This window comes from Aotus nancymaae, unplaced genomic scaffold, assembly GCF_030222135.1.
Source record: "Aotus nancymaae isolate 86718 unplaced genomic scaffold, 86718_ANA_hifiasm-v0.15.2.pri h1tg000028l, whole genome shotgun sequence".
Taxonomy (NCBI): domain Eukaryota; kingdom Metazoa; phylum Chordata; class Mammalia; order Primates; family Aotidae; genus Aotus; species Aotus nancymaae.
In genome coordinates, this window is record NW_026988441.1 from 30944775 (window position 1) to 31014193 (window position 69419).

General features: G+C 54.9%; 1 protein-coding gene, 1 non-coding gene and 1 pseudogene across 7 annotated transcripts; all 3 read left to right on the forward strand.

Moving 5' to 3' along the window:
* The first annotated feature begins 857 nt into the window (after positions 1–857).
* ADGRL1 (adhesion G protein-coupled receptor L1) lies at positions 858–59320 on the forward strand. 6 transcript variants are annotated; one of them, XM_021675251.2, is made up of 23 exons: positions 858–1044; positions 24007–24171; positions 29801–30014; positions 36804–36913; positions 44135–44935; positions 45847–46161; positions 46765–46868; positions 47156–47341; positions 47670–47708; positions 47874–48057; positions 48249–48374; positions 48860–49074; positions 49359–49529; positions 49959–50168; positions 50274–50494; positions 50706–50772; positions 51181–51272; positions 51856–52024; positions 54157–54285; positions 54452–54548; positions 54627–54755; positions 54914–54931; positions 55443–59320. In XM_021675251.2, exons 2-23 carry the CDS (start codon positions 24102–24104, stop codon positions 56183–56185), a joined length of 4410 nt encoding a protein of 1469 aa, XP_021530926.1. In that variant the 5' UTR covers positions 858–1044; positions 24007–24101; the 3' UTR covers positions 56186–59320. The 6 variants fall into 6 exon arrangements, with proteins under 6 accessions (XP_021530926.1, XP_012313234.2, XP_012313231.2 ...); XM_012457811.3 differs by lacking the exon at positions 858–1044 and having other exon boundaries at positions 24031–24171; positions 44135–44956; XM_012457808.3 differs by lacking the exons at positions 858–1044; positions 24007–24171 and having other exon boundaries at positions 28583–30014; positions 44135–44956.
* On the forward strand, positions 27581–27699 carry LOC135276914 (5S ribosomal RNA). The gene has a single exon (XR_010344462.1). It is a non-coding gene; the product is annotated as a 5S ribosomal RNA (ribosomal RNA).
* On the forward strand, positions 56195–59320 carry LOC110569551 (uncharacterized; annotated as a pseudogene).
* Positions 59321–69419: the final 10099 nt, after the last annotated feature.

Genomic DNA, 69419 nt, shown 5'->3' on the forward strand with positions numbered 1-69419 from the left:
GGCTACAGCACGTCGCCTTCCCTCTCCCTGCTTTTCCAGGGAAGAAGCGAGAGGAGGCAAAGGGAAGGAAAGTCCAGCCCGGGTTTTGGGGCCGGCTCCTGGGGCGCTCAGGCAGGCTGCGGCGGCCAGTCCCGGGCGGCGACTCCGGGCCGGGTTTTGCGCGCGCCCGCCGTCCCCCTCCCGGAGCGGGTGCGCCGGGGAGCGGGGCGAGCAGGCGGCTTGTCATTGCTGGTGCCCGGCGCCGGCTCGGTCCGCGCGTCCTGCGGTGCCCACGGGCCCGGCCCAGCGCCCCCCCTCCGGCCGCACCGGGGGCGCGACGCCGCGGCACCCGCCTCCAGCCGCGCCGCCCCCCTCCGCCAGCTCCGCGCCTCCTGCCCCCAACCCGAGCCCCCTGCGGCCACTGCGGGGAGCCCGAGCCGTCGGCGCGGGAGCTGTCGGCGCTGAGCGCCCCCGCCCCGCCGTCTGCCGAGGAGGCCCCGGCGGATGGGGCCGCGCGGGCCCCAGAGCGGCACCGCCGGGCGGCGGGGGCCTGCAGGGGCGCCCCGCCTGCCCCATTAACCCCTCGTCCACCGCCGCCGTCGGAGGGGGCTGGGAAGTCGCCTGGGTGCACACGTGCCGCCTCCGTCGGGGCCGCGGAGCTGCGGGGGAGATGCGGGCCGCTGCCGGCGCCGCCTCGGGGCGCTCCGCCTCGCCCCAGCCCCCGGCGCTCTGACGCCGCCCCCGCCCCGCCGCCTCCACCGCCTCCCTCCCCGGGAGGGGCGCAGACCCGATCGCCCCCAGTCCCGAGCCTCCGCCGCCGCGAGGGGGCCGCCTCTGGATCCGTGTAATCTGCCTTTTTTTTTTTTTTTTTTTTTTTTAAATTTTTGGTCGGTGGCGGCGGTGCTGGGCCTGGGGAAGGAAGGGACACGGAGGCCGGCCTCGCCCCGCCACCCCCTACCCTCTTCCCCCTTGCCCCGGCTCCGGGAGATGTGCCGGGCGGGGGGCCCGGGTTCGCGGAGCAGCAGGAGGGACACGCTGGGCCGACCCCAGAGCGGCGCTGGACAGGTGAGTGTCTGCGGGCCCAGGAAGAGGAGAGACGCCGCACCTGGGCCAGGTGTGCGGGGCGCGCGGAAGAGGGGAGGCGGGAAGGCTAGGAACCCGGGCCTGTCCTGGCCACGAGGGGGGAGGGGACGCTGGAGCGGCGCGGAACACCGCACCTGAGCGGGAGGGGCGTCGGGGGCGGCCCGCATCCCACCCCCACTGGCTAGGGGTCGGGGAGGGGCTGCCCCCACGGAGCGCCCAGGGCGCGGGGGTGCGGACTGGCGGCCGCAGGGTGCCTGGCGGGGGGAGGGGACCGCGAGTGTGCCTGCGCGTGGCTGCGTGTGCCCGCGCGCGCGCCAGCCTTTGTGGGGAAGCGGCGCGGCGGTGCCTGCGTGTCCCCGGTGCGTGTGCGCGCGGGTGCTTGGCGCCGTGTTTGTGTAGGTGTCTGGGTGTGAGCTGAGGGAGTGCGTGTGCGCGCCGCGCGCGGTCCCCGGGCCCCGGAGGAGCCTTATCGAGGGCTGGCACCACAGGATGCTGGGCGAGGGGGTTGTTTTTCTCTGGGAGGCAGTGGCGCGGGGGATGGGGAGGGGTCTGTCTGGGTGTCGAGCCGGCTGCAGCCCGGGGGGCGACGCTGTCAGAAGCAGGGGGTGCAGCCGGGCAGCCTCTTCTCTCCGTGTTGCCGGGTAAAGCACGCGAGGCCGGCAGGTTTGATCCACCGGGATTATTCGTGCTTTGAGGACAATTCCCCACCCCCACCCCCACCCCAGGTGCGCATCGGATAGAGCTCCGAGGGTTCGGTTGTCATCCTCCTATCTGACGGTCCTGGGACTCGAGTCCAGGCCTGAAGTGGTGGGGTGGCGGGTTGTGCTGTATTTGCTCCAGCCCTGTCCAGAAAATGCCCTGCCAGGTATCTCTCCCGTGCATCCCGGCCACCATCTGAAGATGGCCCCCTGGCTGCACACACCCCTGTCCCTACACTTCCAGTCTGGGTCCTCACACTGCCCCATCACTGGCAGCACCTCACTGTACCTGACTGGTCCCTTTCCTCCTGTTCCAAGCTCCCTCCACCCCCAGCCATGGCAGCTGTGTGAGTGTCCCTGGATCCCTCTTCCAGGCAGGGCCCCCCTTTCCTCCTGGCTTCCACAGGACCCAGAGCCTGGGTTTGCCTTCCCACCTTCCACATCCCAACATGTGTGCCTGGGGGCAGGAGGGGGAGGGGTTCAAAATGGCTGCCAAGATGGCTGGCTCGGGCTCTCTCTCTCTCTCTCTCTCTCTCTCTCTCTCTCTCTCTCTCTCACTCTCTCACTCTCTCACTCTCTCTCTCTTCCCCTCTCTCTGCTTCCCTGGCTCCCTTAGCCTGGTAGGGAGTCACCTCGGAGAGGAAGTTGGACCCAGTGGGGCACACCTGAGGGTAGATGTCTATGTCTTTTCTGGGCTGTTGACCTCTGAGCTGTTTGGGGACAGGCCATTGGTTTCTGCTTCTCTCTCCAGCACCCCAAGGGCTGGCATGAGTCTCACCTGACCTCAGACCCCACCCCTTCACCCTGGCTCATAGCCTGGAGGCTCCCTGTCCCCACCTGCTCTCCAGGGCCTGGCCCCCTAAATCGATCACCCCCAAGGAGGGTCCATACCCCTCATCCTCTTCTCCAATCTGTCCCACGGGCTGGGGGCGGGAGGGCGGCGTGCAGGGAACTCTGCGTGGGCCCCTGCCAGGCCCCAGCTTTGGGGGGCAGGTGACTTCTTCTCCCTGCTCCCCTCCCACTAATGCCAAATTTATTATTTAAAAGTAGGATGAAAACAGGGAGAATAAGAGAAGGAATACAACCTTCATTATCATATCGAGAAAATTATCCGTGATTTTCCTAACTAGCAATTTGCCTGCCATGCCGTTCAGAACTGACTTGCCCATTAATTACAGAGATGAAAAATCATCTGGAATTCGGAAAAGGAAACTAATTCATGGCTGGCGGAGATCGCACCCATGCACAGGGCCACATACGTGTGTGCTCACATGTGGGTGCCAGCCCTCCCGCTGGTCTTGCCACCATCTTCCTCCCCAGCTTGGTGACCTCCCATGTGGCTGTGCTTGGTCCACCCTTTGTGTGTGTGGCACCTGCCCCAGGACACTCCCCCAGGCCCTCTCTTTCTCCAAGGGGCGCCCATCTCTATCCCCACTTCTAGGGGGCTTTCGTACCCTGAGTCACCCACACTGATGCCTGCCCTTGGGGTTGGAGCTGGCGCCCAGGGTTGGGGAGGATGGGGAACTGGCAACCCGCACACCTGGGCTGTGGAGCCTGCAGGGAGGAGGTGACGGGGTGGACTGGAAGCCCAGCTTCTATTCCCAGCCTGCCCAGGGGAGCCCTTTTTCTGAGGGGCCTAGGAGGACCCTGTGGGCATGCTGGGGAGGGGCCTGCAGGCGCCTCCGCGGCAAGGGAGTGTGTTTGCATCCATCGTTTTGGGCTCCTGGCTGGTGGCGTCTCCACCTGCATGTGAGGCTGCATGAATGATGTTTGCGTCTCGGGGCATCTGCGTCCTCCCTGCCCTGCCAGGCTGGTGGCAGAGTGTGTGTTGCTTCCGCCCCAGTGCAGGCATCTCGGTGGGGATGGTGGCAGCGGGTGCCCCTGAAGGGGAGCGGGAGGAGTGGGAGCAGTGCCATCCCCGCCAGAGCATCGTCTTTGCCCCCCACCCCCTCCTGCCTCCCTGGAGAGACGTGTGGCCAAGGACACACAAGGGTCTGATTTCCGTGTGGGTTCCTCTCTCGGATCTGATTTCCAGATGCCAGACACTTCCCCTCCTCCAGCCCCTCCGTGGGGAGGCAAGGGGAGGGGTCCCAAGGCGGGGGTTCCCTGGGTCTGAAACCCTGACCCCAGTGACCCTGGAGGTGCCATGGCAAGACAGACAGCACCTCCCAGGCTGGATGTGGGGCAAAGTGCTTGCTGTTGGGCACCCCGATGGAAGGAGAGAGATGGGTCCTAGAGTGGGGTGGAGGCCAAGTGCAGACATGGGAGGGGGTCCCGGTGTCCCCGGAATCCAGGTGTCTGTCTGCACCTGTGTATAGGTGTCCTCTGTGTGCGTGGCCTGGATGGTCATCTAGCCAATTGTAAGTGTAGCCACGTGTCCATCAGGCTCATCCGGTGTTCATAGGGGTCCCATGTGCTGGTGTTTGTGTTTTGCAGAGGGGGTGGTCATGCTGTGGGGGGCGGGGCTGCAAGGAGCAGCAGCTGTGTGTGCACACATGGGGCTGTCTGCATCTCGTGTGCACCTGCAGTTGTGTGCTCAGGACTCCTTGGAGCGAGGCAGGGTGCACCTTGTCATGCAGTCTGCACACATTTGCCAAGCGCCTTCTCTACCCAGCGCCGTGCCCAGGTGCCATGGGGTGTGGCGGTCATGTCCTGTCTTTGTGGAGCTCACGGTCTAGCAACACATGCGGGGTTTCCATCAAAGCTCTCCTATCGGCAGGGTGTGGTGGCTCACACCTGTAATCTCAGCACTTTGGGAGGCTGAGGCGGGTGGATCACCTGAGGTTAGAAGTTCGAGACCAGCCTGGCCAACATGGTGAAACCCCATCCCTACTAAAAGTACAAAAATTAGCTGGGCATGGTGATGGGTGCCTGTAATCTCAGCTACTCAGGAGGCTAAGGCAGAAGAATCGCTTGAATCCAGGAAGCAGAGGTTGTAGTGAGCTGAGATCGCATCACTGCACTCCAGTCTGGGCGAGAGTGAGACTTAGTCTTAAAAAAAAACCAAAACAAAAAAAACAACTCTCCTTTCATGGGAGTTGGGGAGAAGGCGTGTGTCTCCGCTTCGGGGGCAGCCCCAGATGCTGACTGTAGTAGCACCCTGGCTTGGGCTGTCCTGGGGTCTGGTCCTTCATGGTCTTCCTGGGACACCTCCCCACTCCTCCAACATGCTAAGCCTGATCCTACCCCAAGGCCTTGGCACTGGCTGTTGGTGCCACCTAGGACCCTCCCCCAGCTGTTTGCAAGGCTTTTGCTCCTCACCCTCTTGAAATACCACCTCCCGAGTAACATTTCCCACCATGCACCTTCTGCAAAATCGCAGCTTCCCACACCCCTCCTGAGGTTAGTACAGCGGATGGCTTTTCACTAGGCTGTAATTTCCTGATACTCTGTGCTTGTTTGTTTACTCTCTTTGTCTGTGAGGAGGATCCGAGGGCTCGAGGATGTTGTGATTTGCTTTGTTTTGGGAATCCCAGGTGCCAGCAGTCATGGCTGGTCCACAGTGTGTGTTCCAGAAGTCTTACTTGGCCCGGATGTGGTGGCTAACACCTGTAATCCCAGCACGCTGGGAGGCCGAGGTGGGAGGATCGCTTGAGGCCAAGAATTTGAGATTAGCCTGGCCAAGATAGCGAGACCCGTCTCCAAAAACATTTTTTAAAAATAGTTGGGCGTCATGATAAGCACCAGTAGTTTCAGCTCTTCAGGAGGCTGAGCGGGGAGGATCGCTTGAGCCCAGAAGTTTGAGGCTGCAGTGAGCTAGGACTGCCTGAATGCACTCCAGCCTGGGTGACAGAGCAGGATCCTGACTCAAAAGAAAAAAAAAAGCCCCTGCCTTTCCTGCCTCCTGCTCCAAAATGTGGGGGAAGATAAAAATTCTATAAATAGCCGGGCACGGTGGCTCACGCCTGTAATCCCAACACTTTGGGAGGCTGAGGTGGGCGGATCACCTGAGGTCAGGAGTTTGAAACTAACCTGACCAACATGGAGAAACCCTGTCTCTAAAAAAAAAAAAAAAAAAAAAAAAAAAAAAATTCAATTAAAATAGACACCAAGGCCAGAAATAGCCTTGCTCCTGACCCCCAAAACTCAGAATAGCCAGTGCCCCTCCGTCAGAGGCTAAAAATACCCTGCAGGTCACAAACGGCCAGGCCAGGAAGCCAGGTGGCTTCTCCTTCCTGTCCCCTGAGGAGGTGAGGGGGCTGGGACTGGCTTTCCCAGAAAGGGTTTCCCAGCCGATTTCTGTAGTCCTGACTTTGGGGCTGCAGCATTCTCTCTGGGAGGCTGTCCTCTGTAGTATTGGATGCTCAGATGCCACCCTGGCCTCTGCCCGCTGAATGTCGGTGGCACCCCACCTCCATAGTTGTAACACCTTGGAAAGTCTCCAGACGTTCCTAAACCTACCGGCATGGGGGACAGAATTGTCCTGGGTTGGCAGGGATGGCTGCAGAGTAGAGGTTGCCAGCGGGGCAAGGTGGCTCACGCCTGTAATCCCAGCACTTTGGGAGGCTGAGGCAGGAGGACAGCTTGAGTCCAAGGGTTCGAGACCAGCCTGGGCGACAAAGCGAGACCCCCATCTTTATAGAATAAAACATTAGCTGGGCATAGTGCCACATGCCTGTTGTCCCAGCTACTCGGGAGGCTGAGGCAGGAGGATCACTTGAGCTTGGGAGGTCGACGCTGCAGTGAGCTGTGATCGCGCCACTGTACTCCAGCCTGGGCAACAGAGAGACCCTGTCTCAAAAAAATGTATATGTAAATAAAGTAGAGAGTTGGCTGACTTTTCTGTAGAAAGCCAGATGGGAAATACTGCAAGCTTTGCCTGCCGCGGACAGGTTCTGTGGCCTGTTCTCTCTTCTCTTCTTCGCAAACCTTTAAAAATGTAAACACCATTCTTAGCTCACCAGCTGTACAAAGGCAGGCGGGGACCAGACCATGGTTGGCCAACCCTTGCCCCAGAACGCCCCCCAGTGGCCCTTGGGGGGTGAAGGTTGGGCGACCCAGGGATTCAGCCCCTGCGGAGAGGGGCGGCCCCATTTGGGGAGCAGTTGTGTGCTTAAAGTACAAGGCGAGTCCCGCACAGTCTGTTCCCAGCACCTCCCTGCTCTCACCTCCTCCTACTCTTCCCACCAGCTCCCCACCCGCTTCCTTGAGGCAGCTGCCACCGTTATCCAAACATACAGGCACGGTCCAGCCCCAGGGCCTTTGCACGGGCTGTGCCCCCTGCCTAGGACACTCTTCTACCTCCCCTGAACTGAACACCTGCGTGCGTGCTCCTCCCTCGAATTCACAGGGCTTTGCTAAAATGTCATCTTCTCCAGGGGAGATGGCCTTTCCTGATCATCCTTTTTAAAATTGTAACAGCCAAGCACAGTGGCTCATGCCTGTAATCCCAGCACTTTGGGAGACCGAGGCAGGTGGATCACCTGAGGTCAGAAGTTCAAGACCAGCCTGACCAACGTGGTGAAACGCCATCTCTACTAAAAATACAAAAATTAGCAGTGCGTGGTGGCAGGCACCTATAATCCCAGCTAACCAGGAGACTGAGGCAGGAGAATCACTTGAATCCAGGAGGCAGAGGTTGCAGTGAGCCCAGATCACGCCATTGCGCCCCAGCCTGGGTGACAGAGCAAGACTCTATCTCAAATAAATAAATAAGATAAAATAAAATTGCAATGGCTGGGCACAATGGCTCATGCCTGTAATTCCAGAACTTTGGGAGGATGAAGTGGGAGGATCACTTGAGGCCAGAAGTTCGAGACCAGCCTAGGCAACATGACGAGGCCCCCATATCTACAAAAAAATGAAAAATTAGCCAGGTGTGGTGACACATGCCCTGTGGTCCCAGCTACTTGGGAGGCCGAGGCAGGAGGATACCTTGAACTCAGGAATCAGAGGCTGCAGTGAGCTACGATCGAGCTACTGCACTCCACCCTGGGCAACAGAGTGAGACCCTATCTTTAAAAATACAATAAAATAACAGCACTTCCAAACCCACACAAACTCACAGCCACTTTTCCTGGCTTTATCTTCTTCCACAACACTGGTACACTATAGAATCGACTTTTTTGTACCCAGCCCCTCAGTGTCTGGCACATAAAGATGCTCTAAAAAAGATGTGTGGAATTGCCGAAAATTATTTCTAAGCCCCACAGCCACCCTGGGAGGCTCTCATTCCCCAGCTCCCCCATGGAGAGACAGAACTGAGAGGAGTGATGTGGGTGTCCTGTCGTGCCGAGATGACGCACAGCCGGGATTTGAACCTTCAACTTAAGGGCGCTATGCCCAGGGCCTCTTCACTCCTGCCCGGCTAGGCACCATGCCCCCCTCTCCTGGTCTGTGCATTCCCCACCCTGCCCTTCACTGCCAGCATCTGATGGAGCAGGGGGGGTCCCGCCTCTGTGCCGTCTGCTCGGGCCCTAGCTTCTAGAACTCTTCAGCTCTGCTCTGCTGAGCTCAGAGTGCAAAGCTTGGGGCTGGACAGTGGACACTTTGAAGTGGAAACAGACCACAGGCCACTGGGGTACAGACCTGCCATGATGGTGAGCACAGCAGACGTGCAAGTCAGGGAAGGCTTCCCGGAGGAGGGGGCTTCCCAGCTACAACCTGGAAGGGGAAGAGGGCACAGTGGAGGGGAAGGAGCATCTGTGAGAGAGAGGGGCTGCCCTGAGGTCAGAGAGATGGTAGTGGCTCAAAGGGGAGGAAGAAGGCATGTTTCACAGCTGCACAAGGAGAGAGGCTAGAGGTTGGAGGCTGGAGGCTGGTGGCTGGTGGCTGGCGCTGGCCTTGTGGCCGTGAGTCTGTGTTTGGTTTGTCCTTGGGGCCGCCAGGGCCTGTGGTGGGGGTGGCGGTAGGAGGTTTGGGTCAGGATCCAGATGGCAGGTGAGAATGTTTAGCATGAGCTCCCTCTAGCTGCTGCATGGGGGAGAACCACAGGGGGCCGGAAGGGAGGCCGGGAGGCAACCAGCAAGGTGGGGGCCGGAAGCAGCCAGCTCTGGCGGAAGCTTCAGGTTTCTGGCTTTGACTGCCTTGTAGACAAAAGGCAAGGGGCAGGTGGGGCAGGGAGTACGCTTCAGTCCCAGCAACCTTCCTCCCACACAGTCTGATCACCGCCTCTGCGGCCAGAGGACCCCTGGGAACACCTGCGCCGGGTCCCATCCCTCCTCTGTTCAGGATTCCCCCACGGCTCCCACCTCTTTAGAAAGCCGAGGTTGCCTGTTGAGGTGGCTAACACCTAATCCCAGCACTTTGGGAGGCTGAGGCAGGCAGATCACGAGGTCAGGAGTTCCAGACCAGCCTGGCCAATATGGTGAAACCCCGTCTCTACTAAAAAAATACAAAAATTAGCCAGGTGTCATGGCGCATGCCTGTAATCCCAGCTACTAAGGAGGCTGAGGCAGGAGAATCACTTGAACCCAGTAGGTTGCAGTGAGCCAAGAATGTGCCACTGCACTCCAGCCTGGGCGATAGTGAGACTCCATCTCGAAAAAAAAAAAAAGAAAAGAAAGCCAAAGTCCTCCCTGAGGTCCACAAGGCCCTGCATGACCCACCCTGTGGCCCCCTCCCCAGCCGCCCTCACCTCCTTCCACTCTTCCCTCGCTGGCGGGGCTCCAGCCACACCTCAGCACATTCCTACCCCAGGACCTTTGCACGTGCCGTTCCCTCTGCCCACAGTGCTCTTTCCCCGGGTACCTGGATGGCTCACCTCCTTAAGACCTCTGCTGAAATGTCACTTCCTAGGGGAGGCATATCCTGGCCACCCTGTCTGTAGTTGCATCCATGCATACACCCCTCTCAGGCATACCTTCCTCCATTGCACTTGTGGCCAGTTGGGAGCTCGGAACCATCCACTGAATGTAGGACCTGCTTTTTGGGGCTATTTCATCTTCATTCATTAAACAAATGAACAAGCATTTACTCCCTGCCCAGGGCTGGGCGCGTGACAAGAGCCAGCCCAACCCACAGTGTCACTTTTCCCTGGAGTCCCTCGATGGTGGGGAAGAGAAGTTTAATAGCTGAATCCAAGTCCAATTAGGGGAGAGAAACATGAAGGCCCTGTGTGCTGTGAGAGTGGGTGTGAGATCCAACACTGTACTTGGGGCAGAGCCCTTTGGAGGGAGAGCAGAGTAAGAATCATGTGTGTGAGAGAGACAGGCGCTGAGTAGAGGTGATGGGAGGTGGGAGGACGACAGGGCCTGAGATGCCATGTGGGAGTGTCACGGGCAATAGGGAACCATGGAGGGTTGTAGGAGGGGAGGGGTGTAAAAACCAGGAGGGGTGTAATTTCATTTTCATTTTGCAAAGATTGTTCTGGCCTCAGGGTAGAGATTGGGCGGGACAGAGGTGGCAGATAGATGGGACAGGAGGGAGAAGATGTCCGGGGCAGGGGATTATTTGAACGACCCCCACCGCTCTGTAGTCCAGTGCTGCTTGGTGGCCAGGGTGACCTTTATTTTATTTTGTTTTATTTATTTTATTTAGAGATGGACTCTTGTTTGTCACCCGGGCTGGAGTGCTGTGGAGTGATCGTAGCTCACTGCAGCCTTGACCTCCTGGGCTCGAATGATCCTGCCGCCTCAGCCTCCCAATTAGCTAGGACCACAGGCGTGTGCCACCATGCGCGGCTAATTTTTAAATCTTTGTAGAAACAGGATCTCACTGTGTTGCCCAGGCTGGTCTCCAACTCCTGGCCTCAAGCAGCCCTCCTGCCTTGGCCTCCCAAAGTGCTAGAATTACAGGCATGAGCCACTGCACCTAGCTCCAGGATGACCTTTTAAAGGTTATTCATTGAACAATTATATTTCAGCTTCCTGCTGGGGCCAGGCGCTGTGCTGAGTGCAGTGTGCAACCCCTACCCTGCAGAGCCAGCATTGGGAACTATGCTAGTGAGAGAGTTAATAAGCAAATAAATGAAAATGCATGGTGTGCTGGTGATGGGTATCACGGAGAAATCAAGCCAAGACAAGGTATAGGAGTGCTGGGGCTGGCAGGACCTTCCCGGGCTGGTGGTGTTTGAGGAAAGACCGAAAGGAAGATGCAGGAGGAGCTGTGAGGGGATCTGGGGAAGAGAGAAACAGCCCATGCAAAGGCCCTGAGGCAGGACACTACCTGGTGTTTCCCATTTTTGAAATGAGGCCTTGCTCTGTTGCCCAGGCTAGAGTGCAGTGGCACAATCTCAGCTCACTGCAACCTCCACCTCCCAGGCCTGAGATCCTCCTACCTAAGCCTCCCAAGGAGCTGGGACCACAGGCGTGTGCCACCATGCCTGGCTAACTTTTTGTATTTTTCGTAGGGACAGGGTTTCACCCTGTTGCCCAGGCTGGTCTGGAACTTCTAAGCTCAAGCAATCAGCCTGCCTCAGCCTCCCAAAGTGCTGGGATTACAGGTGTGAGGTGTGAGCCACTGCACCCACCCATCCCAGATTTGGGAGGTCATCAGGCTTCTCCAAGGAGCCTTTGTATGATGGACTGTGGCTTTTGCTTGAATGAGGTGGGAGCCATGGAGGGTTCTGAGCAGAGGAAGGGAAGCGGCTGACTTAGAGGCTCACAAGCGCCCTCTGGCGGCCATGGGGGAAACATACTGTAGACAGCGAGGTGGGGAAGTGGAGTCCAGCCCGGAGGTGACGGGGCTGGACCAGAGAGAAGCTGAGAGGTGAGCGGTCCCTGAAGGAGTAGCCCAGGACCCGCCAGGGCTGGATGTGCTGAGGGGAGAGGGATCCAGGATGGCTGTCCGGTTCTTGAGTACCTGGAGGGACTGGGCTGCCATCCGCTGAGCTGGGGGATGGGGCGGGGGCTAAAGATGCGGTGAGAACCCTGCCCTGCCTGAGGACCATGTAGCTGGGCCCTCTCTGGGCACACCCTCTGTCTCTGCGAGGTAGGTCTGTTAGTCCCTGAATAGCAATGGGGAAATGGGTTCAGAGAGGCCAAGGGCCTGTTCTGAAGCTACACAGCAGATTGAAACCCAGGAGCTTTGACTCCCAGCTGACCACTCCTTCGTAGTTACCCTGGGGCCTGCCACTTCCCTAGGGACCTGCTGGATGCCTGAGGGCTTCCTGGAGGAGGCAGGCTCATGGGCAGCTGGGTTTGGGGCGTAGGCCAGAAGTGGGAGATGTAGCCAGAGGGTCATGTGTGGAGGGGCTGACTGCTGCCAGGAAGGGAGGAGACCAGGAGGGGGGCCCAGATCCCAGATCCCCACCTTGGTTCCCCACCCCCTCTCACCCAAGGCACTCAGACTCCCACCCACTCAAGCGCGCAGAGGGTTGCCATGGCAACCGCAGGCTAGGGCAGGCTAGAGGCACCCCCTCTCCTCCAGCAGCCGCCTCTCCTCCTGTTGCCCTCCCCATTCCCATCCCAGGGCACCCGAGGACAGAGTCTGGGCCTCAGTGGCCCACCCTGCTGCACCCACCCTTGACTTGAGACAGACGTAGGGCTCAGATGCAAACATCCAGGCAGGTGTGCAACCCCACTTCCCGTGGGTGAAATAGGGTCACCTATGACTGGGTGCAGTGGATTACTGGGTATACCTGTAGTTCCAGCACTTCGGGAGGCTGAGGCGGGAGGATTGCTTGAGCCAAGGAATTCAAGACTAGCCTGGGCAACATGGTGAAACCTCATTTCTACAAAAAATACAAAAATTAGCCAGGCGTTGTGTGTGCCTGTAGTCCCAGCTACTCAGGAGGCTAAGGTGGGAGGATCACTGGAGCCTGGGAGGTGGAGGCTACAGTGAGCTGAGTGTGCACCATTGCACTCCAGCCTGACTGACAGAGCAAGCCTCTGTTGTCTCCAAAAAAAAAAAAAAGGTCGCGGTGGCTCACGTCTGTAATCCCATTACTTTTGGAGGCCAAGGCGGGTGGATCACCTGAAGTCAGGAGTTTGAGACCAGTCTGACCAACATGGAGAGAACCCTGTCTCTACTAAAAATACAAAATTAGCCGGGCACTGTGGCACATGCCTGTAATCCCAGCTACTCCGGAAGCTGAGACAGGAGAATTGCTTGAGCCTGGGAGGGGGAGGTTGTAGTGAGCCAAGATTTCACCATTGCATTGCAGCCCAGGCAATAAGAGCGAAACTCCATCTCAAAAAAAGAAAGAAAGACAGGCAGACAAATAGGGTGACCTGAGACTACTGAGAGGTACCAGGTGGGGACAGACACAGGTGTGGGCTCACCTGGCCTCAGGTGCAGAACCGCCAGGCGTGACCAGCTCTGAGGATGCATAGTGATCACATCACTCAAATGTGGTGTGAGCCCAGGAGTGGGGGCACTTATGGCCTCCAGGGTCCCCTCACAGCCCACCAAGCCCCACCTGGGGGGCCAGCCTGCCTGGGTTCAAGCCTCCTGACCAGTTGAGTGTCCCTGGGTATGTCTCTTCAATGATGGGACCTCACTTCCCTCCTCTGTAAAGTGTGGGTACAAGCATCTCCCCTTCCCTAAATGGTTATTGGGATTACATGAGCTACACATGGAAGGTGATCAGGCTGGGACATGGAGGTGTCAGCCATTGTCCCTGGCATCTCAGGTGGCTCCTCGCTGGGGAAGCCAGCTAGACGTCCACCCTGTCAGTTGCTGTTTGCTGTAAATGGCTTCCCTAAAGTTCTGTGGCTCAGGGCCCCGCCCCCATCTCTGCTTCCTTCCTCACCCCGTGTCCTGACTCCCTATGTGAATTTCCTAGGCTCCTGTAACAGATTACCACAGACAGGACAGCTTTAGCAATAGAGACTCTATGGATTTATTTATTTATGTTTCAGAGATGGGATCTTGCTGTGTTGCCCAGGCTTAGCCTCAACCTCTTGGGCTCAAGTAATCCTCCCACTTCAGCCTCCCAAGTAGCTGGGACTACAGGTGCACGCCACCATGCTCAGCTACTTTTTTATATTTGTTTGTACAGACGGTGTCTCACGGTGTTACCCAGGCTGGTCTCAAACTCTTGGGCTCAAGCAGTTCTCCTGCCTTGGCCTCCCAAAATGCTGGGATGACAGGCGTGAGCCACTGCAGCCAGCAGCAGCACTGTGTCGCCTCCCAGCCCTGGAGGTTAGAAGTCCAACATGAGGGTGTCGTCAGGGTTGGTCCCTTCTGGGAGCCTTCAGGGAGAATCTGTCCCAGGCCTGTCTCCTGGCTTCTTCTGGTCATTACTGGCAGTCTTACCTGGCTTCTAGAAGCATCTCTCTGATCTCTGCCTTCATGGTCACATGGTCCTTCTTCTGTGATGTCTGTGTCCAAGTTTCCTTTTTTTTGAGACAAAATCTCACTCTGTCACCCAGGCTGGAGTGCAATGGTGCAATCTCAGCTCACTGCAACCTCTGCTTCCCAGGTTCAAGCGATTCTCCTGCCTCAGCCCCCTGAGTAGCTGGGACTACGCGTACCACCATGCCCGGCTAATTTTTTTTTGTATTTTTAGTAGAAATGGGGTTTCACCATGTTGGCCAGGATGGTCTCGATCTCTTGACCTTGTGATCCGCCCGCCTCGGCCTCCAAAGTGCTGGGATTTCAGGTGTGAGCCACTGCGCCCGGCCCGTCGTAAGGGCGCCAGTTGTTGGATTAGAACCCACACCAGTGACCTTATTTTAACTTGCTTATCCCTGTAAGGATTCCAGATATTCCCAACACAGTCACATTCGAGTTACCAGGAGTTAGGTAGGACTTCAACATATCGTTTGTTTGACACGGGGTCTCGCTCTCTTGCCCAAGCTGGAGTGCAGTGGTGCAATCACAGCTCCCTGCAGCCTCAACTTCCTGGGCTCAAGCGACCTTCCCACCTCAGCCTCCCCAATAGCTGGGACTACAGGCACGCGACACCATGCTTGGCTAATTTTTGTATTTTTTGTAGACATGGGCGGGGGGTCTCACTGTATTGCTCAGGCTGGTCTCAAACTCCAAGGCTCAAGTGATCCTCCCATCCTGGCCTCCCAAAGTACTGGGGTTGTAGGCGTGAGCCACTGTGCCCAGCCTGACATTTCTTGGGGAGGGCGCAATTCAATCCGTAACACCTCCCCCTCCAGAGGCCTCAGGGATGGTCAGGTCAGGCCTGGGTCTCCCAGGGGACACCCAACACCTGCCAAGCTGAGGCTGGTCCCTTGGGGGTGCCTGGAGCTTCCTAGGGGAGCCACTCTGGGGAGAAGGCGTCAAGCTCCTGGGGAACTCTATCTGTGCCCCTAAGGCAATGGTGCCCTACTTGTGGGGGTCAGGCATGGCCCCCCAGGTCACAGGGCAGGTGCTGCATCTCCACCTACCCTTTCTGCCGTCCTTATCACTCCCCTGTCTTCAGGAAGTTTTTGCTTGGGGACCTACTGTGTGTTCAAGGGACGAGGAAACAGCAGTCAGGAAAACCAAGTCCCAGCCTCAGGAGTTTCCATTCTCCTGGGAGTAGAAAGGACACCTAGAAGGCCGGGCTCGGTGGCTTGTGCCTGTAATCCCAGCACGTTGGGAGGCCAAGGTGGGTGGATCACCTAAGGTTGGGAGTTTGAGACCAGCCTGACCAACGTGGCGAAACCCTGTCTCTACTAAAAACACAAAACTTAGCTGGATGTGGTGGCATGTGACTGTAGTCCCAGCTACTCAGGAGGCTGAGGCAGGAAAATTGCTTGAACCCAGGAGATGGAGGTTGCAGTGAGCTGAGATCGTGCCACTGCACTCCAGCCTGGGCAACAGAGTGAGACTCTGTCTCAAAAAAAAAGAAAGAAAAGAGCTGTAAGGAGTGGTCAGGTAAAAGCGTGGAGCAGGGATGGGATAGATGAGGCTGCGGGCTAAATTGTATGTTCCTGCCTGTCTCCCAAATGCATAGGTTGAAGCCTGAACTCCCAGGGTGAGTGTATTTGGAGGTAGAGCCTTGAGGGAGGTCATTAAGGTTAAATGAGATCTGAAAGGTTGGGCCCTACTCTGAGAGGACTGGTGTCCCAATAAGAAGAGAGAGAGGCTGGGGCTCATGCCTGTCATCCCAGCACTTTGGGAGGCCAAGGCAGGAGGACCACTGGAGGCCAGGAGTTCAAGACCAGCCTGGGCAACATAGCGAGACCCCATCTCTACAAAAAAAAAATCAAAAAGGTAGCTGGGCACAGGGGCACGCACCTGTAGTCCCAGCCACTGAGGAGGCTGAGGCAGGGGGATCGCTTGAGCTTGGGAGGTTGAGAATGCAGTGAGCCGAGATTGTGCTGCTGCACTCCGGCCTGAGCAAGAGAGCCAGACCTTATCTCAGAAAAAAAAAAAGAAAAGAAAGAAAAGACAGATAGCAGGGAACTCTCTTCCTCTGTGCATGTCCAGAGAAGAGGCCCTGCAAGGATGCAGTGAGAAGGCGGAAGACAATTTCCACAGAAGCCGAATTTGCTGGCACCTTGATCCTGGACTTCTGGCCTCCAGAATGAGGAGGAAGTAAATTTCTGCTGTTTAAGCCACGCAGTCTGTGGCACTCTGTTATGGCAGCCCGGGCTAATAGAGACGGTGACAATGGGGACAAAGGATATGTCACCCTGACCGTGTGCCAGGAGCACCCTGAGTGTCTGGTGTGTGTGAATTTGTTCTGTTGCACAGCTGCCCTCTGAGTTATCCCTGTTTTACCAAGAAGGAAACAGAGACACAAGAAGTCCCAGCATGGCAAGGGCTGCACAGGCAGGCAGTGACCACAGGGCGCTGTGATACAGGGTGGCGGAGGAGGGCCTGTGATACAGGGTGGCAGAGGCCCATGTCTGCATCTCTGGGGAGGACACGTTTGAGTCTGAGGGACACGACCCACCAGTCGAGACAGTCTTTTGTTTTTTGAGACGGAGTCTGGCTCTGTCGCCCGAGCTGGAGTGCAGCGGCGCACAGTCTCCGCCTCCCGGGTTCAAGCGATTCTCCTGCCTCAGCCTCCCGAGTAGCTGGGATTACAAGCATGCACCACCACGCCCAGCTAATTCTTGTATTTTCAGTAGAGATGGGGTTTCACCATGTTGGCCAGGCTGGTCTCAAACTCCTGACCTCAGGTGATCCTCCCACCTCAGCCTCCCAAAGTGTTGGGATTATAGGCGTGAGCCACCGTGCCCGGCTGAGATGGTCTTTTAAAACACCTCTCTAGATGGATGAACCTGGAGGACATTATGCTAAGTGAAATAAGCCACACACAGAAAGACAAATAATGTGTGACCTCACTTATCTGTGGAATCTAAAAAAGAACTGAACTCACAGAAGCAGAGTAGAGCAGTGGTTACGGAGGAGGGGGCACAAGGGAAGTGGGGGGTGTAGGTCAAAGGGTACAAGCTTTCAGCTCTAAGATAAATATGTTTTAACCAGGCAGGATGGCTTGTGCCCATAATCCCAGCACTTTGGGAGGCCAAGGCAGGAGCTTTGCTTGATGCCAGAAATGCAAGTCCAGCCTGAACAACATAGCAAGACCCTGTCTCCACAAAAAAATTTAAAATTCGCCAGGCATGGTGGCGCAGGCCTGTAATCCCAGCTAACTGGGAGGCTGAGGTGAGAGGATCTCTTGAGCCCAGGACTTTGAGGCTGCAGTGAGCTATGATGGTGCCACTGCACGTCAGCCTGGGCAGCAGAGCGAGACCCCATGTCTTAAAAAGTTCCAGAGACCTAAGGTACAGCATGGTGACTATAATTAATAAGAGCAGGCCAGGCGTGGTGGCTCATATCTGTAATTCCAGCACTTTGGGAGGCCAAGGCAGGCAGATCACTTGAGCTCAAGAGTTTGAGACCAGCCTGGGCAACATAGTGAGACCCCATCTCTACTGAAAATACAAAAATTAGCCAGGTACGATGGTGCACACCTGTAGTCCCAGCCACTTGGGAGGCTGAGGCATGAGAATCGCTTGAACCTGGGAGGGGGAGGTGGAATGAGCCAAGATCGCGCCGCACTCCAGGCTGGGTGACGGATCGAGACTCTGTCTCAAAGAAATAATGATAATTCTTGTCATCGTAGCATATTGTTTTCTTGAAACCTGCTGAGGAAATAGACTCAAGCACTCTTACCGCACACACCTGAAAGGTACCTAGGCAAGGTGTTACATATGCTGTTAGCCTGGCTGTAGCAATCATTTCACAACACGTGTGGATGTCAGAATATCACGTAACCTCAAATATATGTAATTTCTGTTTGTCAGTTATGCCTCAGTAAAGCTAGGGAGAAAATAAAAAGGACCCTTCTGTGGCAGCAACCCACATGTCCATTACCGATGAATGGATAAAGAAAATGTGGTCCACCCATGCAGTGGAATAGCACGCAGCCATAAAACAGAATGAAGCTCAGATTCAGGCTACAATGTAGGTGAGCCTTGGAAACTTGGTGCTGAGTGAGAGAAGCCGGACACAAAATAAGACCAGGAGTGGTGACTCACGCCTGTAATCCCAACACTTTGGGAAACTGAGGCTGGTGGATCACTTGAGGTCAGGTGTTTGAGACTAGCCTGGCCAACGTAGTAAAACCCTGTCTCTACTAAAAATATCAAAATTAGCCAGGTATGGTGGCATACCCCTGTAATCTCAGCTACTCAGGAAGCTAAAATAGGAGAATTGCTTTGAACTCAGGAGGCAGGGGTTGCAGTGAGCTGAGATCCTGCCATTGCACCCCAGCCAGCGAAACTCTGTTTAAAAAAAAAAAGTTTCGGAAATAGATAGTGGTGATGGTTGTACATTTGAGAATGCAATTAATGCCACTGAATTGTACACTAAGAAATGGTTTAAGTGCCAGCCTGGACAACATAACTAGACCAGCTGGGCATCATGGCACGTGCCTGTAATCCTGGCTACTCAGGAGGCTGAGGTGGGAGGATCACTTGAGCCGAGTAGTTCAAAGCTGCAGTGAGCTGACATTGTGCCACTGCACTCCAGCCTGGGCAACAGAGTGAGACCCTGTCTCAAAATAAATAAAATAAAATAAATAAATAAATAAAGGGTGTAGGTGGTTTAAATTATACCATAATTTAAACCTCCCCCCCACACACACAAAAACTCAGGCCTCTAGGCTGGGCATGGTGGCTCACACCTGTAATCTCAGCACTTTGGGAGGCTGAGGCAGGTGGATTAGCTGAGGTCAGGAGTTCAAGAGTAGCTTGGCCAACATGTCAAAACCCCATCTTTACTAAGAAAAAAAATTTTTTTTACCTGGGCATGGTGGCACATGCCTATAATCCCAGCACTCAGGAGGCTGAGGCAGGAGAATCACTTGAACCCAGGAGGTGGAGGTTGCAGTGAGCTGAGATTGCACCACTGCACTCCAGCCTGAGCGACAGAATGAAACTCTATCTTAAAAAAAAAAAGGTGAGGGGGGACCTCTGGCTGCCAGGACAGCCTGGACTTTTGGGGACAAAGGGGCCAGAGGGCAGTGATCAGGGCCTAGGACTAGAGGGGCAGATGCTGAAGACAGATGTGTAGACCCACACTGGGGTGTTCTGGAGGTATCGACAGTCCCAAGACTTACTCTTGAACTGGATTGAGGGGTGAGAGAAAGAGGAGTCAAGAGTTTCAGCTCCTGGGGTTCCAGTTGGAGGGCCTGGGAGGATGGTGGCACCATGCCCTGGTGGAGGGGCTGGTTTTGGTCTGGTTGGCCTGAAGATGCCTTGGAGCTCCCAGTGGAAGTATAGATGGCTCTGGGGGCTCCACTCTGGAGCCTCAGCATTCTAGGATGCTGCCTGGGGGGAAGAGAGGGACTGCCTCTTCCTTGGGTGTCCTCATGCCCTGACTGGCACCAGGCTGTGCACAGCACCCTCTGATGGGGACTGTGTTGGCCTGGCATGTACGTGCACTGCTCTCCTTACCAGAACCCTGCAGATTAGCAGCGCAGGGGGAGCCAGGGCCAGGGAGGTAAAGAGACCGACTCAAGGTCATATGGGGCACGTACAAGGCAAAATTGGGATCTAGACCCATGTGGATTGGCTGCCCACACAGCTTGGCATCAGGTGGCTTTCCTGCCCTTTTTTTTTTTTTTTTGAGCCAGAGTCTTACTCTGTTGCCCAGGCTGGAGTGCAGTGGTGCAATCTTGGCTCACTGCAATCTCCACCTCCTGGGTTTAAGTGATTCTCCTGTCTCAGCCTCCCGAGTAGCTGGGATTTCAGGTACCCACCACTATGCCCAGCTAATTTTTTGTATTTTTAGTAGAAACGGGGTTTCACTATGTTAGTCAGGCTGGTCTGAACTCCTGACCTTGTGATTTGCCCACCTCGGCCTCCTGAAGTTCTGGGATTTACAGGCATAAGCCATTGTGCCTGGCCTTTTTTTTTTTTTTAATTGAGAGAGGGTCTTGCTCTGTTGCCCAGGCTGAAGTGCAGTGGCAGGATCATAGCTTACTGCAGCCTTGCAAACTCCTGGGCTCAAGTGATCCTCCTGCCTCAGCCTCCCAAGTAGCGGGGACTACAGGTGTGCACCACCATGCCTAATTAAAAAAAATTTTTTTTTAGAGATAGGGTCTCACTGTGTGGCCCAGGCTGGAGTGCAGTGGCATGATCATAGCTCACTGCAGCCTTGAACTCCTGGGCTCCGGTGACCCTCCCACCTCAGCCTCCCAGAGCACTGGGATCACAGGTGTGAGTCACCGTCCCAAGCCAGCCATTTTTACTTCCCCTAAACAGTTCCTCTTGCTAGGATGCCTGTTGCATGTGAAAGAAAGTGCTTGGAGACCTGGGGAGGGAAGTACTCCTTAGCCTGGGGTCAGTGCCTCCCCCAAGTTTTTCCATGACTAGGAAGCTCGGGGAGAAATGAGGAAGTTGAAATGAGGAAGGTACTCCCCATCCCCAAGGTAACATGATGGAAAATGATCTGAAAGTGACACTGGCCGTGTCTAGTCAGGAATGGAGCAGGAGATGCAGATGGGGGATGGAGGCGGGTTGGGGGGATTTACTGAAGAAGCTGGGGCAGTGGAGAGGGAGCTTGCATCAGGAGTGGGCGTGAGAGGAGGAAGTGGGTGGAGAGCTGCAGGGCTGGGGAGGGGTGTTCAGGGCTGTCTAGCAGATACTGTCTCCCTGTTTCCCCTGTGTGGAGACTGAGGCCTGGAGGCAGGTGTCCTGCCCTGTGGGGATCTTTATTTATTGAGGGCCTGTGCTGATTTGTTTTGTTTGTTTTTGAGACAGTCTGGCTCCGTGACCCAGGCTGGAGTGCTGTGGCGCAATCTGGGCTCACTGCAACCTCCACCTCCTGGGTTCAAGTGATTCTCATGGATCAGCCTCCCGAGTAGCTGAGATTACAGGTGCCTGCCACCACGCCCAGCTAATTTTTTGGTATTTTTAGTAGAGACAGGGTTTCACCACGTCGGCCAGGCCAGTCTTGAACTTCCGACCTCCAGTGATCTGCCCACCTCAGTCTCCTAAAGTGCTGGGATTACAGGCATGAGCCACTGGCCGTGTGCTGATTTATAAGGGCCTCTCTCAAAAGCTTGTGTTGATATAAGAAGGTAATTTCAGGTGCTCACTTGAGAGCTGTGAATTTAAAACAGGGAAAAGGCTGGTAGGCGAGGGCTGTTTTGTTTGCAGGGGGCCAGGGCAGGTCACTCTGCTGGGGGGGACCTTGCGGTGGAGCCCTGATTGAGCAGCTGCAGCCGATGGTGGGGATCCTGCGTGCAGGCCGGAGCTGGAATGTTTCAGGAACAGGAGGGAGGATAGAATGGGGCTCGGAGAGTTTGGCGGCACCAGTTCACCCACAGCCTCTGGGCTCTGGTGAGGAACTGAGACCCTGGCAGAGACCTGGGGGGGGGTTCATGTTGGTATCAGTGTCATGAATCCCTCAGCTCTGAGTGGAGGGTGGATTGGGAGGCGGGCAAGGAGGCCAGGACAATGTACAGGTGACACAGGATGGTGGCATGGGCCTAGGTGCTGTGCTTGAAGCCAGAAGCCGGCAGGTTGGCGAGATACTTTAGAGGTAGAGCTTGCAGGACGTACTGATGGCTCCTGTGAGGGGAATGACAGGGAGGGTGAGGAATCAAAGCAGAGGGCTAGGTTTAGGGTCTGAGATTCATTCAACAAGTAAATCATTGCCACAGGCCAGGCCTGTTGTAAAAGTTGAGGCCAGGGAGCCAGTCGTGGTGTGGCCTCACGCAGTAATCCCAGCATTTCGGGATGCTGAGGCAGGAGGATCTCTTGAGGCCAGAAGTTTATGTCCAGCCTGGGCAAGACCTCATCTTTCCATAATAAAGTAAATTAGCCTACCTGTGGTTTCAGCTACTAGGGAGGCCAAGGTGGGAGGATCACTTGAGCCTGGCAGGTGGAGGCTGCAGTGAGCTCTGATTTCACCATTGCACTCCTGCCTGAGTGACAGAGCGAGATCCTATCTCTAAAAAAACTAAAGTTGTGGATACAGCTACCATGAACAAAACAATTCAGTGATCCCTGCCCCATGAAGAGGACACTGCATACACCAGATGAATAGTTCCATGTGAGCCGAGGCCTGAAGGAGCCGGCCATGTGGATAATGGGTTGGCAGAAGCTACAGGCGGAGGAAGCGACAGGTGCAAAGGCCCTGGGCAGGGCCTGGTGTGGTCCAGGAATAGCAGGAGTGGTTGGAGCAGAAATGGGGTCAGGGAACTAACTGGGCCACTTGTAAGGCTTTTTGGTTTTCAGCAGGGAAATAGTAGTGGGGGCTCCAATGAGAGATTCCAGGCTGGACATAGAGATTTGTAAGTGCTGGCTCAATGATGGCACTGAGATGAGACTCTAGGGCAGCCTGAGATGGGACAGGCTGGGATGACAGCTGACATGACAGAGCAGAGGTTCCCACACTGGAGAGCCTTCCTCAGAGAATGTGTGTTTCTGGCTAGCACAGTGGCTCATACCTGTAATCCCAGCACTTTGGGAGACTGAGGCGGGAGGATCATTTGAGGCCAGGAGTTTGAGACCAGCTTGGACAACATAGCGAGACCCTGTCTCTGTTAAAAAATTAATAATTAGCTGGGTGTGGTGCCGAGAGCGAGTGGTCCCAGCTACTAGGGAGGCTGAAGTGGGAGCATCACTTGAACCCAGGAGGTGGAGGTTGCAGTGAACCGTGATTGCGCCACTGCACTCCAGCCTGGGTGACAGAGCAAGACCTGTCTCAAAAAGAGAAAAAGAGAATGTATGTTTCTAGCAAGTTCCTGGCAAGGCTGATGCCACTGTGCTGGGCCCACGCCTGCAGAACCAAGGTGTAGGTAAAGCAAAGAGCTGAGAGCAGACATTTGAGTGTGCAACCTTGAGAGGATTTGGGGAGACTGAGGCAGGAGAGAGGCAAGAAGGAGCAGCCATAAGGGAGGAAGAAACTGGTCAGAACTGAGCCCTGGACTGGGCACTGTGGCTCACTCCTATAATCCCAGAGTTTTGGGGGGCCTGGGCAGGAAGATCTCTTAAGCCCACGAGTTTGAGATCAGCCTGGGCAAGGTAGCAAGACCCCATCTCTGTAACAAATTTAAAAAATTAGCTGGTGGTAGTGGTACAAGCCTGTGATCTCAGCTACTCAGGAGTCTGAGGTGGGAGGATCACCTCACTCTTGAGTCTAGGAGGTCGAGGCTGCATTGAGCTATGATTGTATCACTGCACTCCAGCCTGGGCAACAGACTGAGACCAGGTTTCTAAAATTAAAAAAACAAAAAAGTAAGAACTGAGCCGTTACGCCTGGGGACGGAGCAGGTGGAGAGGATGGCAAGGGAGGGCACGCAATTCTCACCCTCCCCCATCTCCTCTGACCGCCCCCAGAGGGAGAGGCAGCGCCCCCTCCCACCCCGCCTGCCTGTCTCCAGCTTACCCTGAAGGTCCCTGGGAGAGGAAAGAGGGGACTTGGGCGTCCCTGGTTCCCGATCTGTGGCGCCAGCTGGATTCTAATTAGCCACCAGAGCTCGAGAGACAGGAAGCAGGGGGCTGGGGGTGGGGGCTTGGATTCCTGCCCAAGATGGGGAGGCTGCAAGGCAGGCTGCACGCCTGGGTCCCCCACTCAGGAGGACGCATGTTACCTCCTCGCTCACGGTGAGGATGCAGGTGGGGAAGATGAGCGGGCAGGGTCAGGACGGGGGGATGGGGAAGAGGCTTCTGGAGGGTCCAAGGCCTGCCTGGGACCTCCCCATGAGCTGCCCCAGGAGTTTCCAGCTGGGAAGAGATGGCAGTGTTTGCCCGGAGGTACCCAGATGGGTGGGTCTGCCTGCTGGGTGTAGGGGTGGGGGATGAGATGTGAGCTGCAGGCCCTGGAGGGGACCCTACAGATAGGGCTGGCTCGAGGGACATGCTGGACCTCAGCCTCTCAGAACCACTTAGCTATCAGCAGGAGGAGAGGAGAGCGGCCTGGAGGCCCCTATGCACACCTCACTCTTCCTGTCTTCTCTCAGGCTTGTGGGCCAGGCCGTGGTGCCCACCAGGTGATGCAGGGCGAGGCCCCCTGCACAGGCCACTGAGAGCACCGGACACGCCCCCGGCTGCCACCATGGCCCGCCTGGCTGCAGTGCTCTGGAATCTGTGCGTCACCGCCGTCCTGGTCACCTCAGCCACACAAGGTAGGTGTTGCTGGGGCCGGGGAGGGGCTGAGGCTCCCAAACCCTGCTGGGAGGGCAGATAAAGTGGTGAAAACCCTCCTGATCACTCAGTAAAGAATCACAGCCCCCCGACCCACACCAGACCTTGGCTGGAGCAGGCCAGAGGAAGACTCGGTGGTAACACACATCCCAGTGCCACCAAGAGGCCCCTGGACCATCCCCTCACCTCCAGCAAGTTGTCTGGGCCAGGTTGGTAGGGGCCATCCCACTGTGGCCCCTGGCACCAGGACAGGCCTTCCTGGTGAGCCAGTGCTCTGTGCGCTCTCTCTTTCTCTCTCTCTCTCTCTCTCTCTCTGTCTCTCTCTCTCTCTCTCTCTCTCTCTCCCTCTCTCTCCCTCTCTCTGTGATTACATCTTCAAAGCTCTCACTGGGAAGAAGGCTTAATTAAAGCATGCCCGCTGACGTTTATTTAAAAACAACTAATTACCCGGCTCGGCCCTATGCCGGCCCTGGGATACTGCACACGCCACAATTAGTGCCCTAAGCCTGCCCGCCCACCCTCACCGATTACTCAATTACCGGCCCCTTGGCGGGCCCCGGCAGGGGACAAGGGCGGGATGAGGTGAGAGGCCAAGAGAAGAGGCCAGTGGGTCCAGCCCCTCACCCTGGGATGTGCCCTTTGCCCGCCCCAACATCCCTGTGTGAAGGGCATTGGTGGGTGACTCTGCTCCCTCCAGCCCTGCCCTTGGGAAAGCTCCAAAGGTTGAGGGGACATGGTTCAGCTGGGCCCCAGGGCCTTCGCACTGCCCCACCCGGCCAGCAGCCTCACTCCCCTGCTGCTGCATTCTCTGCCCATGCAGGTCCTGCCCCATTGCCCCAGCTGGGCTGGAAGGGGCCGCCTCCACCCCCAGACCCATCTGAGCCAGCCTTCCACCCCCAGCCCTCCCTCCCAAGCCCGGGAAGGCTAAAATTAGATGAGGAGGCAGATGGTGCTAGAGGAACACATGTGAAATATTCCCCCCGCTGGGACTCAACTCACCCCAAAAAACCCCAAGGACCTCCCTGCCATACCCCTGGGGTACCCACCTAGATCTCTGGAAAGGCTTGGCTCTGTCACCATCCCACACGACTGCCCTCCCAAAACCTCGTACTGCAGATGGTCACTTCCTGCACCTACAAGCGATGGTCCCCACATTGATGCATCTGGGCCCCTGGCTGAGTCCCTGCTCCCCTCCAGCACCCAGCAGGGCCTGGCTGGGACCAGCATCACAGAAGGTGCTGCCCCGGCCATCATGGACCCTGCCAGGCCCCCTCTGTTGTGCAGACAAACCGCCTTAATAATACTCATAATAATAATTAGCATTCATATCATCTCACTGCGCTCTGTGCACATTAACACCCTGGAGCCATCACAGCAGCCTTGTGAGATGGGAATTGTCCTCTCTGCCCCTCAGGGGAGGGACAAAGGCACAGAGGCGGTCAGTGACTTGGACGAGGTTGCAGCCAGGGACTGGCCGGGATGGAATTCCCACTCTAGCCGGCTGTCTGCTCTAGTTCTCGGTCCCCATGTGGTAAGATGATCACCAACATGGGGCAATGCAGTCCCCCACTGGAGCTCAGCCTGCTCAGGACATGTCCTTTCCTTGTCACAGTGACCCGGGAGGTTTCCCAGATGATAATGATCAGGCACCTTCCGTGTGCAGGGCACCCTGCTCAGTGCTTCCTTCAAGAGCATTTTCTAAGGCAAAAATCCCTGCAGGATGACCTGGGGCAGTAGGTGCTCATTTTACAGATTGGGAAACTGAGGCTTGGGGAGAAAACAATGGTGGCTGTTCAAACTTTTTTTATATTTTTATTTTGAGATGGAGTTTTGTCTTGTCACCCAGGCTGGAGTGCAATGGCCTGATCTTGGCTCACTGCAACCTCCACCTCCCAGGTTCAAGCGATTCTCCCGTCTCAGCCTCCCGAGTACCTGGGATTACAGGGGCCCGACACCACGCCCAGCTAATTTTTTGTATTTTTATTAGAGACGGGGTTTCAGTATGTTGGTTAGGCTAGTTTCGAACTCCTGACCTCAGGTGATCCACTTGCCTCGGCCTCCCAAAGTGATGGGATTACAGGCGTGAGCCACCGTGCACAGCCACTGTTCTCGAACTTCAGCATGCACTGTCACCTGGTTGGCACGTAGGCTCGCAGGTTCCTGGCCTCACCTCTGGGATTTTGATCCAGCAGACCCAGCATAGGGCCCAGAATCTGCATTCTGAACCATCCCTCACATCTGCCCTGTCAGCAGCAAAGCCAGTCTCTGTGGTTTCTTCTAGAAACATGAGTTCATTCTCGTGCTTTCTCTACTTCTTGCATGGAGTAGGGTGAAGTTAGGGAAGTCCCCAAGACAAGCCTCACTTCTGACACCAATGACAAGTTTAGGGGTCCCCCAGAGAACACTCAGCTATGATCATTCACTAGAAGGACTTGGAACTGACTAGAAGATGTTATGTTCACAGTTATGGTTTATTGCATCAAAAAGATACAGATTAAAATCAGGGACAAGTGCAGTGGCTCACTCCTGTAATCCCACCGCTTTGGCAGGATTACTCCTGTAATCCCATGCCTGGGAGGATGGCTTGAGCCCAAGAGTTTGAGATCAGCCTGAACACAGCCACATAACAAGATCCCATCTCTACAAAAAGTTTTAAAAATTAGCCAGGCATGGTGGTATGTGCCTATAGTCCCAGCTACTTAGGAGGCTGAGGCAGGAGGATCCCCTGAGCCCAGGAGTTTGAGCTGAGCTGCAGTGAGCTATGATTGTGCCACTGTGCTCCATCCTGGGTGACAGAGTTAGACCCCATCTGAGAAAACAAACAGGCCAGGCATAGTGGCTCACGTCTGTAATCCCAGTACTTTGGGAGGCTGAGGCGGGCAGATCACCTGAGGTCAGGAGTTTGAGACCAGCCTGGTCAACATGGTAAAACCCCATCTCTACTGAAAATACAAAATTAAGGCCAGGCATGGTGGCTCACACCTGTAATTCCAGCACTTTGGGAGGCTGAGGTGGGTGGATCACAAGGTCAGGAGTTCAAGACCAGCCTGGCCAAGATGGTGACACCCCATCTCTACTAAAAATACAAATATTAAGGCCAGGCCTGGTGGCTCACACCTGTATTCCTAACACTTTGTGAGGCTGAGGCGGGTGGATCACTTGAGGTCAGGAGTTCGAAACCAGCCTGGCCAACATGGTGAAACCTCATCTCTGCTAAAAATACAAAAAAGTAGTCAGGCGTGGTGGTGGATGCCTGTAATCCCAACTAGTTGAGAGGCTGAGATGGGAGAATCGCTTGAACCCGGGAGGTGGAGGTTGCAGTGAACCAAGATTGCGCCACTGCACTCAAGCCTAGGTGACAGAGCGAAACTCCATCTCAAAAAAGATAATGTCTACGGCCATACCACCCTGAAAGTGCCCGATCTCATCTGATCTCTGAAGCTAAGCCGGGTCAGGCCTGGTTAGTACTTGGATGGGAGACCGCCTGGGAATACCGGGTGCTGTAGGCTTTAAAAAAATAAAATAAAATAATAATAATAATAAATAAAAATTAGCCGGGCGTGGAGGCAGGTGCCTGTAATCCCAGCTACTTGGGAGGTTGAGGCAGGAGAATCACTTGAACCCGGGGGCCGGAGGTTGCAGTGAGCTGAGATCATGCCACTGTACTCTAACCTGTGGGGCAGAGTGAGACTCCATCTCAAAAAAAACACAAAAAACAAAATTAGCAGAGCATGGTGGCGTGTGCCTATAATCCCAGCTACTCTGGAGGCTGAGGTTTGCAGTAAGGTGAGATTGTGCCACTGTACTCCAGCCTGGATGACAGAATGAGACTCTGTCTCAAAACAAACAAATGAAAATCAGGCAAGGGAAGAGGTGCATAGGGCAGAGTCCAAGAAAGTTCTTTGCATGCAGTTTCCAGTTACCCTCTCCCAGTGGAGTGCTGGACAGCCTTAACTCTCCTGGCAACAATGTGTGACAACACGCATGGTGAACTGTCAACCAGAGAGGCTCCCCCGAGCCTTGTCCAGGGTCTGTATTGGAGCTCAGCTCTACCTACAGGCCTGAGCTCCATCTCTATCACCTCTAGAGATCAGCTGAGATCACGTGACTCAGAGCTCCTGCCCTAAATCCTGTTAGCATATTCATTAGCTAGGGCTGACCTAACAAAGTACCATGGACCATGTGTCTTTTGTCTGTTGAGACGGAGTTTTGCTTTTGTCTCCCAGGCTGGCGTGCAATGGCATAATCTCGGCTCACTGCAACCTCCGCCTCCTAGGTTCAAGCGATTCTTCTACCTTAGCTTCCCAAGTAGCTAGAATTTTAGGCACGTGCCACCACACCTGGCTAATTTTTGTATTTTTAGTAGAGATGGTTTCACCATGTTGGCCAGGCTGGTCTCAAACTCCTGACCTCAGGTGATCCACCTGCCTTGGTCTTCCAAAGTGCTGGGATTAGAGGCATGAGCCACTGCGCCCAGCCTCTCCTTGGCTTGTAGATGGCCGCCTGCTCCTGTGTCTTCACATTGTCTTCCCCCTGTACACATCTGTGCCCAAATCTCCCCCATTAGCCAGGTGCGAGGACTCAGGCCCGTAATCCCAGCACTTTGGGAGGCCAAGGCTGGAGGACTGCCTGAGACCAGACTAGCTTGGGCAACATAGTGAGACCCCTATTTCCATGACAATTTTAAAAATTACCCAAGCATGGTGGCATGCATCTGTAGTCCCAGCTACTAAGGAGGTTGAGGGAGGAGGATCACCTGAGCTCAGGAGGTAGAGACTGCAGTGAACCATGATCGCACCACTGCACTCCAGCCTGGGTGACAGAGCAAGATCCTACCTCAACAGCAACAACCCCCACCCCTTTTTTGAGATAGGGTCTCGCTCTGTTGCCCAGGCTAGAGTGCAATGGTGCAATCATGTCTCACTGGAGCCTCAACCTCCTAGGTTCAGGCAATCCTCCCACCTCAGCCTCCCCAGTAGCTGGGACTACATGTGTGTGCCACCACGTCTGGCTAATTTGTGTATTTCTGGTAGAGACAGACTGGTCTCAAACTCCTGGGCTCAAGCAGTTCACCTGCCTTGGTCTCCCAAAATGCTGGAGTTACAGGTGTGTGCCTCTCCGCCTGGCCAAAATTTCCCGTTTTTATAAGGACACGGTCATACTGGATTGGGACCCACCCTAACGGCTTCATTTGAATTTATCTCTATGAAGACCTTATCTCCAAATAATGTCACATTTTCAGGTCCTGGGGGTTAGGACTTCAGCATATGAATTTCAGGGGGACATAGTTCAATCCATAACAGTGTATCTGGTGTAGCCCAAGGGCCCCAGGAAAAATGACACTCTTATCAAGTAGGGCATCCCAAAGACTTAGACGTCACTGCCTAGGCACTGAGAGACCGGGCTCTCTTTGGGCCGGGTTAATGTCCTCACTACACAGGTGGGCACACCAAGAGGCCCATTCTACAGCCAAATCACCTGAGGTTCCCTCAGCCGGCTTCCAGGACACAGCCGAGCTAGCAGTGGCGCTTCCTCGGCAGCAGGCAGGGTCTTTCCTTCCTGGCCCAGGCCCAGGCCCAGGAGTGACACCGTCCCCAACCCTCCCTGCAGGCCTGAGCCGGGCAGGGCTCCCGTTCGGGCTGATGCGCCGGGAGCTGGCATGTGAAGGCTACCCCATTGAGCTGCGGTGCCCCGGCAGCGATGTCATCATGGTGGAGAACGCCAACTACGGGCGCACAGACGACAAGATTTGCGACGCTGACCCTTTCCAGATGGAGAATGTGCAGTGCTACCTGCCGGACGCCTTCAAGATCATGTCACAGAGGTGAGTGGGCTCTCGGGACAGTTCCTGGATGAAGCAACACCTAAAAGCACTGGATACCTGCCAGTGCGCCCCTTCACCATTTGTCTTTCTGTCATGCATTCAACATGTTTACTGAGCACTTACTAGGTGCTGGGCCCTGCGCAAACAGAGGATAAGACTGAGTCCATTCCCCACAACCAACCTGTGCCCCCGACACAGGCCTATACCCATACACACACTGGCAAGTCCCTCCCCTACCAGCCTCTTACTTCCAAAGCTTTCATCCCAGGATTAGCCAGGTTTTGAGATGGAGTCTTGTTCTGTCACCCAGGCTGGAGTGCGGTGGCACGATCTCAGCTCACTGCAACCTCTACCTCCTGGGATCAAGCGATTCTTCTGCCCCAGCCTCCCAAGTAGCTGGGATTACAGGTGCTCATCACCACGCCTGACTAATTTTTTTGTGTTTTTAGTAGAGAAAGGGTTTTGTCATTGGCCAGGCGGGTCTTGAACTCCTGACCTCAGGTGATCCGCCTGCCTTGACCTCCCAAAGGAGGGAGTCATTACAGGCCTGAGATGAGCCACCACGCCCAGCCTTAGCCAGGGCAGTTTGGAGCTTGTAAAATATAAAGAATGGCAGGACAGAGTGAAGGTGTCATGGGAGGACTTGTTCCTTTATCCTGGACTTTTTTGTTTTTGAGAGATGGTCTCACTCTGTTGCCCAGGCTGGAATTCAGTGGCACAATCACAGCTCACTGCAGCTCTGACCCCTCGGGCTCAAGCAATCCCCTGGCCTCAACCCCCTGAGTAGCTTGGACTACGCCATGCCTGGCTAATTTTATTTTATTTTTGGTAGAAGTGGGTCTTCTATGTTGCCCAGGCTGGTCTTGAACTCCTGACCTCAAGCAGTCCTCCTGCCTCAGCCTCTCAAAGTGCTGGGATGACAGGCATGAGCCACCACACCCACCATCCGAGATCTGAGAGGTCATCAGGCTTCTCCAGGGAGGAGACACCTGAGCACAGATGATGGAAGCACAGGTGTGTGAGTGATTGTGTATGGGGTGAGTGCTTGAGGGTGCAAGACTAACGGAATGTGTCTGTGATTGCATGTATCTGTAAGTGTGACTGTGTGTATTTTTTTTTTCCTGAGACAGAATCTCACTCCCTCGCCCAGGCTGGAGTGCAGTGGTGCAATCTCAGCTGACTGCAACCTCCACCTCCAGGGTTCAAGCAATTCTCTTGCCTCAGCCTCCCGAGTAGCTGGGATTACAGGCACCCACCATTATGCCTGGATAATTTTTGTATTCTTGTAGAGACAGGGTTTCACCATGTTGCCGAGGCTGGTCTTGAACTCCTGACCTCAGGTGATTCGCCCACCCGACTTGACCTCCTGAAGTGCTGGGATTACAGGTTTGAGCCGCCGTGCCCAGCCAGTGTATTTGAGTATGAGTGTGTGTGCGTTTTTGAATGTGTGATTAAATGTGTTTTTGTGACTGTCTTTAAGTGTGTGTGAATAGGTGTGAGTGTGTGCAGATATACGTGACTAAGCATATGTCTTTGTGTCTGAGTGTCTATGAGTGACTGTGTATTGGAGTGTGTATCTGGGTGGGTGGGTGTGGGGGGTGTGTGTGTGAATATGGGTGTACGTATTTGTGGGTGAATATGTAGTTATAGGTCTGAGTGTTCGAGTATGTTTAAGTGTATGTGAGCAGGTGTGGGTGTGAGCATGTGTGTTAGTGTGTGTGACTGACAGGTGTGTGTTTTCATGTCTGAGTGGTGGGGTGGATGGGTGAGCATCTGTGGGGGTGGGTGGATGGGTGTGGCTGTGTCTTTGTGTGTTTAAGTGTGTCTGTGGGTAGATGTGTGTATGTGGATGAGTGTGTGTGGTTGACTGGGAGTGTATTTGTATTTCTTTGAGTGTGTGACTGTGTGTGTGAGCTTGGAGGGGTTGCCCCAGGCTGAGGCATCACGTGTGCAAATCTTCACAAGCCTCTCTTGCACCCGCAGTCAGTCCATATAGAGCCCATCAGCCCTTCCTTCAAATTACACCCAGGCTGAACGAATCCTAGCACTTTGGGAGCCCGAGGTAGGGGGATCGCTTTAGGCCAGGAGTTCAAGACCAGCCTGGGCAACATAGCGAGACCCTGTCTCTACTAAAAACTAAAAAATAAATTAGCCAGTCACATTGGTGTATGGCTGTGGTCCCAGCTACTCAGATGACTGATGCAGGAGGATCACTTGAGCCCAGAGTTTGAGGCTTCAGTGAGCTATGATCCCAGCACTGCACTCCATCCTGGGTGACTGAGCAAGACCCTGTCTCTTAAAAACAACAACAACAACAAAAAGACAGGCCAGGTGGGTGGCTCATGCCTGTAATCCCAGCACTTTGGGAGGCCGAGGCGGGTGGATCAGCTGAGGTCCGGAGTTTTGAGACCACCCTGGCCAACATGGTGAAACCCTGTCTCTGCTAAAAATGCAAAAATTAGCCAGGAATGGTGGCGTGCACCTGTAGTCCCAGCTACTCGGGAGGCTGAGGCAGGAGAATCGCTTGAACCTGGGAGGCAGATGTTGCAGGGAGCCAAGATCACGCCACTGCACTCCTGCCTAGGTGACAGAGCAAGACTTTGTCTCAAAAAAAAAAAAAAAATGTGTTACTGGGGGTCACTGAGAGCTCCAGGAGAGCAGGAGAGGTTTGGCCAGGGGATGAGAGTGTTCAGGTGGCTGAGACAGCTGGGCTGGGCTGGAGGAGCCTCATCATCTCCTCCTCTTCTCTGTCTGTCTCTTAAACTGCCATTCCCTTCCAGCAATCTTGCCCCTCTTCCCCGCTTCCTATCTCCTGACACCCCTGCGTGGCTCCAGCCTTTGGTTAGGCTGTGCACCCCCTCCCTGGGAGCCCTCTCCCTCCTGCCTCTCCAAATTCTCCCTGCTGACTTCATTCAACACCAGCTTTGGGGGACTGCATTCTTCTCATCATCTCTCTAGCACCTAGTACAGCATCTGGCCCAATTCCAGTCTCCATGGGGAATGCTGTGCAGAACAGTTAACTGGGGCTGAGGGAGTACGATGATGCCTCTGGAGTCACATCCAGAAGGATTTGCAGGGGGGCCTCAGTCCTGTCTCTTTTCCGTTGAGTTCCCAACCCCCGCTGCTCTATATCCAAGCCTGGAGGCTTTTTTTTTTTTTTTGAGATGAAGTCTCGCTCTGTCCCCCAGGCTGGAGTGCAATGGCACAATCTCAGCTCACCGCAACTTCCACTTTCTGGATTCAAGTAATTCTCCTGCTTCAGCCTCCCAAGTAGCTGGGACTACGAGCATGCACCACCACACCTGGCTAATTTTTTGTGTTTTTAGTAAAGACAGGGTTTCGCCATATTGACCAGGCTGGTCTCAAACTTCTGACCTCGATTGATCTGCCAGCCTTCGCCTCCCAAAGTGCTGGGATTATGGTCATGAGCCACTGCGCCTAGCCTAGGTATTCACTTGTTGGTGGACATTTGGACTGCCTCCACTTTTTGGTGATTGTGAATAATGCTGCTTGGAGCATGCATGTACAAAGATCTGCTGTAACACTGGTTTTAAATTATTTTGGGTATAGTAGTCCCCCCTTATCCACTGGGGAAATGCTCCAAGAACCCCAGTGGATGCCTAAAACTGCAGAGATCAACTGAACCTTACATATACCATGTTTTCTCCTATACATCCCTAACTATAATAAAGTTTAATTTACAAATTAGGCACAGCTGAATGCGGTGGCTCATGCCTGTAATACCAGCACTTTGGGAGGCCGAGACCAGCTGATCGCTTGAGCCCAGGAGTTTGAGACCAACCTGGGCAACATGGCAAAAACCCGTCTCTACTAAAAATACAAACAAATTAGCTGGGCATGGTGGTGCATGCCTGTAGTCCCAGCTACTCAGGAGGCTGAGGCAGGAGAATAACCTGAGCCTGGGAAGTAGAGGCTGAAGTGAGCCATGATCACACCACTGCTCTCCATCCTGGGCAACAGAGTAAGACCCTGTCTAAACAATAATAATAATAAAATAAAATAGGCTGGGTGTGATGGCTCACGATTGTAATCCCAGCACTCTGGGAGGTGAGGTGGGTAAATTGTTTGAACCCAGGAGTTTGAGACCAGCCTAGGCAACATGGCAAAACCCCGTCTCTATTAAAAATACAAAAATTAGCAGGGTGTGGTGGCACATACCTGTAGTCCCAGCTACTTGAGAGGCAGAGGCTGGAAGGTCACTTCAGGCTGGGAGGCTGAGGCTGCATTTAGCCAAGATTGTACCACTGCACTCCAGCCTCAGTGACAGAGTGAGACCCTGTTTCAAAAATAATAATAATAAAATAGGTACAGTAAGAGACTAACAACAATAATAAATTTTAGTAGTAAATTATTGTTACATAAAATAAGGGCTACTTGACCATAAGCACTGTGATACTGTTGACAGTTGACAGATAAATGAGATGACCACTAGCGACAACAGACAGGGAGCAGATCCAGCGTGGACACGTCACATACAGCATGAGATTGCATCAGGCTACTCAGAACAGCACACAACTTAAAATTTATGAATCGTCTGCTACTGGAGTGCAGCAGTACAATCTTGGTTCACTGCAACCTCTGCCTCCTAGGTTCAAGTGATTCTTGTGGCCTCAGCCTCCCCAGTAGCTGGGATTACAGGTGTGCCCCACCACGCCTGGCTAATTTTTATATATTTAGTAGAAATGGGGTTTCACCATGTTGGCCAGGCTGGTCTTGAACTCCTGGCCTCAAATGATCCATCCGCCACAGCCTCCCAAAGTTCTGAGATTACAGGCATGAGTCACCACACCCGATCCCAGCGAGTGAATGAGTGAGTGAGTGACTGATTGTTTGAGATGGAGTCTCGCTCTGTTGCCCAGGCTGGAGTGCAGTGGTGTGATCTCGGCTCACTGCAATCTCTGCCTCCCTGGTTCAAGTGATTCTCCTGCCTCAGCTTCCCAAGTAGCTGGGATTATAGGCACGCACCACCATGCCCAGCTAATTTTTGTATTTTTAGTAGAGATGGATTTTCACCATGTTGGTCAGGCTGGTCTCGAACTCCTGACCTCATGATCCACCCGCCTTGGCCTCCCAAAGTGCTGGGATTACAGACGTGAGCCACCGCACCCAGCCAGTGTTCTATTTTTAAAGAAGAGGGTGAGGTGGATGGATACAGACCTTCCCATGTCCCTTCCTGCCCCACCTTTTTCTCCCTCCCTGCTAGATCCTTAGTCCCTTCTTGAGTGTCTGCTTGTGTTCAGTACCCTTGGTTAAGAGCAGGACTGAAGGGGAGACACAGGGCCTCTTCTGCCCCATACCTGTCTGGAAACCTCTCAAACTGTGTCCATGCCCGTGTCCTGCTTGGCCTGGCCCCAGCCTGCTGCAAGGAACAGAGACCCTGACAGAGGGGACAGAGAGACGGACAGCAGAGGAGACGCATCTTTTTGTTGTTGTTAAATACGTTCCCCCTTACATGCTACCAGCCCCCTGGGAAGTTGACAGTGACTTGGAGGAGTTCCCTCTTGGGAACTGAGAATGGCTTTTCCCAGGAGACGCACTCCCTGGCTGCCCTGGCTATAAGTCTGCACAGCAGCACTGTCCAAAGGGTAGGACGTGACCACGAGATGGTGTGAAGTGGACACAGCTGGACACTGAACAGTTCATTGATCGTATGTCTGCAGAGGCACCACCTCACGTGCATGGCTTCACATGTATTACTCTCCATTGAACAATTAAGGGGCTTTAAAGTCCATTTAAAGAAAACTGCCAAGGATATAATATTGTTGGCTATACTCAGAATGAAAGTGATGAGGAGTGGCCAGGAAAGCACTGTTTAGGGGGTGACTCCTCCTCCTCAGCCCTGAGCATGATGCTGTGCTGGGGCTGAAAGTAGAAGAACCCTGATGGGAAAGAGAGAGCAGGCAGGAAACGGAAAACAGTGCCCACACAAGGCTTCTGGGCTTGTTGTATTAGCCTGCTCTTACACTGCTATGAATACCTGAGATTGGGTAGTTTATAAAGTAAAGAGGTATAATTGGCTCATAGTTCTGCAGGCTGTACAGGAAGCATAGTGGCTTCTGCTTCTGGGGAGCCTCAGGAAACTTACAATGCTAGCAGAAGGCGAAGGGGAAGCAGGCATGTCTTACATGGCCGAAGTCGGGGTGGGGAGCTGGGCGTGGTGGCTCATGCCTGTAATCCCAGCACTTTGGGAGCCCGAGGCGGGTGGATCACGAGGTCAGTTCAAGACCAGCCTGGCCAAGATAGCGTAACTCCATCTCTACTAAAAATACAAAAAAATTAGCTGGGCGTGGTGGCACGCACCTGTAATCCTAGCTACTCAGGAGGCTAAGGCAGAGAACTGTTTAAACCTGGGAGGTGGAGGTTGCAGTGAGCTGAAATTGTATCACTGCACTCCAGCTTGGGCGACAGAGGGACACTTCGTCTCAAAAAAATAAAAAATAAAAAAAAAGAGCGGGGGAAGTGCTACACACTTTTAAACAACCAGATATCAGCAGCACCAAGAGGATGGTGCTAAACCATTCATTAGAAACCGCCCCTACCATCCAGTCACCTCCCACTAGGCCCCACCTCCAACATTGGAGATCACAATTGAACATAAGATTTGGGTGTGGACACAGATCCAAACTGTATCACTTGGTTTTCAGCTCCACTGCCTCTTCCCAATTTGGGGGAGTCTATGACACCCTGACTTGGAACATGCACCACTCCCAGCCTGCTCTCAGCCCGTTCCATGTCTTTCTTTCCCAATGCCCTGTCTCTCTTCCGCAGGTGTAACAACCGCACCCAGTGCGTGGTGGTTGCCGGCTCGGATGCCTTTCCTGACCCCTGTCCTGGGACCTACAAGTACCTGGAGGTGCAGTACGACTGTGTCCCCTACAGTGAGTCATCTTGTTCCTTGTGCGGACACGGGCCCTTCCCCCATGAGAGAGTGAGGAGGAGACACCTTGACCCATCACACAAGTGCGCACATGCATGGGGCCTGGGCACGGGACAGCCAGGCCTGCTCTCTCCAACACACATTCTCTTCTCCCAGACACCACTGTCCACACTCAGTGCCTGCTCCCCCGCCTCACAGACTGTTCCCTCCTGTGGGAGCACCTTTTCCAGCTCTCCTTACCCCGGCCCCCTCACCCTGCTTCTTCATGCACCCTGTGCTCATTTCCACACTTCCAGGCCGTGGTCCTGTGTGCTGCCTGGCACACTTACATCTCTCTCTTCTCCCTTGGCCTCGATACTTTCCTCGCCCATCTGCCTCCCTCCTCTTCTTACATCCCTTCCTTTTCTGACCCTTCTCATCCACCTTCTCTTCCTCTCACTCACCCCACTGCCCCTCTCAACACCTCTCCTTTCTGTAGGCACCCTCACTCCCCACACGCCCCTTCCCAGTCATGGAAGCTAGACTATAAACCCATAGAGTGGCAGACCACCCTTTGAGGCCTAGTGGCAGATCCAGGGTGAAGGCCTGGGAGACATTTTCAAGAGATTCATAGCTCCCCATTGGTTTCCCCATTATCATGTAGCACTTCCTGTCTGCAAAGGAAGTGCCGCCATGTTTGACTGAGGGTGGCCTGAGGAAAGTGATCTGGGGAGCCAGAAGCCTGGCTGTCTTGCACCTGACCAAGGGGAGCAGACAAAGACAGGGTCTCTCCTCCTCAGCACCTTGCCCTTGACATCACCTTTTTCCTGCCCTCTCTCCTTCCTCCCTCCTTCCCGTTATCCCTTCCCCTCTCCTCCCACAATGGGTTCCATGTAGCCAACCTGGTGGTAGGGCCTCCAGGCAGAGTGGGGAGAAGCAGGGCCACCAGGGTGTCTGAGTGTGGCAGGTCAGGGTTGGGGACCAAGAGGCCCTGTAATTCTCCCTCCTCTCCCCTCCCACCCCAACCTTCCCTGCCAACCTTTGATTTCTCCTCACAGGTGACTCGATGCTGGGGAAACAGGATCCTTTCTGTGCTTCCATAATTTTCTTCTTTTACTCCTCATCCTTTCCTTTCAGCACCTGAGGCCTTCAGCCACCACCGAGGGGGACGCCCATCTGCTCCTTGAAGCCTCCCCACAGCACTGGGGACACGGCCGACCCCCGAGGCTGGGATGGCAGGGAAGCGGGAGCCGGGAGGCAGTGAGCTCAGCATAGAGGGGCAGTCAGATGGGTGTAGTTTCAAGGCTCGACTGGGCTCTTGAGTTTTTTGTCTTTGAAACCTCGAGCAAATGACTTAATTTCTTTGAGCCACTATGGAAGGAGGTATGAATCCGAGGGATGATGTGTGAGAAGCTCCTGGCCCAGGGCCAACCGCAGAGTCGCTCCCGGTGGCAGGGTTTTGAGTGCCGAGTGTAAACTTGACAAGGGCAGAGGCTTCATCTTCATCTGCCGCCCCAGCGCCCAGACCCGTGCCTGGTTCAGAATGTGCTCAGTAATAGTCCTAATGCCCTTTAAGCCAGCTGAGCCTGTTTATTCATCTGTGATGGGGTGTAGGGGGGTCAAACACCTTCCCTGGGAAGCTGCAAGGAGTAGTGACAGTGTGTGTCAAGCTTGTGTGTGCCCGAGCTTTAGATGCAAAGGAAATGTTGCCTGCTTCTGCTTTTGCCAGCCATGTGGCTTCACTTCACTGAGCCTCAGTTTTCCCATCTGTAGACAGGGTTCTTGAAAGACGGCCCATGAGGTACCTAGCATAGTTGCTGGCCCCTTGTGAGTGCTGGACATTTTGTAGTCTTTGCTTTTGTTGCAACTCCTTGTAATACCTCTTGTCAATTAGGATTATTGCTATGGTAATAGAAATTAAAATGATAATGGATCATGAACCCAACTTCTCTTGAGGCAGGCAAGATAAAGGGCAAGAAAAACTCCCTAGTCCAAGTGGAAGCCAAAGCAAGTAGACGAGACGCTCAGGTCAAGCAGCAGGAAAGAAGGTAGGGGAGGAGAGGAGCTGAGAGACCTCCTGGAGCCGAGGCCCCGAGTGTGGTCCAGGGGCCACAACCCACAGAGACAGGCGGGCTCCAGGGACGGAGGGCAGGACAGTTCAGAGGATGGGCAGCCGCCTGTCTGATGGAAGAGATAGCCTGAGCCTTAAGGGAGACAGGAGGCACACATACACGGCGGATGTTGGGGGCAGAGCTAACTCCTGATCCTCCAGAAGAAGGAGGCTGGAGTTAAAGGAGGACAGGAGGTAGCTAGAGGCCAGGGAGGCCAGGCACTCACTTGTCCCCCAAATATTCGCTGAGCATCTCCTGAGTGCTAGGCCCTGGGTGAGGCGCTGGGAAGGGAGCCAGAGGCCACCCTGCAGAGCTCCCTGCTGGAACCTTCAGAGAGGGGCCAGGAGAACCAGTCCCTCTGTTTAGAAGTTCCTGAGGGGCCAGGGATGCAAGAGGGGAGCGGCCTGGGCAGTAACCTGGCCCAGGGCTTCAGAGGCTGGGGTGACCCCAGTGCTGGTGTGGGTGGCAGGGGGCACGTGATGTGTGGGGACCCTCCCACACACTGGACAAGCCCTACTAACGCTGGATTTGCTTTGCAGCTGAGCACAGTCTAACCGTGCCCCTTCCTCCCCCAGGTGCCGCCCGCCCACAGGGCAGCAGGCAGGGCGGAGCTCCCGGCTCCTGGGCCCCTGGGCCCTGGGTGGGTTAAGCAGAGAAGCTGAGCCTCGGGCTTGCCCCAGGGGAGCCTGGGAGCTGTCTGTGCCCCCACCTGCTGTCCCACCCAGTCTGTGTCCCCTATCCCCGCCACCTATCTGCCTCCGTCTCCCTGACCCTGGCTCTCTCTGGGGCCTGGGTGCATCCGCCTGTCTGCCTCTCTGTCGTTCTGTGTCTGGCTCTGCCACCTTCTCTCTGTGTTTGCTTCTTCTGGGTTGTGAGGGCTTGGGGGAAGTCAGCTGGACCTGGATGAGGCCAGCTCAAAGGGGAAGCAGTTCAGCCTGTTTCTCGGCTGGGTGGGGGCCCAGGCCCTGGGAGACACTGAACCCCTTCCCCTGGGGCCCCTGGTTCTAGCAGGAGGGCAGCAGGCAGGGTGGGAAGGAAGCCGAGTGGCTTCTCCACCCCACCACTCCCTGGTGCCCCCTCTGACCAGAGCCCACCTCCCACCTGGGGCTCCCCACTCCCTGTCCCCGCTGCACCAAGGGTGCCCCCTCCCACCTGAGGGCTCTGTCCACCTGCCTGCCTGTATTCCCCTCCTACCCCTGTGTCTCTGTGTCTCTTCCCTCCTGTGTGTGTCCCCCTCGTCCCTCTGTCTCCCCGGCACCCTCTCGCCCCACCTGACCACCCCCCCCGCCAGATGAAGGGACCTGGGGGCGGGGGCCCGAACTGATGCTACGGAAGGGGTTGGGGAAGCAGGAGCGAGGAAGGAAAGGAAAAGGGGGCGTGTTGCCAGAAAAGAAACGAAAGCAATTTAATCTCTTTTTTTTCTCTTTTTTTCTTGCACATTTTTTTTTCAATTTGTTTTCTCTCTCTCTTCCGATGCTTAAAGTAGAAGTGGAGCAGAAAGGTAAACGCACTGTTACCAATGCTAACCCCTAACTCACACTTTGTTCTACCTGTACCATACTTATGTGACCTGCCCTCCCTCCCGGCCCCTTCTTCTCTCCCCCACCCACACTCGGTCCGGTCGGTATCCCCCATCCCGGGTTGTCCTCCCAGTGGGGCCAGCCCTGGTGCGGCCACGGGCATCTCCACCCTCCAGATACCCACGGAAGCTCCTCTCTGAGCTTGGGCAGGATTTTCTCTCTTGCTGTTTCTGTCTCTGTCCCTCCTTCCTGGTCCCTGGCCCTTTCGGGGGACCTGGCCCTCTCTCATACTTCTTTTGCCTCCTTCAGGAGAAGTGTATAAGCATCCAGGGCGGGTGGGGAGGGACTCCCTTCCCCGGCTCCCCCACTGGGGCACCGGGTGAGCTGTCTCTCTGTCTCTCTCTCTCTCTCTCTGTCTCTCCCCTCTCTTTTCCTCCTTCCCCTGTACCTTTTATAACATGTTTCTGGTTCAGGGGAGGCGGGATGGAGGGGACACTATTGTTTTCCTTTTGGGGAGCAGATTCCTCCTATGTCTCGGGCTCCTGGTGGCTTAAGTTCCTTCTGGTTTGACGTTTCCAAGGCCCAGAGCTGTTTTGGAGCATGGAGCACCAGTCCTCCCCACCCCCAACCCGATCCCCATCTCTGACCAGCTGGGGGCCCAGCCCTGGGGGGGGGTGTCAGCTGTCCCCAGCCCTGGGAGGGGGTAGCCTGCCAAAAATGAAAAATGAGGGCGAGGGGGTGGGGGCGGGCCTCCTGGAGGGGGGAGCGAGGGGTGGGGGAGCGTGTTTTCTGTTTCTTTCACACTTGCAAAGCTGCAGTCAGGGTTTCTTCTGGGCTATGGTGGTTAGAGGACCAGGGGAGAGGGGCGGCGGGCGGGGGGGCACAGTCTGGGGACTTCCACAGACTCCGTAATTTCGGGCAGAGAACTCCCCAGTGGATGGGATGGGGCTGTCCATTATTGTCGGGGCGGGGGTGCTGCTGCTGAGGGACGCTTTTAGGGTGGGATGTTAGGGATGACCATTTCCTCCCCAGAAAGTTTTGGGAAATTGACCCATCTGAGGCCGGCAGCAGTGGGCAGGGCTGGAGAACGTGGCCTTTAGGGATCCTTTTTGCCTTGAAATTACGGTGGTCTGTGGAGCATCCCTTATGAAGGAGGTGGGGCAGGGTCCCTCTGAGCTGCTCCCCTCCCCATCTTCCCCTTTCCCCCATCTGAGAGAGGCCTGGGCTACTGGCCTGAGGTCCGCCCCCTCACCGCACCCCTCCACTCTCCGCTCTCTCTCCTGGAGTCTCTCTCCCTCCCAGCACCAGCCACTCTTCTTGCAGGCCCACTGGTTTGGATGCGACACCACTGGAGCTTTTCTCTTCGAGGGCCAGGGCAGGGCGGGTGGTGTGACGGGGCAAGGGAGGGAAGAGGAGGGATTGGGAGCTTGGTGCTGGGGAAGGGGCCTTGCTGTCCAAGGCCCCAGACAGACCCTTCCTCATCTTCTCCCCCTCTCCCTGGGGTTGACCTCTAACCACGTTTTTCCTCCTGGGATCCTGTAACCAGGTTAGGCTCTGAGGCCTCCCACTGTCCCCTTCACACAAACATGTCCCCTCAGATGCCACACACCTGGCGGGGTGGGGGGAGGCAGGGCAGGGTGGTGACTGGCTTGGGCAGAGGCCAGTGTGCTGGACGGAGGGTGCAGGCCAACCCTTGGGGCATCAGGGACAGGGAGATGGCCAGTTGCCAGGGCCCAAGCCAGGGTCGCTCTGGATCCTGCCCAGCTCTGTGTCCCAGACTCCCCTCCCTGTATAAAAACTACATGCTCCTGGCTGCTTCATGCCAGGGGGCCCCTGAGCCACCCTGTCCCCAGTGCTGTGAAGGGAGTGCAGTGCTGTGAAGGGAGTGCTGCCTTTCCTCTCCCTCCCAAGCCTGCCGGTAGTGGGGAATGAGGACTATCTCTTACCCAAGCCCATCTCGCCACTGGGGCTGACCCCCAAGCTGGTGCCAGGTCCCAACCCTCCCTGTTCCCCTGGGGCCAGCTGCTTTGGTGACAGGCCAAGCAGGAGCAGAGAATTCACTGCAAGCCCCCCACCCTCACCCCAGTGCCCTTGCCCTGGCCTGTGTGTGGGTTCTGCCAGCCGGGAGGTGAGGGAGGCCCGGCCATCCTGGATGGAGGGGCACGTGGATGTCGGCACTTTGGGAGGAGATGTGGGGTCTGGCCACACTGACCCCCAGATCAGTCAAGGGGAGGCTAGGAGTAGGTGGCACTGGGACGTGACTGGGCAAGGGTGGGCTGGCCAGCAGCGGCCAACGAGATGCAGTTGAGGTTTTCCTCCTTTTCAGGGATTGGGGGGGTGGGGCGGGGCCCCCCACCTTTCTGACATCAGCGCTGCCTTGGTCCCTCCTCCCGAGCCGGGGATGGTTGCAGGTAAATCGGGGTCCGGGCCAGGGGAGGTGGGGGGCCTGGCTGGGGCGGGCTGGGTCTTTATCCTAGCGCCTGGTTCCCTCCCCTGCCCCCTCCGAGCTGGACCTGGGACTGCCCCCCTGAGGGACCCTCAGTCGGGCCTGGGCCTTGGAGTGAATTCTCTGCTCACCCCTCTCTCCTCCGCCAGCACTAACCCTTTCTTCCCAGGTGGTCTCCAGTGCAGCCTCTCATGGAGCCAGGACCTCGCCAAGTCCCCACATCCCCTTGTCTCTCTTCCCTCTGCACAGCTCTCCTCTCCCTCCCCAACTCTCCCGGGAGTCCTGTCCCTCTCCATGTCCCCACCCCCACCCCCACCCCTGTGCACAGTGCCACTGTCTGCTGCTGAGCCAAACCCCATGAGAGACCCTGCCGGCTGGGGGCAGGGCAGGGCACCCTCCAGGAGGGGCCAGACTCTTCCGTTCCCTATCCTAGCCTGGGAGCTGCCTCTGGGAATCCTTTCTTCCTCGGCTACCGACTTCGTGGGTACCGGGTGCGGGGTGGGATTCAGGCTGCATCAGGAACCTGGGGAGAGAGTTGAAACCCCTATCCGTCCCCCAGCCTGGAATAGGGGGACACTCCTGACACCCACAGTGGGTACGGAAACATCACTCTACCTTGCAATTTTTGCAGGAGGAAGAAAGTGGAGTTAAAAAAAAAAAATCTGTCTGGGTGTGGTTGGTGAAGGATGGGACCCTGGACCCTAGCTCTTCCCTAGGTGGCAGAGAGGAGGGAGAAGGGGCCGGGTGATGAGTCCCTGGACAGACTGTAGTGGGGAGAACTTGCCCCCACTTAAATCACATGGGACCACCTCTGGGAGGGCTCTTGCCAAACTCCTCCCCAGCCTGTGGGGTCTCTAGCAGCCAGGGAAGGGAAGAGGGTACCACTTCCCCCCACTAACCCCACTCTTAATGGCCTCCAGGATTCACATCTCCAGGGAGAGGGGCAGCTGGGCAGGGCGGGGGCAGGGGGGTCGGGTCCCAGCCCGGAAACCCCCTTCCCATCACCAGCCCTACCAAGCAACCGTGACTGCAGCAGCAGGAGGGGACGACCTGGCTCCCCACCCAGCAGCGTGACCAACTTGCCTCTCTCCTCCCTCTTTCTCTTTTTTCCCCTTTGCCTCTGCCCCTCTTCTCCCGTCTCTTCCCCTCCTGCCTGCCCTGCCCAGTCTTCGTGTGCCCAGGGACCCTGCAGAAGGTGCTTGAGCCTACCTCGACACACGAGTCAGAGCACCAATCTGGCGCGTGGTGCAAGGACCCGCTGCAGGCTGGTGACCGCATCTACGTGATGCCCTGGATCCCCTACCGCACGGACACGCTGACTGAATACGCCTCATGGGAGGACTACGTGGCCGCCCGCCACACCACCACGTATCGCCTGCCCAACCGCGTGGATGGCACAGGCTTCGTGGTCTATGACGGCGCCGTCTTCTACAACAAGGAGCGCACGCGCAACATCGTCAAGTATGACCTGCGGACGCGCATCAAGAGCGGGGAGACGGTCATCAATACCGCCAACTACCATGACACCTCGCCCTACCGCTGGGGTGGGAAGACCGACATCGACCTGGCGGTAGACGAGAATGGGCTGTGGGTCATCTATGCGACCGAGGGCAACAACGGGCGGCTGGTGGTGAGCCAGCTGAACCCCTACACGCTGCGCTTCGAGGGCACGTGGGAGACAGGTTACGACAAGCGCTCTGCGTCCAACGCCTTCATGGTGTGTGGGGTCCTGTACGTGCTGCGCTCCGTGTACGTGGACGATGACAGTGAGGCGGCTGGCAACCGCGTGGACTATGCCTTCAACACCAATGCCAACCGCGAGGAGCCTGTCAGCCTTGCCTTCCCCAACCCCTACCAGTTCATCTCCTCCGTCGACTACAACCCTCGGGACAACCAGCTGTATGTCTGGAACAACTATTTCGTAGTGCGCTATAGTCTGGAGTTCGGGCCACCCGACCCCAGTGCTGGTGAGGACGACTCACTTCCAGGCATGGAGCCTGCTTGTTTTTTGTCTCCTCCACCCCCACACCCCCACCCGCTGGGTCCCAGGGCGGGGAGCCCCATCCTGTGAGCTCTTGGGGATTGGGAGGTAAAGGAAATTCACAGCATGTGACAGAGGCTGTTCTGAGCACTTCACAGCCATTAACTCACCTCCTCACAGTCTATGACACAGGGGTCCTTACTGCCCTGTTTTACACATGAGGACACTGAGGCCCTGCACGGGTAGGGGATTAAGTTATTTGAGGATTTGAACCCAGCCTCCCAACCACTGAACTACACTACCTCTCCTGAGCACTTGGGCACCTTTACCCCCTTAGATCCTCCAAAATCCTGGGTGGAAGTCCAATATCCACAAAACAAAAGAGCTGAGCTGCTCATGCTGACTGGGCTGGGGGCAACTCCGCAGTCTTCTCCTGCACCCCTTAGCTGCCCTGCCAGCTTTGTGCAGCCCCAGGGCTCCAGGAAGCGCAGTCTAATCCCATCTTGTTTGCAAAAGTGGGAGCTGAGGCCCCACCAGAGGGAAGCCGCGTAGCCAGGTTACAGAAGCCGAGGTCAGCTAGAAAGAGGATGGGAGGTGGTGGCGGGGCTGACCTGGACTCAGGAAGGCACCTCTCCCCGATCGTTCTCTCAGACGTTATGGTACACATAGTGAACTTTTACCACCCTTTCATACTTTATATGGTCCTGTGGGCATAAGGGACTTTGGTGGGCACAGAGAGGCAAGGGGAGATCTACAACCAGACCCAGCAAGACCCAATGTGTTCCTGCCTCAGTAGGTGAGGAAGACGCTAGGATGGCCTGGGACCCCTGCCCAGCCAGGCACGCTGTGGCATGGCCCTGAGCATGGGGATGACCCTGTCTCATATCCCTTCTCCAGGCCCAGCCACTTCCCCACCCCTCAGCACGACCACCACAGCCAGGCCCACGCCCCTCACCAGCACAGCCTCGCCTGCAGCCACCACCCCACTCCGCCGGGCACCTCTCACCACGCACCCAGTGGGTGCCATCAACCAGCTGGGACCTGATCTGCCTCCAGCCACAGCCCCAGCCCCCAGCACCCGGCGGCCTCCAGCCCCGAATCTGCATGTGTCCCCTGAGCTCTTCTGCGAGCCCCGAGAGGTACGGCGGGTCCAGTGGCCGGCCACCCAGCAGGGCATGCTGGTGGAAAGGCCCTGCCCCAAGGGGACTCGAGGTGAGTACAGAGGCTGTGGCCAGGGGCATAGGGGCCATGCCCCCCAGCAGGTTAGCACAAATGCATGTGTGGGTGGTGGCATCTGCTGGAGCAGGGGCTTTCTGAGGGCAGGGGTCCTCCCCAGTGACCAGCAGAGCTCTGCACATGGGCCACTCAGCCAGTGCCCCTGGCCCCACCTGCAGAACCTACAGGGAGCCTTCAGGAGGTGACCCGGCTCCTGGCCTCAGGCTGACCTGGGACAGCCCAGGAACAGCCAGCTTCACGGGTGGCCAGCTGAAGTGTGAAAAGGGCGGGGCCGTGTGTCCTGGAGATCTGAGGGGAGGGTTGGCAGGTGCTTTGTGGTGGGGGGGGCATTCCAAGATGAGCCTTGATGGAAGGTTCTAATTCTGGAGGCAAAGATGGGACAAGAGGGAAAGCTCAAGGGGAAGTGAGTGGCGCCTCTCTTGACTGTCTGGCCCGCTTCATGTCTGTTTCTCTGTGTTTCCCTCACCTCCCTCTTCGCCCGCTTGTCCCCTGCTCCATCATCTCTTCTCTCCCTCTTCATCCATCCTTCTCTTCTCCCTTTTGGCTCCCTTCTCTGTTCCTGTCTGTCTGTCCCTGCAGGAATTGCCTCCTTCCAGTGTCTACCAGCCTTGGGGCTCTGGAACCCCCGGGGCCCTGACCTCAGCAACTGCACCTCCCCCTGGGTCAACCAGGTGGCCCAGAAGGTACCAGCCACTGCCCCTCAAAGGCAGGCACATGTGCTTGGGCCCAGGGCCCAGCGGGGGTTATGGAGCAACTGGGGAGACACGGGCTGGCAGGTCTGGAAGGCAGGACTGTGGGGTCACCTCCCCAGCCTACAGAGGGAGCAGGGACAGATGGGGTGGGAAAGGGCAGACAGTGACAGGGAAGCAGAGAAAGATGGGAGAGGCTGCACAGGCCAGGGAACCCAGGAAGGGCAGGATGGTCCCCGACAGACCTGGGATTCTCCCTCCCTACCCCCCACCTCACGCAGATCAAGAGTGGAGAGAACGCGGCCAACATTGCCAGCGAGCTGGCCAGACACACCCGGGGCTCCATCTACGCGGGGGACGTCTCCTCCTCCGTGAAGCTGATGGAGCAGCTGCTGGACATCCTGGACGCCCAGCTGCAGGCCCTTCGGCCCATCGAGCGCGAGTCAGCTGGCAAGAACTACAACAAGGTGGGGCCTGGTGGTGGGGCTGACCTGGTGCGGGGAGGACACCTGCCCCCAGGGTCTCCGGAAGTATCCGACCTGGTACCTTCCAGCCAGGCTGCCACCCCCACTCACTTCCTCAGAGAGGAAGGAACCCCAAGGACTGCTGGGTCTCACTCCTGTGCTGCCCCAGATGGTCCTGGGGGTTGGGGATCCCTGAGGAAATGTCTTGCTCATAGCTCAGCCCTGGGTCAGTGGTAGCCATAGATGACAAAGCTATCCAGATATGATAGTACTGGGGTTAGGGAACCGGTGCCCAGGGGCCTGGCCTGACATCACCTCCATCTCTTTTTAGATGCACAAGCGAGAGAGAACTTGCAAGGATTATATCAAGGTAAGACCTGAGGGGTTCCAGTGTAAGGACCATGGGCTCCAGCTGATGGGGGCTGTGAGGGGCCAGGGAATAGGGTTGGATGTTGAGAACAGGGCACACAGAGCGCACCCAGAGGAATTAGAGGGTATTAGGGGGCCTCACAGCACCATCCCCCTGCCTGTGCAGGCCGTGGTAGAGACAGTGGACAATCTGCTCCGGCCAGAAGCTCTGGAGTCCTGGAAGGACATGAATGCCACAGAGCAGGTGCACACAGCCACCATGCTCCTGGACGTCCTGGAGGAGGGTGCTTTCCTACTGGCTGACAACGTCAGAGAGCCTGCCCGCTTTCTGGCTGCCAAGGAGAACGTGGGTGAGTGCCTCGGTCAGTTACCCAGGGCAAACTCAGACACAAACCTTAAACCACAGGGTTCTGGCCTGGAGGCCACAGAGGGGATACCCAGCCTTTGGGCGTCTTGCCACAGGATCTTGTTATGCAGCCTGAGCCTCTGGACCGGGAACAGACCCCAACTGCATGTGCCTTGCCTTCCTCTGTCCCCACAGTCCTGGAGGTCACAGTCCTGAACACAGAGGGACAGGTGCAGGAGCTGGTGTTCCCCCAGGAGGAGTACCCAAGAAAGAACTCCATCCAGCTGTCAGCCAAAACCATCAAGCAGAACAGCCGCAATGGTCAGTGCCCCTGGGGGCCTCGGGTGGGGAGGCAGCCCCCATCAGCCCTGTGCCACTGTCTCTGCGCCATTTATGGAGGGCAGTGGTCCTGAACTTTTCCCATGCTAGTGTAAAATTTCAGGGGATTCGTGGGTCCCCTGCCTGAGGGTGAGCCTTGCAGTTGCCAAGTTGGCTCTTGGGCCTCACAGCTCAGAGAGGTCAGGGCTTTGCCCAAGGTGACACGGTGAGAATGGGTGGATCGGAGGCCCAGCCACTCTGTGTCCCGTCACACTGCCCTGCTGTTCAGAACTGCTTTCGGCTGAGCAGCGGTCTTGTGGACAGGGCTCCCTGACTCCCACCTGCCTGGGCTGTGGACTGGCTTCAGAGGTCCCAGTGGCCAGCATGGCCAAGGGCTGAGGAGCTGGCTAAGCTGGGAGGCCAGGGGCCTGGACAGAGGTGCGCCAGCTGAGGATGCTGACACGTCCAATCATGCCTGTCCTCGCCAGGGGTGGTCAAAGTTGTCTTCATCCTCTATAACAACCTGGGTCTCTTCCTGTCCACGGAGAACGCCACGGTGAAGCTGGCCGGGGAAGCAGGCCCGGGTGGCCCCGGGGGTGCCTCTCTGGTGGTGAACTCACAGGTCATCGCAGCTTCCATCAATAAGGAATCCAGCCGCGTCTTCCTCATGGACCCCGTCATCTTCACCGTGGCCCACCTGGAGGTGAGCTGAGCTGCCCTCTCCCTCCAGGGGGTTGCCGTACCCTCTGTTCCCTGGCTGTGTACCTACCCCCACACCATGTGCTCACCTCCAGAACAAGTTTCGGGTTCTTCCACTTGAGTGGCTTGGGCCATTTGTCCCCCGAGCTCTCAGAATGTCAAACGGAGCCCCAAAACCCAGGCACTTCTTTGATACTTGGCACCATCCCTGTAGCCAGGTGGGGGGGCCAGAACGGAACTCCCTGGTTCTGACTCCAGTTCTGACACCCCGGCGCCACCACACAACAGGACAAGAACCACTTCAATGCTAACTGCTCCTTCTGGAACTACTCGGAGCGTTCCATGCTGGGCTACTGGTCGACCCAGGGCTGCCGCCTGGTGGAGTCCAACAAGACCCATACCACGTGTGCCTGCAGCCACCTCACCAACTTCGCTGTGCTCATGGCTCACCGCGAGATCGTAAGCTGGCTGGCACTCTGCTGCTCCGGGTGGGCCTGCTTGCTGGCCTGGCTTTGCATGGCATCCTAGAGAGGTCATGGGCAGTTCCAGGGGAGGCCAGCCTCGTGGGCGTTGGGGGGCCACTAGTCTTGCTTGGGGCATGAGGCCATGCGTCTGGTTCTCTCTGGTCCTCTGTGGCATGGTCCCACCTTCTCCCAAGGCACTCTGGAGAAGCAGGTTGGTGGCATGTTGGTCATCTCTCCACAAGCCTTCCAGAGCATGAGGAAGTGAGCACACTGCTGTGTGCAGAGGGTGGGGGCTGCCAGGTTGGCAGCACTAGAGGTCCTCGAGGCCTGTGGCCTTGCCCAGGGCCCTGCCTGCAGCAGGCACATGGCTGAGCACAGCGTGCAAAACCAAAGGCCCTGAGCATGCCCCTGCTCCTATCCCCAGTACCAGGGCCGCATCAATGAGCTGCTGCTGTCAGTCATCACCTGGGTGGGCATCGTGATCTCCCTGGTCTGCCTGGCCATCTGCATCTCCACCTTCTGCTTCCTGCGGGGGCTGCAGACTGACCGCAACACCATCCACAAGAACCTGTGCATCAACCTCTTCCTGGCTGAGCTACTCTTCCTGGTTGGGATCGATAAGACTCAGTATGAGGTAGGCTGGGACTCGAGGGCAGGTGATGGCCAGTGCCTGGGTTGGGGGCCAGGAAAGGATGATGCCTGTCTAGGCAGCAGCCCTCACCCTCGGTGCTCCCTGCAGATCGCCTGCCCCATCTTCGCCGGCCTGCTGCACTACTTCTTCCTGGCTGCCTTCTCCTGGCTGTGCCTGGAGGGCGTGCACCTCTACCTGCTGCTGGTGGAGGTGTTTGAGAGCGAGTATTCCCGCACCAAGTACTACTACCTGGGCGGCTACTGCTTCCCGGCCCTGGTGGTGGGCATCGCGGCTGCCATTGACTACCGCAGCTATGGCACCGAGAAGGCGTGAGTTTCCACCTCCTGGCCCTGTACCTATTCTCTCCTCCCACCTGGTTCCCTACTCCGTGGCACCCCTTGGACCAGGACCCTCAGGGCAGCGACCTCCCTTCCTCTTCCTCGTCCCTGAGGCTACAGCCTCTAGAGTCCTAGGCCTTCACGGATCACAGGGGAGGGCCCCTCAGCTTCTCTCTACACCCTGGCCCTGTTTCCTTTACAGCTGTTGGCTCCGAGTGGACAATTACTTCATCTGGAGTTTCATTGGGCCCGTCTCCTTCGTTATCGTGGTGAGTTGGGAGGTGACACCTCATCTCCTTTCTTCATCCAGGCTGGCCTTGACCCCAGCCCCTACCCCCCACACTCTCCCCGCTCACTGGAACTGAGCCACTAGCTGAGAGAATAAGAGTGCGCTGGGTCCGTGGAGCTCCAGTGCTGAGGGCTGCTCACCGGGGGCTGTGATTTGAGCCACTACCGTGTGTCAGGTCGTGGGCCCTGTCTTCCCAGCAGCCAGGAGTGGCAGTAAAATGCCAGTCAGCTCACTGCCACACGCTGGGCACCTCAGGGGCAGGTCCGGGGTTCTCCCAGCAGAGGAGAGGGCTACAGCCAAGCCTTCGCCAGTCCAGGCCCCAGCCTCAGCACTCACTAAGGGAGTCAGGGCCACTCTCAGCCCAGCCCGTCCCTTGTCCGGCCCTCAGGTCAACCTGGTGTTCCTCATGGTGACCCTGCACAAGATGATCCGAAGCTCATCTGTGCTCAAGCCTGACTCCAGCCGCCTGGACAACATTAAGTGAGCCCCGCCCCTGCCTGCCTCCTGCCCCATCACCCGCCTTGCTGGGCCCACTTCTCCCAGGGTGTCCAAAAAGGTGGTGCTGTCAACTCTGGTGACACACATTGCAATTTTAAGTATCAAGAGGGGTGTTTTATTGTATTCACTATGTACCTACTTAATGGGTCTTAGAAAGCGTATCATTAGCACGTCCAACCTGTGGTTTTAGGGGCATAATTGCATAGAGTGAGGCTAAATTCAAAAGGTGAGTCTGTTTAAGAGCAACTTAAAGAGAAATAGGCAGCAAGGTGTAGCCTAAGTGGTCTGGAAATTTGGCAAAAACAATAAAGTTGGCAGAGGAATGACTGATGTTCACAAAACCCCAACCCCTGACCCAATACCTTTCCCTGTGGCCCAGGCTGGCGTGGAGGCGTCCTGGGCAGGCCACTGCCCCCAAGGCCCACTCGCCCACCCTGCTCAGTTAGGGCTTTGCAGACAGTGCCCAGGCCCACCCAGTGGCCCCCCCTTATAGGCTGCAGGGGAGGCCTAAGCTGAGGCCGTCCCCTCCGCCGGGTACTTTGACACCCTGTCTCTCCACCCCCAGATCCTGGGCACTGGGGGCCATCGCGCTGCTGTTCCTGCTGGGTCTCACCTGGGCTTTCGGCCTCCTCTTTATCAATAAGGAGTCGGTGGTCATGGCCTATCTCTTCACCACCTTCAACGCCTTCCAGGGGGTCTTCATCTTTGTCTTTCACTGCGCCTTACAGAAGAAGGTGAGGTCGAGCCGGGGTCCTGGGTCACAGCCTCCCTTGGAGACATTTCCTGGGCACCCAGGAGAAGGAAACAAGGGTGGAGGGGACTCAGGAGTGCTGCAGGCCTTCAATGGTCAGGTCTGCGTCTGCCAGGAGGGGAGCATGAGCTCAGGATTTAGCCACAGGTGAAGAGGGTTCTGGAAAAAAGCAAGATACAACAGCTTAAAGGAGTGAGAGCAGGACAGATTTGGTGATGGGCAACCCTCACCACCATGAGGATCACAAGTCAGGCCTGGAAGCGGGGAGGACTTTGGGAGCCAACCTGAGGGAGCACTGCCTACATTCGTAGTTCTGGAAAGACTTGTGAATTTTGTGGTGATACAAAGGATCTTTTTAAAATAAATGGGTTAAAATATGAATCTTAGAAAAACACAGACTGGGCATGGTGGCTCATGCCTGTAATCCCAGCACTTTGGGAGGCCAAGGCCAGGCGGATCACCTGAGGTCAGGAGTTCCAGACCAGCCTGGCCAACATGGCAAAACCCCATCTCTCCTTTATATAAAAATTAGCCAAGCATGGTGGCAGGCGCCTGTAGTCCCAGCTCCTTGGGAGGCTGAGGCAGGAGAATCGCTTGAACCCGGCAGGCAGAGGTTGCAGTGAGCCGAGATCATGCCATTGTACTCCAGCCTGGGTGACAGAGTGAGACTCTTGTCTCCAAAACAAAACAACAACAAACACATACAAAGAGCTGGGTGTGGTGACTCATGCCTGTAACCCCAGTACTTTGGGAAGCTGAGGTGGGAGGATCCCTTGAGCCCAGGAATTCGAGACCAGCCTGGGCAACATAGAGACCCCATCTCTATTTAAAAAAAAAAACAAAGGGGAAAACAGTATCGGGAACGTGGGTAGGGAGTGAGGGTCCAGGCAGCACCCTCAGGACTGAAGCTGGGGAGACGGAGCTGATACATTTGTCGAGTTGGCCCTGGCAGGAGTGCGGGCTGTGGAGATTGCTGTTGGATTTGGGGAGTGGTGAGGCGGGTAAGGCTTAAGGCAGGGGATGGCAGAGGCAACAGTCATGAGAATTCTCGTTGCAAGGGAGAGGTGGTCTGTGTCCCTGCTCTGCCCAACACTGTCCTGGTCCCTCCTTGGACACACAGTCAAAGGCAGTGTCTGCACAGCCCCTACCTCACACGCAGTGACAGTGATGTCCTTTCAGGGGCCCCCAGGTCCCTATGGTCTGATCTGGGACCATTGGTTCCCCTCCCTATCTCTGCTTTCAGACACCTAGATGTGGACCCTCCTCAGTAGAGCCCCTGTCCTTGCCCCAGCCTGAATGAGGCCTCCTCTGATCTATTTATTTTTTTAGGTTATTTTATTATTGTTATTTTTTTTTTTTGAGATAGAGTCTCACTCTTTTACCCAGGCTGGAGTGCAGTAGTGTGATCTTGGCTCACTGCAACCTCTGCCTCCTGGGTTCAAGCAGTTCTCCTGCCTTCATCTCCCAAGTAGCTGGGATTAAGGTGCACACCACACACCTGGCTAATTTTTGTATTTAGTAGAGATGGGAGTTTCACCATATTGCCCAGGCTCGTCTCGAACTCCTGACCTCAGGTGATCTGCCCACCTCGGCCTTCCAGAGTGCTGGGGTTACAGGTGTGAGCCACCATGACCCCTGATCTATTTAAAATCACAACCTGCTCCCAAGTCAGCACTGCCTAACCCCCTTTCCAGCCATAGTTTTCTCCACAGAATCTAACACCATCTGATAGCCTGCATATTTATATTTTCATGTATGTTGTGTCTCTGTCTACTGAAATATAAGCTCTGAGAGGTAGGCATTTATGTCTGTTGTTTTCTGTACCATCCCCGAGGCCTAATATGTGCCTGGCACATAGCAGATGCTTATTAATGCTCTGTTGCTTTTATGAATGAATGAAAAGCGGTCAGTGGCAGTGGAGAACCTGATCAGCTGGCTGTTGGGGGACAGGGGACAGCAGGGTTTCTGTGGCCTGCAAGTCACTGAGCAGGGGAACACAGTCATTGGAAGCTCTGTCTCCGGCCTCCTGAGGCTATCTTGTGCCAGCCCTGTGGGAGGCTGGATCACAGAGGAGGCCAGCGTCCCAGCCAGCTGACTGTCCTCCTTGTCCCCCAGGTGCACAAGGAGTACAGCAAGTGCCTGCGTCACTCCTACTGCTGCATCCGCTCCCCACCCGGGGGCACTCACGGGTCCCTCAAGACCTCAGCCATGCGAAGCAACACCCGCTACTACACAGGGACCCAGGTATCACGCCAGGCAGGGCTCCCTGGGGCTGAGTGTTGGAACCTGGAGCCTGAGAGGCGGGCAGTGACTTGGCCTGGGTCTGTGATGGTGATGATCGGGTGAGCAGTCTCAGATGCCAGAGGGTGGGTGGCCCAAGGGTCCCCTCACATCTGGGTTGTGTCCCCAGAGCCGAATTCGGAGGATGTGGAATGACACTGTGAGGAAACAGACAGAGTCCTCCTTCATGGCGGGTGACATCAACAGCACCCCCACCCTGAACCGAGGTGAGAAGGGTCCCTCTGCCTCTGGCTCTGGTCCCTCGAGGCTCCTGGCCACCTTATGACATCTGATCCCTTGGCCAGGTACCATGGGGAACCACCTGCTGACCAACCCTGTGCTGCAGCCCCGTGGGGGCACCAGCCCCTACAACACCCTCATCGCTGAGTCGGTGGGCTTCAATCCCTCCTCGCCCCCTGTCTTCAACTCCCCAGGTGAGGGCACAGGGGAAGCATCCAAGTTGGGAAGTGTGGGGTTTGCGTCCCAGGGGACCTCCGCCTGGGATGTTCTATGCCCCAGAACTGGAGCCTGGACTTGGCATTTCAAGCTCACCCTTGCCTTCTCTCTTTTCTCTCCTGGCTGCCACCTGCAGGGAGCTACCGGGAACCCAGTAAGTGCGACTCTTCCCTGGAAATATTTCTGAGACTGGGAGAGGGACAGATAGTGGCCTTCTCAGATGGGCTTACTTAAGGAGGAGAACTTGGGATGCCCTCCCCATCCCCCGCTCCACCGAACAGTCTGGCTGGCAGCCGGATGGAGGATAACAGGTGGTGGTCATTGAGTTTGGGCCTTTAGATGTGAGGGTCTGAGCACAGGAAAGGGATCCTGTCACCCAGGCCTCCTCATACTGCTGAGATTCTGAACCTCCAGCTGGGGGACGAGACCCTGGGGGAACTGGTCCTTGTCCCCCAACTTTAACCAATCTGCTTTTGGGCTGCTGTCTCTACTGCCAGTGAGGGAGAAAGGGAATGTCAGACCAGAGTTCCCATGGGGCAGGGGGAAGCCCACGGAAAACCAGCAGGAATGGAGCCCCACTTCTCCCCACGGACCACATCCCCTCACGGCCCCCCAGTGCAGCCAGGGCCCCTCTCCCACCTGACCAGCCCCTTTCTGCCCTGCAGAGCACCCCTTGGGAGGCCGGGAAGCCTGTGGCATGGACACCCTGCCCCTGAATGGCAACTTCAACAACAGTTACTCCTTGCGAAGCGGGGATTTCCCTCCCGGGGATGGGGGCCCCGAGCCGCCCCGAGGCCGGAACCTGGCCGATGCCGCGGCCTTCGAGAAGATGATCATCTCAGAGCTGGTGCACAACAACCTGCGGGGGAGCAGCAGTGTGGCCAAGGGCCCTCCACCACCTGAGCCCCCTGTGCCACCTGTACCAGGGGGCGGGGGCGAGGAAGAGGCAGGTGGGCCCGGGGGTGCTGACCGGGCAGAGATTGAACTTCTCTATAAGGCCCTGGAGGAGCCTCTGCTGCTGCCCCGGGCCCAGTCGGTGCTGTACCAGAGTGATCTGGACGAGTCAGAGAGCTGCACGGCCGAGGACGGCGCTACCAGCCGGCCCCTCTCCTCCCCTCCGGGCCGGGACTCCCTCTATGCCAGCGGGGCCAACCTACGGGACTCACCCTCCTACCCGGACAGCAGCCCCGAGGGGCCCAGTGAGGCCCTGCCCCCACCCCCTCCCGCACCTCCCGGCCCCCCTGAAATCTACTACACCTCACGCCCGCCAGCCCTGGTGGCCCGGAATCCCCTGCAGGGCTACTACCAGGTGCGGCGGCCTAGCCATGAGGGCTACCTGGCAGCCCCAGGCCTTGAGGGGCCAGGGCCCGATGGGGACGGGCAGATGCAGCTGGTCACCAGTCTCTGAGGGGACCTCATGGACCAGGGGCTGGTGGCCCAGGCCAGGGAGGGAACCCTGGGCAAGGCTCTGGTGGGAGAGGGAGACAGATGGAGGCAGTGGCTGGTGGGCCACTCTCTCCTGATGCCCCTTGGCCATGGGCCCTACAGTACCCTCAAGGGACTCTGACCTAGGGGCCTGAGGTGCCAGGGTTCACAGACAGGGTTTCCCACCAGCCACATGCACCAGCTCTATTTGGGGGAAGTGTAGTGAGGAGGAGCCCAGAGGTCCCAGGGGAGTGAGGAGGGAGAACTTGGAAGGGTGCAGCCCACTTTCAGACTCTCCCCTCTCCCACCCTTGCCACTGCCTGAAGGGAAATGAGGGCTTTAGTTTCCCTGGGCAGGGAGGGCAGCTTCTGAGGTTGCCAAAGGCCCCCACTGGATGGCACCTGTCAGCTGCCCCTCTCCACAGTCAGAAATGCTGCTGGCTGCACCCAGAGGGAGCAGTGAGGCAGGACGCATGGACATGTTCCTCCTTGGGCTACAATTGCCTGCTCCCTGGAGACTGGGAAAAGGCCGCAGGCAGGGGGACTGGGCGGTGGTTTAAAGGTCGAACTTTCTCTGAAGCTCCTTTCCCCTTGCTCTTGGTCCCTGCCCCCAAGCAAGCCTGCCCCCTCCGCCTCCCAGTGCACCCAATGACCCCCTCCCTTGGGGTGACTCCTGATGAAGCACAACTCCCTGCAGGGCCCCCAGCCCACAGGGGTGGCCATATTTGGGCAGTTCCCAGTCCTGTGGGCTTGGCTATCTGGGAAGCAGATTTTGGGTCTGGATTTCCCTGGGGAGTGGGTCCTGGGCTTGGATCTTTCCCTAGGGGGCCCTCTTATCCCTTCCTCTCTCCTCCTCCTCTCCCATTGCTGTAAATATTTCAACGAAATGGAAAAGAAAAAAAAAAGACAAAAAAAGAAAAGAAAAAAAATCTCATCACTTGAAGCCACCGGGAGCCTGCAGCCCGGGCCAGCCTGGGCTTTCTCCGGAGCAGAGTGGCGTTGCTGGCCTGGCAGCCAGGACTTCTCCGCGTACGTGCATCCCCAGTCCCCGCCTGGGCGGGCGGGCCGCCAGAGCAGCTTTTTACAATCCAGAGACAGAAAACAAAATCTAGATGCAACAGCAAAACAAAGAACCCATTTCCTTCCTGGCACCCGTTTCTGTCCCCTCCTTTCCTGCTCCGCCTGCCTGGCATCATCAGCCCTCCTGGGGCGTGTACCTCACTGCCTGCCCCAGGACCAGAGGCCTGTCTCCCCCTCCCCTCCCCACTGGCCCCGGGGAGACCCCCTCACACCCAAAGATGCTTTGCCAAGATGGCTGCGCTGTCCCTTTGAGTTCCTGCTTCTTGTGTATTGTTTTGGGGACTCTAGCCGGGGAAGACAGGGCTGACTTCCCACCTAGAGAGGTTGATGGTGGAAGGAAAATTGAGAGAAACTGGGGTCGTGGAGGGCATGGGTATGGCTGAGGAGGGTGCTAGGAGCAGCACAGTGGTCTTCTGTCGGAGGGGGAGAGGCAAAGGTGAGAGATCACCTTCCCTACCCTCTACCCTCCCACAGGGGAGACGAAGCCAGGGCTGGAGTCAGGATACCCATGTTCTGGGGGGCTTGACCCCAAATCCCAGGCCTGGAACCTCCAGGCTTGGGATGTCTCCTCTTGCAGCCCCCTTCTCTCCAGCGTGTCAACCCAACCTCCCTAGTCCCCTCCCCTCAACTCTAGGGGTAGCGTAGCCCCGAGGCCACCCTAGCCCAGCCCCTGCATTGCCATTTCCCCAGGGGTGGCCCCTCCACCTCTGCTCTGACCTCTCCTGTCTCTTTTGCCCCTCCCTCTTTTCTCACAAGTGCCATGAGTTTTCAAACATCTTCGGGTCTCAGCCTGCTGCTGCCATGAACTTTGTTGGGTTAAGGGGGAGGGGCTCTAGGAAGGAACTGGGGGAAAGGGACAGGTAGGTGGCTGGAGGGACCCTTTTTGCTGCTAGAAAGCCCCTCCCTTCTCCTGGGGAGCTGGGGCTGGCTTGTCCCCATCAATTAGGGGAGAAGGGGTCAGACCAAAGATGGTGGTTTGTCCCGTGTAAGGGAACAGGTATGGGGAAGAGGTGAGGTTGGGTTCCATCTCTGGTGTTTTCTGGTAGAAAGGCCTAACCCATTACACCACAAGACCATGGGTGAAGTCTAGATGGGGAGGAGAAGTGAGGCCGGGGACAGTCCTGCCAGATGACTCCGAGGAGGGCAGGGGACAGTTCGTGGCCCTTCTTGGACTGCAGTAGGCAGGGAGCTCTGTTGTGTGGAGGGGCGGTCAGAGACATGCGGTCAGATGTCTCTGAAGAGTGAGCAGGAGGCATGGGCAGGTGAGGAGCTGGCCCGGCTTGGGCAGCAGCCCAGCTACAGCCTGTGGCTGCCCCTGATAACAGGACGAGGGCCCGGAGAGTTACGTGGGGGCTGGGATGCAAAGGGAGGCCCGCTTCCTCCCTGCCCAGCCCTGCTTGTATCTCTCCAGACTTGGACAATCAAAGGGAGAGGGTATATAGCAGGTCCAGTTCCAGCCAGCCTCGCCCGGTGGCTGCTAGGCCTCAGAGCTATGTGGCAGGGCCCCCTGCTGGGGCTGGCCACCATTGCAGTCCAGTGCAAAGCCGCCCCCAGAGCCCAGGTGTCCCCCCCCACCTAACCAGACCTGGTGCCTTGACGCCCCCACCCCAGCTGGGACGGTACAGAGAAGGGTCTTGGTTTCCTCTCCTACTCCCTTGGGTTCCTGAACTCATTTGCTCCTAAATCTTGTCAATTCTTTTCCTCTGGATTTTCGTTTCTTTTGGCTTTCCCTTGCCTTCTCTGTCTCCACCTCTCCTTCCCCATCTCTCTTTCGCCATGTCTTTCTTGCTGTCTCTATGTTCCTCTTCTCTCATCCTCAACTTTCTGTCCATTCGGGCCTCCTCCTGCCTCCCATGCCCCCAGCCCCTCCCTCCTTGGTCTCCTTTTCGATATGCCAAACCAATTTTGGGTCGAGTGCATTTAACGAGAACAAAACAAAAGGCTCATAACAACAAGAACATTTCAGAAAAAAACAAAAAGTTTAAAAAAAATTGTTGAGTCAAAAAGTCAAACAATAAAGAAATTAAGATTTCTTGGAATGACAAGAGTGGTGTGAGTTCTTGAGCAGGGGAGTAAGAAATGGGTGAGTAGCTGGGCGCGGTGGTGCGTGCCTGTAGTCCCAGCTACTCAGGAGGCTAAGGCTGGAGGACCGCTTGAGTCCAGGAGTTCTGGGCTGCAGTGCACTATGCCAATTGGGTGTCCGCACTAAGTTCGGCATCAATATATGGTCCCTCCTGGGAGCGGGGGCCCACCAGGTTGCCTAAGGAGGGGTAAACCAGCCCAGGTTGGAAACAGAGCAGGTCAAAACTCTCGTGCTGATCAGCAGTGGGATCACACCTGTGAATAGCCACTGCACTCCAGCCTGGGTGACATAGCGCGACCCTGTTTTTTTTTTTTTTTTCAGGGGTAAACAAAGGAAGACCCCGTCTCTTTTTAAAAAAAAAAAAAAAGAAAAGAAAAGAAAGAAAAGAAAGGTGTGAATAGCCAGGCAAGGTGGCTCAGGCCTTTAATCCCAGCACTTTGGAAGGCCGAAGTGGGTGGATCACTTGAGGCCAAGAGTTTGAGAACAGCCTGATCAACATGGTGAAACCTCATCTCTACTAAAAAGACACAAAATTAGCTGGGCATGGTGGTAAGCACCTGTGTGGTCCCAGCTACTTGGGAGGCTGAGGCAGGAGAATCACTTGAACCCGGGAGGCGGAGGTTGCAGTAGGCTGAGATTGCACCACTGCACTCCAGCCTGGGCTACAAAGCGAGATTCTGTCTCAAAAAAGAAAGAAATGGTTGAGTAGATCTGCACTGGGGTGTCCCCATGGGCCCTGGGCTGCACTTCAGCATTCAGAACCCCTGGCCGAGGCCTGGTAATGCAGAATCATTAACGTTTATAAGACATTGGTAAGTTCCTGGGCCTGGTGGAGCATTTCATGTGCAGTTTCTCTGAATCCTTACAAAATGCTCCCAGGTAAAGATGGCAATTAGAGCTCCATTTTACAGATGGGGAAACTGAGGCTTATAGCCCTTAGATGTATGCCCAAGTCTCTCTGGCCAGGCCACTGTCCCATGCTGTGTCTCAGAGAAGCCCTTCTTGGCCCAGATGTCTGTCCCCAGGCTGTACTAGAGCAGAGGTCAGGAATTTTACACTGTGATGTCTCATTACAATTGTCATTCCTAGACTCCACACACTACTGGTGTGGAGCGCTTTCAAACCTGACACAGTGAAACTGTATCATGTGTATTTCACATTCTCCGTTCACCAATGAACTGCCCATGCTCAGAGAGAGGAATAACTCTGGGCCCCTCTGACTTAGACACCGGCTCTAGGATATCACACTCCTGAGTCTCCACACACTCCCACAGCCACTCCCTCCCAGTCTTCATGACTAGCTCCTTCTCATCTAACCTCCTAATGATGGAAACCCAGAGGCTCAGTCCTTAGACCTTTTCCTTACCTGCTCTCCCTCCCTGGAAGGTCTCATCCCACCTCATGGTTTGAAATGCTACCTATACACTGATGACCCCCGAACATAGATCTCCAGCCTGAACTCCTACCTGAACTCCAGATATACATATATTCACCTACCTACCCCATAGCTCTCCCTGGTATCTGGTAGAATCTCAAACTTAACCTGTCCTAAACTGAGACCCTGGCCTCCCCTACCCCCATCTCTACCACTGCCACCACCGTAGTTCTTCCCACATGAGGCTTTGGGGCTTCCTGACCTCAACTAAAAGTGAGTCCATCCATCCCTTGACTCAAGCTACAGACCTTGGAGCTTCCCTTGAACTCATCTTGTTTGATCCCCCACCTCTAATCTGACAGTGAATGCAATGGTGGCTCTACCTTCTAAATATCCAGAATTAATCAGTTCTCACCTGTCTCACCAGGGCCACTGCAACAGTCCCTAAACATTATAGCTCCCTGTCCCTCTTCAGGCTTTTCTCAACACAGAAACCACAGTGATCTTCGGAAACACGTACCATCCTCCTTAGCTCAAAACTCTTCAATGCTCTGGCTCACCCAAAGCACAGGCCGAGGTCAACACAATGGCCTACAGGCCCTCCAACCTCACTCCCCAGCTTCCTCCCCACCTTCCTTCCACTCACTGGGCTCACACAGGCAGGCACCCTCTTGCCTGCCTCGGGGGCTTTGCACCGGCTGTTCTCTCTGCTGGCTTGGGCTCCCTCCCCCTTCCCCATATCTACAGAGTTGACTTCTCCTGCAGAGTTTATGAAAATGAAATCCTACTTCCCAGAAGGCCTTCCCAAGCCACTCCAGAACTTCCTAACCTGTTCCTTGCTCTATCTTCATAGTACTACTAATCTCTAGCAATTATGTTTTACTTATTTGTTTATCATCTGCCTCTTAGCTATAACGTAAGACCTTGAAAAACAAGGGTTCTTGGTCTAGGCCTACAGCATCTGGCACACAGGCGATCTGTAAGTATCTGTTAAAGAATGAATGGGCTGTGCATTGGCTCACGCCTATAATCCCAGCACTTTGGGAGGCCAAGGCGGGTGGATCATGATGAGGTCAAGAGATCAAGACTATCCTGTCAACATGGTGAAACCCTGTCTCTACTAAAAATACAAAAATTAGCTGGGCATGGCGGTGCATGCCTGTAGTCCTAGCTACTCAGGAGGCTGAGGCAGGAGAATTGCTTGAACCCAGGAGGCGGAGGTTGCGGTGAGCCGAGATTGCGCCATTGCACTCCAGCCTGGGTAACAAGAGTGAAACTCCGTCTCAAAAAAAAAATGAATGAGGCTGAATTCAGCATAAGACCCAAAGCGAGCATGAGATGAGAGTGATGAGTGATGGAAGCTCTTCAATGAGGACAAAGAAATATATTTAATCTCCATCTAGAATAAAAATTTTAAAATAAATAAAATATATTAAAAAAAAAAAAGAGGCCAGGCACAGTGGCTCATGCCTGTAATCCCAACACTTTGGGAGGCCCCAATGGGTGGATTACAAGGTCAGGAGATCGAGACCATCCTGGCCAATATGGTGAAACCCCATCTCTACTAAAATACAAAAAACTAGCTGGGCATGGTGGCACACGCTTGTAGTTCCAGCTGCTCGGGAGGGTGAGGCAGGGGAATCTCTTGGACCCAGGAGGCAGAGGTTGTGGTGAGCCAAGATGGTGCCACTGCATTCATGCCACTGCATTCCAGCCTGGCAACAGAGCAAGACTCCGTCTCAAAAAAAAAAAAAAATGAATGATGTAAACTGTAAATCTGCCATTCCCTCAGCTGGTTCAGTTTCCACACGTTGCTCACTGTGTGATGCTAAGATTTTAATTCAGTTTGGCCTCAAAACCTAAGATCAGTATTTCATCTGGTGCCCAAATGATGAAGAGGCAATCTGTTCTCACACTGGAGGATGAAATGAATCTAATAGATTTTCTGAGAGATGCTCTATAGGCAAGCGTGGGGACTTTTAAGAGTACACAATTTTACCCAGACACGGTGGCTCACTCCTGTAATCCCAGTCCTTTGGGAGGCTGAGGTGGGCGGATCACTTGAGGCCAGGAGTTCAAGACCAGCCTGCCCAACACGGCAAAACTCCACCAAAACAAAAATTAGCCAGACATGATGGCACATGCCTATAATCCCAGTTATTCTGGAGGCTGAGGCAGGATAATCACTTGAAACCCAGGAGGGAGAGGTTGCAGTAAGCCAAGATCACATCACTGCACTCCAGCCTAGCTGACAGCAACACTCCATCTCAAAAAAAAAAAAGTAGATAAGTTTAACTATATGTGATTTGACCTAATGCTCTAATTTGAAATCTAATCCCACATACAATGAGAGTCAAATATGACCAGTGCTTCTGTGTCTTTTACTCTCCCCTTCACTACATACAATCTAAACCAGCTGTGCCTGGCCAGGTGCAGTGGCTCATACCTGTAATCCCAACATTTTGGAGGCCAAGGTGGGCGGATCACTTGAGGTCAAGAGTTCAAGACCAGCCTGGCCAACACAGTGAAACCCCTTACCTATTAAAAAAAAAAAAAATTAGCCAGGTGTTGTGGTGGGTGCCTGTAGTCCCAGCTACTTGGAAGCCTGAAGCAAGAGAATCACTTGAACCTGGGAGGCAGAGGTTGCAGTGAACCGAGATCGTGCCACTGCACTCCAGCCTTGGCAACAGAGTAGAGACACTGTCTCAAAACTAAAAATAAACCCGCTGTGCCTGACAACCTCTAACCCTCAGGTGGTTGCTAGTGGCACCCATTCATCTGCATGTGGCCAGGGACAATACATTTATGCTGAGATGTATCATTTCAAAGCTCTTTCCCACATTTTCTCTCATGTAATTCTCAGAAGACACGTATTTTTTGTTTTTTTGAGACGGATGCTCTGTCACCCAGGCTGGAATGCAGTGGTGTAATCTTGGCTCACTACAATCTCCACCTTCTGGGTTCAAGAAATTCTCCTGCCTCAGCCTCCTGAGTAGCTGGGATTACAGGTACCCACCATCATGCCTGGCTAATTTTTGTATTTTTAGTAGAGACGGGGTTTCACCATGTTGGTCAGGCTGGTCTTGAACTCCTGACCTCGTGATCCACACACCTCAGCCTCCCAAAGGGCTGGGATTACAGGCGTGAGCCACTGCGCCTGGCCAAAAAATAAATAAAAATGAATTTCAGGTAGATTTTTTAAAGCTAAATATGAAAAGTAAAATTTCCAGAAGAAAACCCAGTAGGATATCTTATTGACCTCAGGGTAGGATTTCTTAAGCAAGGCACACACACACACGAAAAACCACCGCAAACTATAAATAAATAGATACTTCTGATGACATTTTTTTTTTAAATAATTTTTTACTTTCTCTTTTTTCTTTTCTTTTTGAGATACAGTCTTGCTCTGTTGCCCAGGCTAGAGTGCAGTGGTGCAATCATAGCTTACTACAGCCTCAATCTCCTGGGCTGAAGCAATCCTCCAGCCTCAGCCCCCTCAGCAGCTGGAACTACAGGCATACGTCACCATGCTCAGCTGACAGGGTCTCACTTTGTTGCCCAGGCTGGTCTTGAACTACTGGGCTCAAGCCATTCTCCCGCTTTGGCCTTCCAAAGTTCTGGGATTACAGGCATGAGCCACTGCACCCAGCCTAAAATAAAAATAATTTCTAGAAACTCTGAACATTAAAACATTATAAAAATTAAAAGACAGCCAGGCGCAGTGGCTCATGCCTGTAATCCTAGCACTTTGGGAGGCTGAGGGAGGAAGATCACCTGAGGTCAGGCGTTTGAGATCAGCCTGGCCAACATGGTAAAACCCTGTCTCTACTAAAAATACAAAAATTAGCTAGGCATGGTGGTGGGAACCTGTAATCCTAGCTACTTGGGAGGCTGAGGCAGGAGAATCACTTGAATCCGGGAGGTGGAGAGATAGTACCACTCCAGATTGGGTGACAAGAGTGAAACTCTGTCTCAAAAAACAAACAAATAAAAAGAATAAAAAGAAAAGACAAGCCTCAGATGTGAGAACACCTGCAGTCCATAAGCCAAAGACAATCCAGCAGAAGTGGCACAGAAGGCAACTGGCCGATAAACATGTGAAAATAGCTCAACCTCACTAGTAATCAGGGTAATGCAATTAGAACTCACTAATTCCCACCCATCAGAAGGACAAACATTTTAAAGTCTGACAATAGCAAGTATCGATAAGGACACTGTGGCCGGCCTCGGTGGCTCACGCCTGTAATCCCAGCACTTTGGGAGGCCGAGGTGGACGAATCACCTGAGATCTAGAGTTTGAGACCAGCCTGGACAACATGGTGAAACCCCATCTCTACTAAAAATACAAAAATTAACCAGATGTGGTAGCACACACCTGTAATCCCAGCTACTCAGAAGGCTGAGGCAAGAGAATCGCTTGAACTGGGAGGTGGCAGTGAGCCGAGATCGTGCCATTGAACTCTAACCTGGGCAGCAAAAGCAAAACTGCCTCAAAAATAAAAATAAAAGATAAGCACATTGAGCCACAGAACACTAATGGTGAGAGTGAGAACTGGTAACATCATTTTGAAAAACAGATTGGCAGCATCTGGTAAAGGTGATTATTTCCACAAGCCACAGTCCAGCACTTCAACTCCTTGGTATACATCCCAGAGTAACTCCTATGTGTGCTCAAGGAGAGACAAAGATACCAACGCATACTGCAGCACTGAAAACACCCTAAATTTCAACCAAGTGAATCCGTAAGTAAACACTGTCCAACAAAACTTTCTGTTCTCATGGAAATGTTCCCTGTCTATGTTCTCTATACACCACAGTGGCCACTAGCCACAGGCTCCTGCCGAACATGTGAAATGTGACTAGTGTGTCTGGGGAAATGGGTTTTTCATTTTGTCTAATTTTAATCTAAATAACCACATGTGGCTAGTGGCTACCTTATCAGCACAGCTGTATAGCAGTGAAAATAAGTGAATTAGAGTTATACATGCTTCCACATAAATCTCGAAAGCATTACACTGGATGAAAAAAGCAAGTTTCGGCCAGGCGTGGTGGCTCACACCTGTAATCCTGGCACTTTGGGCAGCCAAGGCGGGCAAAGCAGCTGAGCACAGGAGTTGGAGACCAGCCTGGACAACATGGTGAAATCCCGTCTCCACTGAAGTACAAAAACGAGCTGGGCATAGTGGTACGCGCCTGTAATCTCAGCTACTCAGGAGCCAAGGCATGAGAATTGCTTGAACCTGTGAGGTAGAGGTGGCAGTGAGCCGAGATCATGCCACTGCACTCCAGCCTGGGTGACAGAGACTCTGTTTCAAAAAAAAAAAAGAAAAAAGCAAGTTTCAGAAGGCAGGACCTAGTGCCACCCTAGTGCCAGCTCTGTCAGGATACACCCAGTATGGTCCTGTTATCAGAGGTCCCCAAGACCACCCTGAGGTTCAGTGACTCACTAGGAGGATTCATAGGATTTACCTTGGAGGTGTAGGCATGGCTGTGATTTATTATAGTGAAGAGACACAAGGCACAATCAGCAAAGGGAAAAGGTGCATGAGCTAAAGTCCGGAGGAAACCAGGACAAGCTTCTAAGAGTCCTCTCCCAGTGGAGTTACACGGGACTCAATCGATTCCTACCTCCAACGACGACAGCACCAGGGATATGCGGTCTACCAGGGAAGCTCATTACTCAGTGATCAGGGTTGTACTAGGGGGAGGTCATGCACCAAAGTGCTAGACTCCAGAAGGACAGCAGATATTCAACATGAACCACATTGTTGGTGGGAATAGTTTAGGCACTCATCATTTGGGGAACCGCAGGAACCCTCCTAAAATCCAAGTTCCTAGATATCAGCCAAGGGTCAATCTTGCAAACAGGCCTTCCTAAGACTAGTAGTCTCAGACCTGCTAGGTTAACTCTAAATTGCGCAGACACCATTTATATAAAAGTATAGAACGTGACAAACAATACTATATATCGTTTAAAGATACACGCCTATATGCACAGAAGACTATGAACATCAAATTCAAGATTGCAGTTACATTTGAGGAAAAAGGGAGAGGAATGGGTTTGATATAGGGGTAGAAGATCCTTCAGTTGCATCTCTATGTTTCAGCTCTTAAGCTGGGTAACGGGTAAAGCGTATTTTGCTATAGCACTTCTTTTACTTTTTCGAGTGTGTGTGCACCTCAAGAAGAAGGAAGATATATCTGCTTATTACTATGTGCTACTAACAGGTTTTTTTTGTTTTGTTTTTTGTTTTTTAATTTTTAGACAGGGTCTCACTCTGTTGCTGAGGCTGGAGTGCAGTGGTGTGATCTTGGCTCACTGTAACCTCTGCTTACTGGGCTCAAGCAATCCTCCCACCTCAGGCTCCTGAGCAGCTAGGACCACAGGCATATGCCACCATGACCAGATAATTTTTTTTGTACATATATATATTTTTTGAGACGGAGTCTTGCTCTGTTGCCTAGGCTGGAATGCGGTGGTGCAATGGCACAATCTCAGCTCACTGCAACCTCCGCATCCCAGGTTCAAGCGATTCTCCTGCCTTAGCCTCCTGAGTAGCTGGGATTACAGGTGCACGCCAGCATGCCCAGCTAAGTTTTCTATTTTTAGTAGAGACAGGGTATCACCATATTGGCCAGGCTGGTCTTGAACACCTGACCTCGTGATCTGCCTGCCTAAGCCTCCCAAAGTGCTGGGATTATAGGCATGAGCCACTCTGCCTGGCCATGTATATTTTTTTTTAGTAGAGATGGGGTTTTGCAATGTTGGCCAGGCTAGTCTGGAAATCCTGACCTCAAGTAACAGGCCACTTTGGCCTCTCAAAGTGCTGGGATTACAGGTGTGAGCCACCATGCACACCCAAAAATAAGTACAAATTCTGATGTGTTACTAAGATCATAAAACTGGGTGATGTGATTAAGAAAGGGCTACTTTATTTATTTATTTATTTATTATTTTGAGATGGAGTTTCACTCTTGTTGCCCAGGCTGGAGTACAATGGCATCATCTCAGCTTAATGCAACCTCCACTTCCTGGGTTCAAGCATCAGCCTCCCAAGTAGCTGGGACTACAGGCGCATGCCACCACACCTGGCTAATTTTTATATTTTTAGTAGAGACAGGGTTTTGCCATATTGGTCAGGCTGATCTCGAACTCTGCAGCCTCTGCCTCCCGGGTTCACACTCAGGTGATATGTCCGCCTCGGCCTCCCAAAGTGCTGGGGTTACAGGCATGAGCCACCGCACCCGGCCAAGAAAGGGCTACTTTAAATAGGGTACTTTGGGAAGGCTTCTTTCAGAGGACATTTGAGCTGAACTACAAGTGAAGAGAGTGAGACAGCCATGCAATTATCTGGAGGAAGCACATTCCAGGCAGAGGGAATGGCCAGTGCAAAGCCCTGCCGCAGGAATAAGCTGGTGTGTTGAAAGAAGGGAAATAAAGCCAGCAGGGCTTGAAGAATGGTAGACGAGGCCCGAGAGGTCAGCTGAGGCTACCACCAAGGGCCTCCTAAGCCATAGGAAAGATCTTAGGTTTCATTCTAAGTAGGATAAGCCTTTGAAGGTTTTAAGCAGAGTAATGACATGATCTGCTTTACAAGTGAAGATCATTCAGCCAGCTGTATAGAGAATGCATCACAGACAGGGCCACTTTCTTCATTAGCACCATGGAAATAATGCTTGTGGCTCATGAGCTTCTCAGGGGCTAGGAAAAGGTCAGGGACAGGAATAAAGGGAAAAAAGTTCCACAATGCCAAGAGAAAACTACAAAGTTGGAATGAATAAATGTTTAATTAAGCACCTTGAAAATGTAACATCATGACAACTGCATTAATCATTAAATTTAGTATTCATAAGCAATCGAATTACATTTGGAAATTAGATTTTCTCAAATCACAAATATCCCCAAGTATGCAATGATTGCCAAGAAATCAAGTGAATCATAAATGTGAGTTTCCTTGAAGCCAAATAATTCCAAAGGAATTTTAAAAACTTTCAGTTTTTTTTAACAACTTAAAAAAAACTTTTTTTAACTTAATGTGAAATGAAGATACCAAAAAAAATAGGCTAGGCACTGTAATCTCAGCACTTAAGGCCAAAACAGGAGGACTGATTGAGGCCAGGAGTTCAAGACCAGCCTGGGCAACAGCAAGACCCTGTCTCTACAAAACATTTTAAAAGTAAAACAGGCCAGACACAGTGGCTCACACCTGTAATCCCAGTACTTTGGGAGACCGAGGTGAGCAGATCACCTGAGGTCAAGAGTTTGAGACCAGCCTGGCCAACATGGCAAAATCCATGTTTACTAAAAATGCAAAAATTAGTTGGGCAAGGTAGCATGTGCCTGTAGTCCCAGCTACTTGGGAGGCTGAGATGGGAGAATCACCTGAAGCCAGGAGCAGGAGGTTGCAGTGAGCCAAGATCGAAGCACTGCACTCCAGCCTGGGTGACAGAGCAAGACTCCCTCATACACACACACACACACACACACAAAGTAAAACTAATTAGTCAGGCATGGGGGCATGCACTGGTAGTCCCAGCTACTCAGGAGGCTGAGGTGGGAGGTTACAGTGAGCCACAATCATGCCACCACTTGCACTCCAGCCTGGGTAACAGAGCTCTATTTTTAAAAAAAAAAAAAAAGGGCCGGACGTGGTGGCGCGTGCCTGTGATTCCAGCACTT

What these genes read in the sequence shown, in the direction of transcription:
- ADGRL1 (XM_012457808.3), top strand. Translation starts at nt 29,527, where the DNA reads ATGACACTCTTATCAAGTAGGGCATCCCAAAGACTTAGACGTCACTGC. An exon ending in TTCAAGATCATGTCACAGAG is followed by an intron (nt 30,015 to 36,803) that starts GTGAGTGGGCTC and finishes TCTCTTCCGCAG; the next exon opens with GTGTAACAACCGCACCCAGT. An exon ending in GTACGACTGTGTCCCCTACA is followed by an intron (nt 36,914 to 44,134) that starts GTGAGTCATCTT and finishes TGCCCTGCCCAG; the next exon opens with TCTTCGTGTGCCCAGGGACC.